Source organism: Momordica charantia (genome assembly GCF_013281855.1).
Source record: "Momordica charantia cultivar OHB3-1 chromosome 9 unlocalized genomic scaffold, Mcharantia_2.0 BLBB01000009.1, whole genome shotgun sequence".
Taxonomy (NCBI): domain Eukaryota; kingdom Viridiplantae; phylum Streptophyta; class Magnoliopsida; order Cucurbitales; family Cucurbitaceae; genus Momordica; species Momordica charantia.
The window spans coordinates 15,912,007-15,984,095 of NW_028275167.1; the positions used below are offsets into that span (position 1 = coordinate 15,912,007).

Genomic DNA, 72,089 nt, shown 5'->3' on the forward strand with positions numbered 1-72,089 from the left:
ATGTTTAATATTGATTTTGATACGCTATTGTGCTAGGTAACTTTTGTTTGTGTTAATCTGTATACTTGGTGTAGTGTTGAATATTCGTTCGTGATAACGGTGGAATTTTGCCTTGCTAAACTGCTGAAAATTGTTGTCGGATGATGTATGTTTACAAAGGATGCACGTTAAAATAGAATTATTGTGATTATGCTTTCTTAAGATGTGGGCGTGCTTGTATAGTTTATATAAATGTTCATTTATGATGTGAGCGTGCTGGTTGAGCATATATAAACGTTTCTTTATGATGCGAGCGTGCTGGTCTGAGTCATATTATTTTCTTATGAGACGTGGGTGTAATAGAAGCATATTTTCGAACCCTGTTCGCAGGCTAGGGGTTGATGTGGAGTTGGTTATGATAAGGAACGTTGGATTCTTGGGGAATGTGAATGGGTGAGTGTCAGGGCCTCGGGTAGAAATGGTCGAGGGTCGATGCGAGGAGTCTTTTGAAAGGAAAACTATTGAGGCCTTGGGTAAAAATGGTCAAGGGCCGATAGATGGTGAAGTCATCGGGGCCTTGGGTAAAAATGGTCGAGGGCCGATGCAGTAGTGTCGGGGTTCTGGGTAAAAATGGCCGACTCTACTTGAAGGAGTTAGTTGTGAAAGGCTAGGATAGCTGTGATAAGCGTAGAGGTGCTTGAGATGTTAGGGAGACTCGAGGTTGGTAACTAATTTGTTCATGGTTGTGGTTGTCGCCGAATCTTATAGAGTGTGTCTGTGTTTGATTGCATAATGTGATGGAAGAGCATGACTATGAATGTTTCATGAATTTGTTGAGCATGATGTGTATGTGTGTTGTTGGTGAGGGCTACTTACGGAGTATATTTTATATACTCACCCCCCCTCTACAATTATTGTTTCAGGTGAAGGATTCGTTGGCGACCAGCGTGATGAGACGGAGAAGACATGACGAGCGAGGACCATAAGCTGCGTAGTTACTTTTGCTTAGCTTAAGTTTAGATGGTTAAGACCTTATGTTTTGGTCAATAAACTATTTGTTCTTATTTGAATAATTGGGAGGCTTCCACTCGTTGTTTACTTTATTGCTGGATAGGTGTTTATTTTAGTTTTCTTCCATTCATTGAGTTTGCCTAGTTGGAATAATAAAGTTGCCTAATGAGGTTGTCCACGGATGATGTTTGATTGATATTCTATAGGGTTGATTCATTGTTAAATTGATGAGAGGTGAAGCTTTATTTTATATAATTATTTCACAGGGAGTTGTCATCTCGTGATTGGGGTTAAGTTTAGACAGGTGGGTAGTTAACGTGACTTAGAAGTGTGTGGGAAGTCCTGGGGCGTTACAATTGGTATCAGAGCGGAGTTGTTCCTGTTGACTGTCCTAGAATCTAGGTCGATAGTGTATGGTCCTTGTCAGTCTCCTCGTCATCACCGGGTACGTTTCCTAGTTCAGTTTGTTCGATCATGAATGTCTTACATTGCTTATGGTTGAGATATCATTGTTGTATGATATTAGATAAGCTAGCGTGTTTCCTTGGTTCATTATATAGACTTGATTGAACTTTGCACTTGTGTTGTGCCCCGGTTAGTGCGATAATGACCTTGGTGCTCTATTCTTTTAGATAATGGCTTTCAGGCGGAACACAAGAGCTCACAACTATGAGGATCCGAATCCTAGGGGTGAGGGAGCAGCGGACCCAAATGTTCTCCCGGTTGTTCCTGGAGGGGTAGCACCCCCGGTTCCTCAGGCAGCTCCTCAGGGAGTTCCCCAGGTGAATCCCCAGGTGGCGTTGCTAGCTGAGGCATTGCAAGTGCTACTGGATAATGCGAATGGAGCCGGTGGAGCTCAAGTACAGCAGCCTCGCCGGGCACAAATTTCGTAAGATGAGGTTCAGTTTATCAGGGATTTCAAACGCTTTGGGCCACCCGTTTTCAACGGGGTGAGTGAGAGGCCTACTGCCGCCGAGGAATAGGTCAGGGAGCTGGAAGCTCTTTATGTGTATTTGGGATGCTCCTACGATTTCAAGGTCCGGGGAGCAGTTTTTATGCTTCTGGGAGAAGCAGTAAATTGGTGGGAGTTAGTGGCGGCAGCGGAGGATCACGCCAACGTACCAATCACGTGGGCAAGATTTAAGGACCTACTGATAAGGGCCAAGGTTGCTCGTGTTTACAAAGCTAGAGGTCCTTCTAGGATCCTTGCAAACATTCACAAAAACGACTAACTTACCGAATGATTCCAACCAAGAGTACGGTTAGAAGATGAATCACTCTTAGATCGGACTTAGAATCTACGATGGTCACTCCTAGATCCTAAGACGACTCACTCCAGAATTAGCTTGATCGAGACTAATCCAATGAATCGGTTTAACATCAAACCTAAAGCAAGATTTGAAAGAAGCAACACCAAAAGTGTTAAGGAACAAAAGTTCTTGAATTTCAATATGTTTTTAATCTTAAGTTCTCCATAACGAGAGCATTACAAGCCTTTAAATAGGCCAAATGGTCGTTCAACATAAGAACACCAAAAGTTTTTCAAAATACTACTTAATGCAAATTGTAGAAAGTAAGACATGCAAATTAAAACTTGATTGCACATCATTCTAGACACTTAAATGCGGATCAGAAAACGTAGTCATGCTTCAAATGGTCTTATCTATGTGCTGTAGGAGGCGCTTCACATTTGGATATGGTTTGACAACTTTTGACTTCACAAACTCCAAAGAGGTGCAATCTGCAAAGGCACCTGTTCACGAATCTGCACACTTTTTTTGTCCTCCGTGCCATCTCTCAAAATAGACAACTTTTCCTGTGCCATCTTTGCTCCATTCTCTTCTTGACTCATTGAAGTAACATTATGAATAAATTCGGGCTCAAAACTCTTTGTTGGTTCTTGTGCATTAACAAGCTTTTGAAGGTGCAGTGTGAAAGCCTCTTGAATCTTCCTGCCTTTCTTGTAATAATTGCTCCTTTGATATATGTAATTGGTCACAAATAGATTAGTATCACCTACTTTATGAGTACTATTTCCCCGTGACTGTCAGGAATGAAAAACGGGCAGAGTTTCTCCGTCTCACTCAAGGGAGCCTGACTGTGGCCCAATACGAAAGGAAGTTCACTGAGCTGTCCCGTTTTGGAATGAAATACATTCCCACCGAGCAATTAAAGATTGACAAGTTCATTGACGGTTTGCGTAGGGAGATCAAGGGGCTACTTGTTCTCAAGGAACCAACTACACACGCAGCGGCAATCAGGTGTGCGTTGGTTATGGACAAATGTCTCGAGGAGCCTCAGTCTCAGCAGGTAATGGGCTCCAGCTCAGGGGTCAAGAGGAAATTTGCATCGTTCTCCTCCAGTCAACCCTCAAGAGGACACCAGCACCATGTGCAAAGACAGACTGCTCCTCCGGTGTGCCCCTCTTGTAAGAAGAACCATGCTGGGCCATGTTGGTTGGGAAAAAGAATATGTTTCAGGTGCCAGAAGGAAGGACATTTCGCAAGGGAGTGTCCGATGACCGGCTCGAATACCCAAGCGTTAGGCCAGAAGACCCCTGCGGCAGCTGCAGCTTAAGGTGGAACCGAGAGGGCGCGCGTCTTCGCTCTCACCAAGGGGGATGTTGAGCATGCCGAGGCGGTGGTCACAGGTACCTTTTCTTTGTGAGTTTTGAGTTGTGTGTATATGCTTGTGCCTTATTGCATGCGTGTTACTTGCAGGGACTATTTTAGTGCTTAGTATGCCTGCTTACGCATTATTTGACTCTGGATCTAGTCATTCTTTCATTGCTTCTACCTTTGTTCGACATGCGGACCTAGAGCTAGAATCGTTAGGCTTTTTGTTGTCGGTATCCACACCGTCAGGATCTGTGTTGGTTACTAGCCAAGTGGTGAAAGGAGGCCAGCTCTCCTTTGATGGTCAGACCTTGGAGGTAAAGTTAATTCAACTGGATATGCAGGATTTCGATGTGATACTAGGCATAGATTGGTTAGCTGCTAGCCGCGTTAATATTAATTGCTCGAAGAAGGAAGTTAGTTTTCGCTTGCCCTCCGGACAAAACTTTACCTTTAAAGGAGTTAAGGCCGAGATCCCAAAGGTCGTGTCGACATTGAAGGCCAGCTATCTTCTCCAGCGTGGTGCTTGGGCCTATTTGGCTAGCGTTGTGGATGCAAGGAAGGTTGTGCCAAGCATTGAGGCGGTTCGTGTGGTTAATGAGTTCACTGATGATTACGCTTGTTTACATGCGTAAAAAGAAGGTTTTAGATGCTGTTTTTACTATGTTTCAACTTTGTTTCGGACTTTTTCTCGGTCGTTTGAGTTCCAATTCATGCAAAATTCATATATGATGGTTTGTGGTTGGCTTATATTGTATTTATGACATTTTAGGACCATTTGGGAGTGCAAATTAATCAAAATAAGCAAAAAGACGGAAAAACCACATGGGAGGCTCCAGGCGCCTGGGAGGCTACAGAATTCCTAATTTTCTTCCAACTTTGCCCTTAATGAAACGCGTCTTCCAATGCGTTTTGGTGGTTCCAACCGATGCATACGTGTAGAAGAAGTGTTCCACTATCAGTTTGAGCACGATTTAGTCAGTCAAAGGAGTTGGAAATGGGTGATCCACCAGCGTTTTAGGACCTACCTAACCAATTCTGCACAGCTATAAATTCCAGCAGCTTCTCCACCAAATTCATGAAGCCTTGCTTCCTTCTCTTGATCATTCTTAGTGTTTCTTTGTTGCTTTCTAAGTACTTTTTAGTTGCTTTCATTAGTTGCTTTTAGTTTTTAAATCCCGAGCACTTTACATTTCTTTATTGAGCTTTGTTTTGTTTCCGTTGTTACTTAGTTATTTTCTACCTATTCAAATTTATAAAAATTCAGCACTTAGCTTATCTTTACTTTGCCTTCACTTTATTTTAGTTTAAGAGAATTGTGTTTTTGGAGGAAAGAGCACGTGACACTCCCCCTTGCTTGAAAGAGAAGGGCGAAGCTCTCAATCCCGAGCAAAACTCTCCGTTAGTTAACTGTTGTTTTTCACACATGCATTTCAATTTCAACCATTTTACTTGCTGTATTTTCTTCAATATGTCTTTCTAAATTCCCGTCTCTAGCCCGGTTATGGATAGTTAGCCTTTTATTTCTAAAAAGAGTTGCTAAGAAGTAGTGTTTTTGCTTTCCACTCATTGCTCAACATGTTTTCCCAAAAAGTTAGGATTTAGAGAAGGCCACTGTAAGTCTTAACAAGTCAATACTGAAAATGTTGCTTATTTGCATTGTTAAGTGGTTAAACCGAGGAGAGGAGCGCCTTAGACATAAGGGTTCCGGTTAAGTAGCCTAGACATAGGACCTTAACCCGAAGTTGCGACTATTTCCATCTTAAAACTAAGATATCTCTCATAATAGACATATTAGGGAATGTCTTAAGACTTTGAACTTGCTTAGACATAAGTCAAGTGAAAAGTGTAGTCGTTGGTTCCTAAAGTAAAATGCATGTCGTCCTTAGCGTATCCTTGATTCTTTGTTGGCTAACTTGAAGTAATTCGGGCTAGGTTTTACCATTATAAGACCAAATCCCAAATCCAAAACCATTATTTTTTACCACTTCCCATTTTACAAGAATCACTCATTTCAACGTTCACTATTCATTAAAACTTTAGAGTTTGGAAATTATTTAGAAGTCCTTGAGGATCGATGCTTGATTACGCTTGTTTACATGCGTAAAAAGAAGGTTTTAGATGCTGTTTTTACAATGTTTCAGCTTTGTTTCGGATTTTTCTCGATCGTTTGAGTTCCAATTCATGCAAAATTCATATATTATGGTTTGTGGTTGGCTTATATTGTATTTATGACATTTTAGGACCATTTGGGAGTGCAAATTAATCAAAAGAAGCAAAAAGACGGAAAAACTTAAATGGGAGGCGCCAGGCGCCTGGGAAGCCTGCAGAAAAACTGGTTTTCTTCCAACTTTGCCCTTAATGAAACGCGTCTTCCAATGCGTTTTGGTGGTTCCAACCGATGCATACGTGTAGAAGAAGTGTTCCACTATCAGTTTGAGCACGATTTGGTCAGTCAAAAGAGTTGGAAATGGGTGATTCACCATCGTTTTAGGACCTACCTAACCAATTCTGCACAGCTATAAATTCCAGCAACTTCTCCACCAAAATCATCAAGCCTTGCTTCCTTCTCTTGATCATTTTTAGTGTTTCTTTGTTGCTTTCTAAGTAATTTTGAGTTGCTTTCATTAGTTGCTTTTGGTTTTTAAATCCCGAGTACTTTACATTCTTTTATTGAGCTTTGTTTTGTTTCCATTTGTACTTAGTTATTTTCTACTTATTCAAATATATAAAAATCTAGCACTTTGCTTATTCTCTCTTTGCCTTTACTTTATTTTTAGTTAAGAGAGTTGTGTTTTTGGAGGAAAGAGCACGTGACACTCCCCCTTGCTTGAAAGAGAAGGGCGAAGCTCTCAATCCCGATAAAAACTCTCCGTTAGTTAACTTTTGTTTTTCACACATGCATTCCACATTCAACCATTTTACTTGCTGTATTTTCTTCAATATGTCTTTCTAAATTCCCGTCTCTAGCCTGGTTATGGATAGTTAGCCTTTTATGTCTAAAAAGAGTTGCTAAGAAGTAGTGTTTTTTGCTTTCCATTCATTGCTCAACATGTTTACCCAAAAAGTTAGGATTTAGAGAAGGCCACTGTAAGTCTTAACAAGTCAATACTGAAAAGGTTGCTTATTTGCATTGTTGAGTGGTTAAACCGAGGAGAGGAGCGCCTTAGACATAAGGGTTCCGCTTAAGTAGCCTAGACATAGGACCTTAACCCGAGGTTGCGACTATTTCCATCCTAAAACTAAGATATCTCTCATAATAGACATATTAGGGAATGTCTTAGGACTTTGAACTTGCTTAGACATAAGTCAAGTGAGAAGCGTAGTCGTTGGTTTCTAAAGTAAAATGCATATTGTCCTTAGCATGTCCTTGATTCTTTGATGGCTAACTTGAAGTAATTCGGGCTAGGTTTTATTATTATAAGTCCAAATCCCAAATCCAAACCATTATTTGTGACCACTTCCCATTTTACCAGAATCACTCATTCCAACATTCACTATTCTTTAAAACTTTAGAGTTTGGAAATTGTTTAGAAGTCCTTGAGGATCGATACTTCGATACTCCGTCCATTTTATATTACTCCGACAGGTGTGCGCTTGCATCTATATAATTGTTACCATGCTTAGCGCGTGCGTTCAGCATAAACGCCCAGTCAAGTTTTTGGCGCCGCTGCCGGGGACTTTAGTTTTAAATTTATTTTCAAATTCTTTTAGTTTTTATTTTTGTGAATTGTTGTTGGGTGTAAGTTCCATCCACCGTTTTTGTTCTATATTTTTTCGTTTATCTCACAAGGGTAAGTTAAAGTGCATGAGCACAAGATCTTTTCTTCTACCCCTTGACCCTGAGATTGAGCGGACCCTTCGAAAAACTCGAAAGGAGCAAAGACTTCGAAAACAACTAGAAAAGCAAAAAGAGAGAGAAGGTGAAATCAGTCCTGAAAGTGAGGTAGAGAGTACGAGCACATCAATGGCAGATATTCCACCTCGTGATCCGGTTGATCCACCTGCTGTTAACGGTAATATGAGGGATCATGCGAGAAATGATGAATTCAACCATATCCAGATGGCGGACAACAGAGACGTGGCAATGCGAGAATATGCTGCCACGGCTTTTCAGAACTTTGATTCAGGGATAGTCAACCCTATTCCAGCCCACGCAAACTTTGAGCTTAAACCAATGATGTTCCAAATGTTGCAGACAATTGGACATTTTGGAGGGCAGGAACATGAGGATCCACATGATCATCTGAAATCATTCATTCAAATTGCAAATGCATTTCGATTACCTGGTATAACAGACGATGCTCTGAGACTAACACTTTTTCCATTTTCTTTGAAGGACCAAGCTAGAGCATGGCTCAATGCATTTCCACCGGGATCCATCACCACATGGGGGTCGTTAGTGGAGAAGTTCTTAACAAAATTCTTTCCACCTACTCGCCACGCTGATATCAGAGAGGAGATCATCTCCTTTAGACAGTATGATCGTGAACCTGTTCACGAGGCGTGGGAGAGATTTAAAGAACTAATCAGGAAATGTCCGAACCATGGCTTGCCGGCATGCATCCAGATATAACATTTCTTTAGAGGTTTAGATCATCCTACTAAGATGATGCTAAACAATGCTGCCAACGGAGCCTTTACAGAGAAGACATTCAACGAGATAGTTGACATCCTAAATGACTTAGCTTCACACAACGAACTATGGTGTTCACAAAGATCTAGGGCAGCACCAAAGAAGCAAGATCCAGCTGGAGTTTTGGCTCTGGACATTGCGACCTCGATGCAAAAAGAGATGGTTACAATGAACCAGAGGCTGAAAGAGATGGCATTGGGAATAAAAAATCCATTAGCCACGCCGATACAACCTGTGCAGTCGGATTATTGCACCCCTGCCCCTGTTTGCCAAGTCAACGATCTCATTTGTTCATTTTGCAGTGAAAACCATATCTATGATAATTGTCCACATAACCCTGCTTCCGTTTTTTATGTAGGACATGGGAATAATAGGAACTTTAACCCATATTCGAACACCTACAACCCAGGTTGGAGGCACCACCCTAATTTCTCATGGGGAGGTCAAGGAGGTTCGAGCGGTTTTAATCAAGGGCAGAGCCAACAGAACAAGCAGCCCTATGTTCCACCTACACAACAATACATCCCACCACCGCAACAGCAGTACAATCAGAGAACACAGACTCCACCAGTTCACATAACAACTCAAATCTTGAGAATATGATGAAGGAGTACATGGCCCGAACCGACGCAATGATACAATCCCAAGCGGCATCAATGAGGAATTTTGAGACCCAATTGGGACAACTTGCCAATGAATTGAAGAATAGACCACAAGGTTCTTTCCCAGGCCATACTGAATTACCAAAACGAGAAGGGAAAGAATAGTGCAAAGCTGTCACCCTCAGGAGTTGACTGGCATATGATGGACCAACAATGCCAACAACTGATGTACAGATTCCGTCCACTGAACCAATTGTAAAGATACCAGAAAATTCAACAACACCAGAAAAAGAGAATATTAGAAAAGGTAATGAGGACACCCCGAGTGTTCCTCCACAGGTACAGCCTTCTTTTACCCCTACTCCCCCGTTTCCACAAAGATTAGTTAAGAAAAATAATGATTCCCAGTTTAGAAAATTTTTAGATATTTTAAAACAACTGCATATAAATATACCATTAGTAGATGCTCTAGAACAGATGCCAAATTATGCTAAGTTTTTGAAAGATATAGTTTCTAGGAAGAAAAAAATAGGAGAGCATGAACTGGTAGCCATGACAAAATGAAGTAGTGAAGCTGTAGGCAGCCCGCTACCCATGAAATGTAATGATCCTGGCAGTTTTACCATTCCATGTTCCATAGGAGGAAAAAACTTAGGTAGGGCATTATGTGATCTAGGCGCTAGCATTAATCTTATGCCATTATCAGTTTTCAAATCTTTAGGCATAGGAGAAGCTAGACCTACTACGGTTACCCTCCAACTAGCAGATAGATCTATCATAAGACCTGAGGGAAAGATAGAAGATGTTTTAGTCCAGGTGGACAAATACATTTTCCCTGCGGACTTTATCATTCTAGATTGCGAGGCAGACTTAGACGTTCCCATTATTTTGGGAAGACCATTTCTAGCCACTGGGGATACAGTTTTTAATGTGAGGAAGGGAGAAATTACAATGAGGGTAAATAATGAAGAAGTTAAATTTAACGTTCTAGACGCCATGAAATTACCAGGAGACTTTGAAGAGTGCTCTGCTATAAATAGCTTGAATCCTGTCATGTTTGATGAGTTTTATGACTTATTAGTTACAGAGATTGAAGAAGAGCTTGATAAGATAGTAGAAGGACCAGAATATGTGGCTAATCCTATTGAAAAAATACAAAAAGAAGAATGCAAGTCGTTACTTCCGTCCATAGTGGAACCACCCACGTAGGAGTAGAAGCCATTGCCGTCGCATTTGAAATATGCGTATCTAGGGGATAACGACACTTTACCAGTTATTATAGCTTCCAATTTATCACCTACTAATGAATATTCGTTATTGCAGATTTTGGAGAAGCACAAAAAGGCCATTGGATGGACGATAGCAGATATCCGAGGGATAAGCCCCGCCTTTTGCATGCACAAAATTCTATTGGAAGAAGATGCTAAGAACTCTATTGAGAGTCAAAGTCGGTTGAACCCGAAGATGAAAGAGGTTGTAAAGAAAGAAATTCTCAAATGGCTTGACGCCGGTGTTATATACCCAATATCCGACAGCAGCTGGGTAAGCCCAGTACAGTGTGTACCAAAGAAAGGGGGTATTACCGTGGTGGCCAACGAGGAGAATGAGCTCATCTCAACCCGAACTGTGAGCGGGTGGAGAGTTTGCATTGATTATCGCAAACTCAACAAGGTAACAAAGAAAGACCATTTTCCTCTCCCGTTTATTGACCAGATGCTCGACCGTCTGGCAGGTAAGGATTTCTATTGTTTTTTAGATGGATATTCGGGTTATAATCAAATTACTATTGCTCCAGAAGACCAGGAGAAGACAACATTTACGTGTCCGTATGGTACGTTCGCTTTTAGGCGAATGCCCTTTGGACTATGCAATGCACTCGCGACTTTTCAGAGGTGTATGATGGCCATCTTCTCTGACATGGTAGAAAATATTCTAGAAGTTTTTATGGATGACTTTTCTGTTTTTGGAAATTCTTTTGACGCATGTTTAGTTAATTTGGAGAGAGTACTGGAGAGATGTGAACAAACCAACCTAGTCCTAAATTGGGAGAAGTGTCATTTCATGGTACAAGAGGGTATTGTTTTGGGTCACAAAATTTCCAAGCAAGGAATAGAGGTAGACCACGCTAAGATAGACATCATTTCAAAGCTACCTCCTCCTACAAATGTCAAAGGGATTAGAAGTTTTTTAGGGCATGGGGGATTTTACCGCCGCTTTATAAAAGACTTTGCTAAAATTTCTAAACCCTTGTGTCAATTGTTAGAACATGATAGACCATTTGTTTTTGATGATGACTGTTTAAAATCATTTGAAATGTTGAAAGTTGCTCTAAGTTCAGCTCCTATATTATCGAACCTAATTGGGATTTACCTTTTGAGCTCATGTGTGATGCTAGTGATTATGCAATAGGAGCTATGTTAGGACAACGTAAAAACAAGATCTTGCATCCTGTGTATTATGCTAGTAAGACTCTGACCGGTGCACAACTCAATTACACTACTACTGAAAAGGAACTGTTAGCAGTTGTGTTCGCCTTTGATAAGTTTAGGTCTTACTTGATAGGCACAAAAGTCATTGTTTTTACTGACCACTCTGCTTTAAAATATTTATTTGCTAAAAAAGATGCTAAACCACGTTTGATACGGTGGATTTTGTTACTTCAAGAGTTTGATATTGAAGTTAGGGACAGGAAGGGTACTGAAAACCAAGTTGCTGATCACCTGTCTAGATTGGAATCCCCGCTCTGTGATGATGGAACTGTTATACGTGAACAGTTTATTGACGAGCAACTCTTGCGAGTTGATTCAGTTCCGTGGTATGCCGATATAGCAAATTATTTGGTATGTCGAATAGTTCCTTATCAGTTCAACAAGCAACAGGTAAAGAAATTTCTAAATGAAGTTCGATGTTATCGTTGGGATGAGCCTTTTTTATATAAGCTAGGACCTGACAATATCTTACGCAGGTGTGTCGCAGAAGAAGAGCACGAGGCGATATTAGACGCTTGTCATATGTCTCCATATGGAGGACATTTTGCAGGACACAAAACCGCAGCCAAAGTTTTGCAAAGTGGGTTCTTTTGGCCCACTCTGTTCAAAGATGCACATAAGTTTGCCCAGGTTTGTGACAAATGCCAACGGACAGGTAATATATCTAAACGCCACGAAATGCCTCAAACCCCGATCCTGGAGATTGAAATATTTGATGTATGGGGTATAGATTTTATGGGTCCATTTCCATCTTCTAATGGTAAGCTTTATATATTGTTAGCAGTAGATTATGTTTCGAAATGGATAGAAGCCATTGCAACTGCTACCAATGATTCCAAAGTTGTTATTCGTTTTCTGCAAAAGCACATTTTTACGCGTTATGGAACCCCGCGTTGTCTGATAAGCGATGGGGGGGCTCATTTTGTGAATAGGTCTATGCAAAAGTTGCTGACTAAATACAATGTGCGTCATAGGGTTGCAACAGCATATCATCCTCAGTCGAATGGGTTAGCCGAAATATCTAATAGGGAGATAAAAAACATTTTAGAAAAAACTGTAAATCTTAACCGTAGGGATTGGTCTTTTAAGCTTGATGATTCACTTTGGGGATATAGGACAGCATTTAAGACTCCCCTCGGCATGTCCCCCTATAGGCTAGTTTTTGGAAAAGCATGTCATTTGCCTCTTGAGCTAGAATATAAAGCATTTTGGGCTATTAAGAAATTAAATTTTGATTTGTTGGCTGCAGGTGAAGCGAGGAAGTTACAATTGTTGGAATTAGAAGAACACAGGCACTTTTCTTATGAGAATGCTAAGTTGTTTAAGGAAAAAACTAAACAGTGGCATGATAGGCGTCTTCGGCCGAACAATCTTCAAGAAGGTGATCTGGTTCTGTTATTCAACTCTAGGTTGAAACTTTTCCCTGGAAAACTTAAGTCTAGATGGTCTGGTCCCTTTCAAATTTTTAAAGTCAACCCATATGGGGCAGTGGATCTAGTTGACTCTAAGGGAAATGTTTTTAAAGTAAATGGGCAGAGACTTAAGCCGTATTTTGGAGAACCAGTGGATAGAGGAAAAACCTCTATTCAACTTTCAGGTCAATAAATTTTTGCGAAAAATGTTTTTTCCTTCTTATCCGTTTTTGAAAAAACAAAAGTAAAGGAAGGAAGTCTTTGTATCTTGTATTTTCTCTTTGTTTCATTATAAAGTTTTTCTTATTAAGAGAATGTTTTTGAAAACGTTGAAAAAAAAAAGAAAGAAAAAGAAAGAAAAAAAAATGTTGAAAAAAAAAAAAGAATTACGCAGGCGCCTGGCGCCTGCCCTTTGCGAAAATAAATCACGCAGGCGCCTGGCGCCTGCCCTGTTTTCCAGCAGTTCGAATTTCGTTTTCCTTCACGGTTTGGGTTTTAATTTTCGATAGCATGGGCTTTATTTTGGGTCAAACATTAATCCTCTATGATTTAGCTTTAAGAACTTCTCTTCAAACTCAAATTTTGTTTCCCTAATCCTATTTTGTATTCAAATTTGTTTTCTTTTCCTTTTAGGTTTAGGAAACTTAGCTGAACTTAAATGTCAATCCCTTTCCATTTAGGATTTAGTTTGGGGAAAGCTTTAAATAGACTCATTGCCTAAGCTTACAACTCCACCAAAACCCACACAACTCTCTTCTTCCCCTTGTTTTTTCGGCAAAACCCACTCCCTTCATCACCCTTGTTTTCGATTTTCAGCTACCAAAAAGAAGAAGGAATTTCCAGCATTTGCTTACATCTATGGCTTCTTATTCTCAACATACTTCACTCCCTACCTCTTCTACTCAAGCTCCAAATGCCACAAGCATTCCTTTTCCACCATTGGAGAACTTCCAACACCACATGGGTTCAGATTCTAGGCTAGCTGCTGTTAGGGGAGGAAACCCGCTTCAAACATTTGAATGTCCTCCATCCCAAGCTCCTACACAACATCCTATAATAAGCCCACATGGTTATGTTAATTTTCAGCAACTACCCACCTTTAATATACCTCAAAACAGTGAGTTTAGGGCTGAAAATCCTCAACAACTTCCTCCAATGATCAATCCGGGTATGTACCAACCGTTTATGTTTTACCCGGTTCCTTCCTATCATTTTCTCTTGTCTCAAATGCAAATTCCAGCTAGTGTTCATCCTTATGGAATGCCAAACCCATCTACTCTATTTCCTAGCCTTCCACCTTATTATGGAATGGGTCATTGGGTACCTCCACATAATTATGGGATGATTTCACCTAGAGTTTCCCCACCACCTCAACTTCCATTCCTAGAAAGAGGACCTCAAGCACCCCAATTGAACCCTAACATATTGAGTACCTTCAACATGGGACAACTAAAACCCTTAGAGCCTCCTAGGATGCCAACCCCAACCAATATGCCAATGGATGCAGGAGATGAGCATGGAGGAGAGCAAGAGAAGAGCCATAGCCATAGGCTAAAGCCCGGGGTTTCGATAGGGCAAAAGAGGAAGGGCAAGGAGGTGATGATAGACCCAGAAATTGAGGAAGATGGGAGTAGTAGGCGTCTGACGCCTAAGGATTCATCTATGGAGAACAGGGACGAGGAGCAGTTTTATTCATCTCCATTGATTATTACACCGGAAGATGGTAATGATGATTTTCTACTGGTTTCACGAGGACATTGTTCAAATATGCCGGAAACAGAGGATACCGAGAACGAAGTGGTGAGAACAGATACTCAGGAACCTTCCCCATTGGATACACCTACAGAAGGAGCGTTTTGTAGTCACCAAGAGTTGCCTACTGGGGCAACTGGATCTACTCCGTTGGCAACAGATGAGTATGTCACACCGATGGCCACTCTACCAGGGGTAAGGGATGCTCACACTATTCCTTCTAATACAGTTAACCCGCTTGGGTGTGATACAGGTAGATCCAAGGTTGGGGAGAATAGTACTCAAGAACCTACCAGCGAAGAAGATCCTGAGGACACGCAGACGATAAGGGAAATGTTTCAATACAAGAGGCGGGAGAAAAAGAGTTCAAAACGACGTGCAGTTCAGGCTAAGAAGCCAACAGTGCCCGTGAATGAACCTAAAACGAGAGCTGCGAAAGCTAAAGCAGCTGAAGCTAAGAAGAAGGTAGTGGCACCTGGGCCAGTTGATACAATTGAACTGGACTTGTCTGAGGGAGAGGAGGTCGAGACGAAATGGAACGCAGCAAATTTAGCCACTCGAACTTCATTAATGAAATCCCGTAAGATTATGACAGAATTGGGATTTGATCTCACCCTAGGAGATGTGCCTGATGATTGGAGGGAGACCGCCAGAGACAAAGAATGGAGACCACTCATTCAGCCCATACAATGTGAGGCTTTGGAGTTAGTCAGAGAATTCTATGCTGCAGCCATCCCCAGTCACATATAGCCATAGTGCGCGGGAAGGAAATACGGTTTGATGCCACTCAGATCAACTACACCTTCAACATTGAGAATATTAGAGATGCTGTGGGCAATAAGATGTTAGTGACTCCGACTCTGGAACAGCTTGATGAGGCTCTAGAATGTGTTGGGAAGCCCTCTGCCACTTGGGATTTGACTACTCATGGCAAGGTACGACTAAAACCCGAGGATGTTTCCCTAGCTGCTGCAGGATGGTTATACATAGTCAAAAACAGAATTCTGCCAACGGAGCATGATGAGCATGTCACTCAGGATAGGGCATTGCTGGTTTATGCCATGCTAAAGGGCATAGATGTGAATTATGGAGAATTGATCAATACCAGTATCCATGAGTGTGCCCACCGAACACGTGGTAAGCTTTATCACCCACGTTTGGTCACTTCTTTATGCTTGCGACAAGGTGTACAGCTCCCTGAGGATCAAATTAAGAGAGATGCCCCAATTGTGGAAGAGAAGAATATTCGGCGTATTATCGCCCATGCGTTACAAAGAAGGGAAGGTACTGGGATGTCTCCTACATCGGAGATCCGTCGTCTTCGAGAGGAGAACCACCAGCTGCGAGATCAGGTTCGAGAAGTCGTGCAACATATCTACAACTTAAGGGCTTCATTGGATTTTGCGGTTTTACCTTCATGGCCTCCAGCGCTAGCTGCTATCCTTGGTCATCCATCTCCCAGTACTGACACTGATCCTAGTCCACAACCTCCGACTTCATGAAGGGGAGGTTCCTTCTTTGCTATTTTTTGTGTTTTCTTCTTTTGGTTAATGACGTAGTTTGCATATTCTAGCATTACTACGCATGTTTTTTTTTGTATTGATTATGTTTCGAGCTCAGTTGAAGCATGAATAAATTAGTATCGTTTATCTTCTGATCACTTAAAGTATGCCTTCACTTAACATTAGTTTAGCTTTTCACATGCCTATTTTGAAGCATCTGTGCTGTGCATGTGATTTCATGTCGATGATGATTATAAGAGATTGTTGAGTTTTCTGTTTTATGCCTGACTAAGCTTTGAGCTATTTCCTTTGTTTATGTGATAAACTCATTTTCTTTTATGTCTATTTGATCTTTACAGACTTTAAGCTTTTTCTTTGCCCCTATATAGGAAGTCCTTGTCCTTTTTACTGTTAAGCCTTTTTCATCCGATGCAAAAGTCTTTTCCCAGTGAGGACACTGTCTCTCTTAAGTTTGGGGGGGACAGTCGTTGTATCAGTCGTTGTTTCAGAAAGATAAAGTGTTATTTATATTTGAAAAATCATGCTATTTTCTTTTAAAAAAGAGTCAGTTGGAAAGAAAGAAAGTGTTGAAAAGCACTTAGCTTAAAAACCGAGAAAGAAAAAGACAAAAAAAAAAAAAATAAAAAATAAGAGAAGACAAAAGTTGCAAAAGAGTAAAAAGAGTCTTGTTGAGAGAAAATAAGAGTGGGGAAAAGACTTGGGTTAGAAAGAAAAGAGTGGTAAAAACAATGAGAGTTAAAGAAAATGTATTTATGATTCCCGAGTTCTACTGTAGACACCCATTTAGTTTTAGGTTGGGTGTTGACTTTGAAAATAGCAGTAAAGATGGTGATAAGTGACTTCGTGTTTCTCATTGTCGTCGTTTTATGACCTAGCTGTTAGTTCAGAGTCTTTCTACGAGTAGCTGTGGTTGAAACCGATGTTAGTGTGTGAAAACCTCAGGGGCTAGTAGCCGGTCTTTCAGATGTAAAAGTCTTAGTGTAAGGAGGGAGTGTCCAGATTCCTTAGGGGTATTTGAAAACGTTTTCTGTTTTTGAAAGAGAAAAGATTTTGAAAGAAAAAGTTTTTATCATTTCGAACTTGGTTTATAGTGACTAAGTTTACAAAGGCAATAGAATGGTAGGCTTTGACATCTTTTCCGTGAGACAATTTATGATTGAACATCTCGGTTGCTTTTGCTTTTCCTTGTCCATGTGTTAGAAAGCTGATTAAAGTTGCTAAGTTTTGCTTGAGGACAAGCAAAAAGTTAAGTTTGGGGGTGTGATTACGCTTGTTTACATGCGTAAAAAGAAGGTTTTAGATGCTGTTTTTACAATGTTTCAGCTTTGTTTCGGATTTTTCTCGATCGTTTGAGTTCCAATTCATGCAAAATTCATATATTATGGTTTGTGGTTGACTTATATTGTATTTATGACATTTTAGGACCATTTGGGAGTGCAAATTAATCAAAAGAAGCAAAAAGACGGAAAAACTTACATGGGAGGCGCCAGGCGCCTGGGAAGCCTGCAGAAAAACTGGTTTTCTTCCAACTTTGCCCTTAATAAAACGCGTCTTCCAATGCGTTTTGGTGGTTCCAACCGATGCATACGTGTAGAAGAAGTGTTCCACTATCAGTTTGAGCACGATTTTGTCAGTCAAAAGAGTTGGAAATGGGTGATTCACCATCGTTTTAGGACCTACCTAACCAATTCTGCACAGCTATAAATTCCAACAACTTCTCCACCAAAATCATCAAGCCTTGCTTCCTTCTCTTGATCATTTTTAGTGTTTCTTTGTTGCTTTCTAAGTACTTTTGAGTTGCTTTCATTAGTTGCTTTTGGTTTTTAAATCCCGAGTACTTTACATTCTTTTATTGAGCTTTGTTTTGTTTCCATTTGTACTTAGTTATTTTCTACTTATTCAAATATATAAAAATCTAGCACTTTTCTTATTCTCTCTTTGCCTTTACTTTATTTTTAGTTAAGAGAGTTGTGTTTTTGGAGGAAAGAGCACGTGGCACTCCCCCTTGCTTGAAAGAGAAGGGCGAAGCTCTCAATCCCGATAAAAACTCTTCGTTAGTTAACTTTTGTTTTTCACACATGCATTCCACATTCAACCATTTTACTTGCTGTATTTTCTTCAATATGTCTTTCTAAATTCCCGTCTCTAGCCTGGTTATGGATAGTTAGCCTTTTATGTCTAAAAAGGGTTGCTAAGAAGTAGTGTTTTTTGCTTTCCATTCATTGCTCAACATGTTTTCCCAAAAAGTTAGGATTTAGAGAAGGCCACTGTAAGTCTTAACAAGTCAATACTGAAAAGGTTGCTTATTTGCATTGTTGAGTGGTTAAACCGAGGAGAGGAGCGCCTTAGACATAAGGGTTCCGCTTAAGTAGCCTAGACATAGGACCTTAACCCGAGGTTGCGACTATTTCCATCCTAAAACTAAGATATCTCTCATAATAGACATATTAGGGAATGTCTTAGGACTTTGAACTTGCTTAGACATAAGTCAAGTGAGAAGCGTAGTCGTTGGTTTCTAAAGTAAAATGCATATTGTCCTTAGCATGTCCTTGATTCTTTGATGGCTAACTTGAAGTAATTCGGGCTAGGTTTTATTATTATAAGTCAAAATCCCAAATTCAAACCATTATTTGTGACCACTTCCCATTTTACAAGAATCACTCATTCCAACATTCACTATTCTTTAAAACTTTAGAGTTTGGAAATTGTTTAGAAGTCCTTGAGGATCGATACTTGGATACTCCGTCCATTTTATATTACTCTGACAGGTGTGCGCTTGCATCTATATAATTGTTACCACGCTTAGCGCGTGCGTTCAGCATAAACGCCCAGTCAATGCTTGGATACTCCATCCATTTTATATTACTCTGACAGGTGTGCGCTTGCATCTATAGAATTGTTACCACGCTTAGTGCGTGAGTTCATCATAATCTCAGTCAAGTTTTTAGCGCCGTTGCCGGGGACTTTAGTTTTAAAATTATTTTAAAATTCTTTTAGTTTTTATTTTTGTGAATTGTTGTTGGGTGTAATTTCCATCCACCGTTTTTGTTCTATATTTTTGGTCGTTTATCTCACAAGGGTAAGTTAAAGTGCATGAGCACAAGATCTTTTCTTCTACCCCTTGACCTTGAGATTGAGCGGACCCTTCGAAAAACTCGAAAGGAGCAAAGACTTCGTAAACAACTAGAAAAGCAAAAAGAGAGAAAAGGTGAAATCAGTCCTGAAAGTGAGGTAGAGAGTACGAGCACATCAATGGCAGATATTCCACCTCGTGATCCGGTTGATCCACCTGCTGTTAACGCTAATATGAGGGATCACGCAAGAAATAATGAATTCAACCATATCCAGATGGCGGACAACAGAGACATGGCAATGCGAGAATATGCTGCCACGGCTTTTCAGAACTTTGATTCAGGGATAGTCAACCCTATTCCAGCCCACGCAAACTTTGAGCTTAGACCAATGATGTTCCAAATGTTGCAGACAATTGGACATTTTGGAGGGCAGGAACATGAGGATTCTCATGATCATCTGAAATCATTCATTCAAATTGCAAATGCATTTCGATTACCTGGTATAACAGACGATGCTCTTAGACTAACACTTTTTCCATTTTCTTTGAAGGACCAAGATAGAGCATGGCTCAATGCATTTCCACCGGGATCCATCACCACATGGGGGTCATTAGTGGAGAAGTTCTTAACAAAATTCTTCCCACCTACTCGCCACGCTGACATCAGAGAGGAGATCATCTCTTTTAGACAGTATGATCGTGAACTTGTTCACGAGGCGTGGGAAAGATTTAAAGAACTAATCAGTAAATGTCCGAACCATGGCTTGCCGGCATGCATCCAGATAGAACATTTCTTTAGAGGTTTAGATCATCCTACTAAGATGATGCTAAACAATGCTCCCAACGGAGCCTTTACAAAGAAGACATTCAACGAGATAATCGACATCCTAAATGACTTAGCTTCACACAAAGAACTATGGTGTTCGCAAAGATCTAGGGCAGCACCAAAGAAGCAAGATCCAGCTGGAGTTTTGGCTCTGGACATTGCGACCTCGATGCAAAAAGAGATGGTTACAATGAACCAGAGGTTGAAAGAGATGGGGTTGGGAATAAAAAATCCATTAGCCACGCCGATACAACCTTTGCAGTCGGATTATTGCACTTCTACCCCTGTTTGCCAAGTCAACGATCTCATTTGTTCATTTTGCAGTGAAAACCATATTTATGATAATTGTCCACATAACCCTGCGTCCGTTTTCTTTGTAGGACATGGTAACAATAGGAACTTTAACCCATATTCGAACACCTACAACCTAGGTTGGAGGCACCACCCTAATTTCTCATGGGGAGGTCAAGGAGGTTCGAGCGGTTTTAATCAAGGGCAGAGCCAGCAGAACAAGCAACCCTATGTTCCACCTACACAGCAATACATCCCGCCACCGCAACAGCAGTACAATCAGAGAACATAGACTCCACCAGTTCAAAATAACAACTCAAATCTTGAGAATATGATGAAGGAGTACATGGCCCGAACCGACGCAGTGATATAATCCCAAGCGACATCAATGAGGAATTTCGAGACCCAATTGGGACAGCTCGCCAATGAATTGAAGAATAGACCACAAGGTTCTTTTCCAGGCCATACTGAATTACCAAAACGAGAAGGGAAAGAACAGTGCAAAGCTGTCAACCTTAGGAGTGGGCTGGCATATGATGGACCAACAATGCCAACAACATATGTACAGATTACGTCCACTGAACCAACTGTAAAGATACGAGAGAATCCAACAACACCAGAAAAAGAAAATATTAGAAAAGGTAATGAGGACACCCCGAGTGTTCCTCCACAGGTACAACCTTCTTTTACCCCTACTCCCCCGTTTCCACAAAGATTAGTTAAGAAAAATAATGATTCCCAGTTTAGAAAATTTTTAGATATTTTAAAACAATTGCATATAAATATACCATTAGTAGATGCTCTAGAACAGATGCCAAATTATGCTAAGTTTTTTAAAGATATAGTTTCTATGAAGAAAAAGATAGGAGAGCATGAACTGGTAGCCATGACAAAATGTAGTAGTGAAGCTGTAGGCAGCCCGCTACCCATGAAATGTAACGATCCTGGCAGTTTTACCATTCCATGTTCCATAGGAGGGAAAAACTTAGGTAGGGCATTATGTGATCTAGGCACTAGCATTAATCTTATGCCATTATCAGTTTTCAAATCTTTAGGCATAGGAGAAGCTAGACCTACTACGGTTACCCTCCAACTAGCAGATAGATCTATCATAAAACCTGAGGGAAAGATAAAAGATGTTTTAGTCCAGGTGGACAAATTCATTTTCCCTGCGGACTTTATCATTCTAGATTGTGAGGCAGACTTAGAGGTTCGCATTATTTTAGGAAGACCATTTCTAGCCAATGGGGATACAGTTTTTAATGTGAGGAAGGGAGAAATTACAATGAGGGTAAATAATGAAGAAGTTAAATTTAACGTTCTAGACGCCATGAAATTACCAGGAGACTTTGAAGAGTGTTCTGCTATAACTAACTTGAATCCTGTTATGTTTGATGAGTTTTATGACTTGTTAGTTAGAGAGATTGAAAAAGAGCATGATAAGATAGCAGAAGGACCGAAAGAGGTGACTAATCCTGTTGAAAAAATACAAAAAAAAGAATGCAAGTCGTTACTTCCGTCCATAGTGGAACCCCCACTTTGGAGCAAAAGCCATTGCCGTCGCATTTGAAATATGCGTATCTAGGGGATAACGACACTTTGCCAGTTATTATAGCTTCCAATTTATCACCTACTAATGAATATTCTTTATTGCAGATTTTGGAGAAGCACAAAAAGGCCATTGGATGGACGATAGCAGAAATCCGAGGGATAAGCCCGGCCTTTTGCATGCACAAAATCTTATTGGAAGAAGATGCTAAGAACTCCATTGAGAGTCAAAGGTGGTTGAACCCGAAGATGAAAGAGGTTGTAAGGAAATAAATTTTTAAATGGCTTGACGCCGGTGTTATATACCCAATATCCGACAGCAACTGGGTAAGCCCAGTACAGTGTGTACCAAAGAAAGGGGGTATAACCGTGGTGGCCAACGAGGAGAATGAGCTCATCTCAACCCGAACTGTGAGTGGGTGGAGAGTTTGCATTGACTATCGCAAACTTAACAAGGTAACGAAGAAAGACCATTTTCCTCTACCGTTTATTGACTAGATGCTCGACCGTCTGACAGGTAAGGATTTCTATTGTTTCTTAGATGGATATTCAGGTTATAATCAAATTACTATTGCTCCAGAAGACCAGGAGAAGACAACATTTACGTGTCCGTATGGTACATTCGCTTTCAGGCGAATGCCCTTTGGATTATGCAATGCACCCGCGACTTTTCAGAGGTGTATGATGGTCATCTTCTCTGACATGGTAGAAAATATTCTAGAAGTTTTTATGGATGACTTTTCTGTTTTTGGAAATTCTTTTGACGCATGATTAGTTAATTTGGAGAGAGTATTGGAGAGATGTGAACAAACAAACCTAGTCCTAAATTGGGAGAAGTGTCATTTCATGGTACAAGAGGGTATTGTTTTGGGTCACAAAATTTCAAAGCAAGGAATAGAGGTAGACCACGCTAAGATAGACATCATTTCAAAGCTACCTCCTCCCACGAATGTTAAAGGGATTAGAAGTTTTTTAGGGCATGGGGGATTTTACCGCCGCTTTATAAAAGACTTTGCTAAAATTTCTAAACCCTTGTGTCAATTGTTAGAACATGATAGACCATTTGTTTTTTATAATGACTGTTTAAAATCATTTGAAATGTTGAAAGTTGCTATAAGTTCAGCCCCTATAATTATCGAACCTAATTAGGATTTACCTTTCGAGCTCATGTGTGATGCTAGTGATTATGCAATAGGAGCTATGTTAGGACAACGTAAAAACAAGATCTTGCATCCTGTATATTATGCTAGTAAGACTCTGACCAGTGCACAACTCAATTACACTACTACTGAAAAGGAGCTGTTAGCAGTTGTGTTCGCCTTTGATAAGTCTAGGTCTTACTTGATAGGCACAAAAGTCATTGTTTTTACTGACCGTTCTGCTTTAAAATATTTATTTGCTAAAAAAGATGCGAAACCATGTTTGATACGGTGGATTTTGTTACTTCAAGAGTTTGATATTGAAGTTAGGGACAGGAAGGGTACTGAAAACCAAGTTGTTGATCACCTGTCTAGATTGGAATCCCCGCTCTGTGATGGAACTGTTACACGTGAACAGTTTATTGACGAGCAACTCTTGCGAGTTGATTCAGTTCTGTGGTATGCCGATATAGCAAATTATTTAGTAAGTCGAATAGTTCCTTATGAGTTTAACAAGCAACAGGTAAAGAAATTTCTAAATGAAGTTCGATTTTATCGTTGGGATGAACCTTTTTTATATAAGCTAGGACCTAACAATATCTTACGCAGGTGTGTAGCAGAAGAAGAGCACAAGGCGATATTAGACGCTTGTCATATGTCTCCATATGGAGGACATTTTGCAGGACACAAAACCGCAGCCAAAGTTTTGCAAAGTGGGTTCTTTTGGCCCACTCTGTTCAAAGATGCATATAAGTTTGCCCAGGTTTGTGACAAATGCCAACGGACAGGTAATATATCTAAACGCCACGAAATGCCTCAAACTCCGATCCTTGAGATTGAAATATTTGATGTGTGGGGTATAGATTTTATGGGTTCTTTTACATCTTCTAACGGTAAGCTTTATATATTGTTAGCAGTAGATTATGTTTCGAAATGGATAGAAGCCATTGCAACTGCTACCAATGATTCTAAAGTTGTCATTCGTTTTCTGCAAAAGCACATTTTTACGCGTTATGGAACCCCGCGTTGTCTGATAAGCGATGGGGGGGCTCATTTTGTGAATAGGTCTATGCAAAAGTTGCTGGCTAAATACAATGTGCGTCATAGGGTTGCAATAGCATATCATCCTCAGTCGAATGGGTTAGCCGAAATATCTAATAGGGAGATGAAAAAATATTTTAGAAAAAACTGTAAATCTTAACCGTAGGGATTGGTCTTTAAAGCTTGATGATTCACTTTGGGCATATAGGACAGCATTTAAGACTCCCCTCGGCATGTCCCCCTATAGGCTAGTCTTTGGAAAAGCATGTCATTTGCCTCTTGAGCTAGAATATAAAGCAGTTTGGGCTACTAAGAAATTAAATTTTGATTTGTCGGCTGCAGGTGAAGCGAGGACGTTACAATTGTTGGAATTAGAAGAACACAGGAAATTTTCTTATGAGAATGCTAAGCTATTTAAGGAAAAAACTAAACAGTGGCATGATAGTCGTCTTCGGCCGAACAATCTTCAAGAAGGTGATCTGGTTTTGTTATTCAATTCTAGGTTGAAACTTTTTCCTGGGAAACTTAAGTCTAGATGGTCTGGTCTCTTTAAAATTTTTCAAGTCTACCCATATGGGGCAGTGGATCTAGTTGACTCTAAGGGGAGTATTTTTAAAGTAAATGGGCAGAGACTTAAGCCATATTTTGGGGAACCAGTGGATAGAGGAAAAACCTCTATTCAACTGTTAGGACAATAAATTTTTGCGAAAAATGTTTTTTCCTTCTTATCCGTTTTGAAAGAACAAAAGTAAAGGAAGGAAGTTTTTGTATCTTACATTCTTTTTGGTTTAATCATAAAAAATTTTGCTTATTAAGAGAATGATCTTTAAAAAAAATAAAAAAAACAAATAAAAAAATAAAAAATAAAAAATAAAAAGAGAAAATTACGCAGGCGCCTGGCGCCTGCCCTTTGCGAACAAATAAATGACACAGGCGCCTGGCGCCTGCCCTATTTTCCAGCATTTCGAATTTTTTTCTTCTTTTTCCTTCGTGGTTTGGGTTTCAATTTCGAAATTTGTGGGTTTTATTTTGGGTCACACATTACTCCTTTGTGATTTAAGTTTCACATCTCTCCTTAAAACTCAAAAATACTTCAAATTTTGTTTCCCTAATCCTATTTGGAATTGAAACTTTCTTTTTTCCTTTTAGGTTTAGGAAACCTAGTTTGAACTTAAAACTCAATCCCTTTCCATTTAGGATTTAGTTTGGGGAAAGCTTTAAATAGACCCATTGCCTAAGCTTTACAACTCAACACAAACCCACACAACTCTCTTCCTCCGCTTTGTTTTTTCGAAAAAAAATACTCCCTCAACCCTTGTTTTCGATTTTCAGCCACCACCAAGAAGAAGCATAAATTTCCAGCCTTTGTTTATTTCTATGGCTTCTTCTTCTCAACACACTTCACTCCCTACTTCTCCTTTCCAAGCTCCTACACAACCTCCTATGATGGGCCCACATGGTTATGTAAATTTTCAGCCGTTACACACCCTTAATATACCTCAAAACAGTGAGTTTAGGGCTGCAAATCCTCAACAACTTCCTCCAATGATCAATCCGGGTATGTACCAACCGTTTATGTTTAACCCGATTCCATATAGCCACAGTGCGTGGGAAGGAAATAAGCTTGAAGCCACTCAGATCAACTACACCCCCAACATTGAGAATATCAGAGATGCTGTGGGAAATAAAATGTTAGTGAAGCCCTCTGCCACTTGGGATTGAACTACTCATGGCCAGGTACGACTAAAACCCGAAGATGTTTCACTAGCTGCTGCAGGATGGTTATATATAGTCAAAAACAGAATTCTGCCAACGGAGCATGATGAGCATGTCACTCAGGATAGGGCACTACTGGTTTATGCCATGCTAAAGGGCATAGATGTGAATTATGGGGAATTGATCAATACCAGTATCCATGAGTGTGCCCACCGGACACGTGGTAAGCTTTATCACCCACGCTTGGTCACTTCTTTGTGCTTGCGACAAGGTGTGCAACTCCCTGCGGATCAAATTAAGAGAGATGCCCAAGTTGTGGAAGAGAAGAATATTCGGAGAATTATCGCCCATGCGCTACAAAGAAGGGAAGGTACTGGGACGTCTCCTACATCGGAGATCCGTCGTCTCCGAGAGGAGAACTAACAGCTGCGAGATCAGGTTCGAGAAGTCGTGCAAATATCTACAACTTGAGGGCTTCATTGGATTTTGCGGTTTTTGTTGGGTGTGTTGCCCTAAACTCGTAGTTTAATTTTGTAAAAACAAAAGTCTATTTAATAAAGTTTTATTCAATAAATTTGTTGTTGAATCATAGCTTTGCATTGTCCAAAAACCAATAAGATAAACATCCAAGGTTATTTGTGATGTAATCGGGACAGTATATATAATGAGTATATAGTTGATATACGGGGTATATATTTGATATACCCCTCATATATGAATGGATAATGTCCCGTGAATAACCTAAAGGGTCTATAGTATATGGATAAGGCTGGGTACCTTATCCTGGCAACACTATGGATACGGCCCACTCTATAAAGGTTACAGACGACTTGATCCAGGTCGTTCGTGTGGAGACATGCGAGTGGGGGTATCCTATACAATGAGTTTGTATAAGACCGGACCACGAAATAGGCAATCTTTAGATGTAACACCGTTAACTAATAGGTTGCTATTTCTTAGGATGACCAGACAACTCATTCTCAATCTTGAGTGAGTTATGGACTCCTGCCCATGAGGGCTCGTCCTTTGATCTGTATGGGTTGGAGTGGCCTGAGTCGCCGACTCAAAATTCCTACCATTTTGGGGACGAGACCAAGTGGGGAGCTGGGAACATAACTTCACAAGATGGAATTCACTCCTCCCCGACTTTAGGGGAGTAGATGAGTGTTCCCTTAAATGCTGACTCCGGGACTTGAACAAGGGGCCCCACCCTCTCATTGGCCGAGAGGGACTTCCAGTTAATTGTTGGACCATAACCGGGTTGTTCATTAGAGGAGCAATGGTGTTTCAGGAGTACGATGTAACTCAGGGGTAAAACGGTAATTTGACCCAACTTGAGTTACGAACACTCGTGAAGGATTGACTCGTCATTAATGGTCGTATATCCATGGACACGAACACATTATGTAGTGAGAAGAGTGCAACTGCGGGTCTTTAGTGGAATGAACCGTAGTTAACGAATCTAGATTAACTCGGTCAATGAGTTTGACTGATTAATCTTGCATCGTTGAAGCTTCGGATCTGTAGGTCCTAAGGTCCCCTTGCTAGTTCATAACGGGTAAAACGAGGATCAAGTTTTTGAAAGAATTTGAATTGTTCAAATTACTTAAGGGATTATATGTATATTGATACATTATAATATATAGTTAATTATAAATTAAAAACTATATATTATGAGAGAAATTATTTGAATAAGATTCAAATAAAATTAATATGAATATGATTCATATTAAAACTATAGGTTAAAAATAATGTGCATAAGATGTACATTACAACTATAGGTTATGCGAGAGAAATGTTTTTGAATATGATTCTAATTTTATAATAAATAATTAAGTATTAATTATTTATTTGATTTATATATATATTTATTAATTAATTATTAATTGGATTAATAATTAATCATATCTATTAATTAATATGATTAATTAATAAATTAATATATATAATATTAATTATTATATATATATTAATTATTATTATTAATTAATATATAAATTAATAATTAACTCCCCTGCAAAATTGCAGAGGAGTGGGCAGTTAAGTGGCGTGGGGTAACTCCCCACGCCACTGCTTTTTGTTCTTCTTCCTTTTCAGTTCTGGAAAAAAAAAAGAAGAACTGAACAGAAAAAAGGGACTGCCAATTTCTCTCTCAAGCTCACTCTCTCAAACTCTCCCTCTCATTCCAAACAAGATGCTCCCACAAGCACGGTTCTCGAAACCCAAGCGGATAACAGGGAAGATATTTTGGTGGTGTTCGTTGGGAAAAAGTTGAAGAAACGTTCTTCAAAGGTAATGGTTTTCCCTGTATCTTCCCTCTGTAAATTTCGATTTTGTATCCCGAAAATCAGCAACGAAAGTCCGCTTCCGCTCCGTGATTCACATCCCTTCAATTGGTATCAGAGCCAGGTTGTAGTTCTGATGATTTTTTGGGATCAAAATCGTTGAGTTTGGTGGGTGATTTCATATTTTCGAAATATGGGTTTGCTGGTTGGAAAATTTCCGGTTTTTGGCACCTAGATAGTGTTTTACTTCGTGATTTGATCATGTAAGGGCCCGGTGTTTTGGGTATTTAGTTTCTGTATTGTTTTTGTAAGTCCGGGTCTCTCGAAAATCGTTCGTGGCGTCGGATTGGGCGAAAATTGCAGAAAACAGCGAAGAAGACGAAGCAGACTGCGCAGACAACGTCATGGCGCTATGCAGCAGCGCCATGGCGTTGCGGGACAACATAGAACCCCACGGCGCTGCACCGTAGTGTCGCGGCGCTGTGCAGTGACTGGGTGTTTATGCTGAACGCACGCACTAAGCGTGGTAACAATTATATAGATGCAAGCGCACACCTGTCAGAGTAATATAAAATGGATGGAGTATCCAAGTATCGATCCTCAAGGACTTCTAAACAATTTCCAAACTCTGAAGTTTTAAAGAATAGTGAATGTTGAAATGAGTGATTCTTGTAAATGGGAAGTGGTCACAAATAATGGTTTTGGATTTGGGATTTGGACTTATAATAATAAAACCTAGCCCGATTTACTTCAAGTTAGCCAACAAAGAATCAAGGACACGCTAAGGATAATATGCATTTTACTTTAGAAACTAACGACTACGCTTTTCACTTTACTTATGTCTAAGCAAGTTCAAAGTCCTAAGACATTCCCTAATATGTCTATTATGAGATATATCTTAGTTTTAGGATGGAAATAGTCGCAACCTCGGGTTAAGGTCCTATGTCTAGGCTACTTAAGCGGAACCCTTATGTCTAAGGCGCTCCTCTCCTCGGTTTAACCACTCAACAATGCAAATAAGCAACCTTTTCAGTATTGACTTGTTAAGACTTACAGTGGCCTTCTCTAAATCCTAACTTTTTGGGTAAACATGTTGAGCAATGAATGGAAAGCAAAAAACACTACTTCTTAGCAACTCTTTTTAGACATAAAAGGCTAACTATCCATAACCAGGCTAGAGACGGGAATTTAGAAAGACATATTGAAGAAAATACAGCAAGTAAAATGGTTGAATGTGGAATGCATGTGTGAAAAACAAAAGTTAACTAACGGAGAGTTTTTATCGGGATTGAGAGCTTCGCCCTTCTCTTTCAAGCAAGGGGGAGTGTCACGTGCTCTTTCCTCCAAAAACACAACTCTCTTAACTAAAAATAAAGTAAAGGCAAAGAGAGAATAAGCAAAGTGCTAGATTTTTATATATTTGAATAAGTAGAAAATAACTAAGTACAAATGGAAACAAAACAAAGCTCAATAAAAGAATGTAAAGTACTCGGGATTTAAAAACCAAAAGCAACTAATGAAAGCAACTCAAAAGTACTTAGAAAGCAACAAAGAAACACTAAAAATGATCAAGAGAAGGAAGCAAGGCTTGATGAATTTGGTGGAGAAGTTGCTGGAATTTATAGCTGTGCAGAATTGGTTAGGTAGGTCCTAAAACGATGGTGAATCACCCATTTCCAACTCTTTTGACTGACCAAATCGTGCTCAAACTGATAGTGGAACACTTCTTCTACACGTATGCATCGGTTGGAACCACCAAAACGCATTGGAAGACGCGTTTCATTAAGGGCAAAGTTGGAAGAAAAACTGTTTTCTGCAGGCTTCCCAGGCGCCTGGCGCCTCCCATGTAACTTTTTCGTCTTTTTGCTTCTTTTGATTAATTTGCACTCCCAAATGGTCCTAAAATGTCATAAATACAATATAAGCCATCCACAAACCATAGTATATGAATTTTGCATGAATTGGAACTCAAACGATCGAGAAAAATCCGAAACAAAGCTGAAACATAGTAAAAACAGCATCTAAAACCTTCTTTTTACGCATGTAAACAAGCGTAATCACACCCCCAAACTTAACTTTTTGCTTGTCCTCAAGCAAAACTTAGCAACTTTAATCAGCTTTCTAACACATGGACAAGGAAAAGCAAAAGCAACCGAGATGTTCAATCATAAATTGTCTCAGGGAAAAGATGTCAAAGCCTACCATTCTATTGCCTTTGTAAACTTAGTCACTATAAACCAAGTTTGAAATGATAAAAACTTTTTCTTTCAAAATCTTTTTTCTCTTTCAAAAACAGAAAACGTTTTCAAATACCCCTAAGGAATCTGCACACTCCCTTCTTACACTAAGACTTTTACATCTGAAAGACCGGCTACTAGCCCCTGAGGTTTCCACACACTAACATCGGTTTCAACCACAGCTACTCGTAGAAAGACTTTGAAACTAACAGCTAGGTCATAAAACGACGACAATGAGAAACACGAAGTCACTTATCACCATCCTTACTGCTATTTTCAAAGTCAACACCCAACCTAAAACTAAATGGGTGTCTACAGTAGGACTCGGAAATCATAACTACATTTTCTTTAACTCTCATTGTTTTTACCACTCTTTTCTTTCTAACACAAGTCTTTTCCCCACTCTTATTTTCTCTCAACAAGACTCTTTTTACTCTTTTGCAAAATTTTTTTTTTTTTTTTGTTTTGTGTTTTTTTTTTCCTTTTCAACACTTTCTTTTTTAATAGCATTTGTTTTTCCAACTGACTCTTTTTCAAAAGAAAATAACATGATTTTTCAAATATAAATAACACTTTATCTTTCTGAAACAACGACTCACACAACGACTGTCCCCCCCAAACTTAAGAGAGACAGTGTCCTCACTGGGAAAAGACTTTTGCATCGGACGAAAAAGGCTTAACAATAAAAAGGACAAGGACTTCCTATATAGGGGCAAAGAAAAAGCTTAAAGTTTGTAAAGATCAAAAAGACATAAAAGAAAATGAGTTTATCACCTAAACAAAGGAAATAGCTCCAAGCTTAGTCAGGCATAGAACAGAAAACTCAACAATCTCTTATAATCATCATCGACATGAAATCACATGCACAGCACAGATGCTTCAAAATAGGCATGTGAAAAGCTAAACTAAGGTTAAGTGAAGGCATACTTTAAGTGATCAGAAGATAAACGATACTAATTTATTCATGCTTCAACTAAGCTCAAAACATAATCAATACAAAAAAAAAAAAAAAAACATGCGTAGTAATGCTAGAATATGCAAACTACGTCATTAACCAAGAGAAGAAAACACAAAAGATAGCAAAGAAGGAACCTCCCCTTCATGAAGTCGGAGGTTGTGGTCTAGGATCAGTGTCAGTACTGGGAGATGGATGACCAAGGATAGCAGCTAGCGCTGGAGGCCATGAAGGTAAAACCGCAAAATCCAATGAAGCCTTTAAGTTGTAGATATGTTGCACGACTTCTTGAACCTGAGAGTTTTCGAAATGCTGGAAAAACAGGGCAGGCGCCAGGCGCCTGCGTGATTTATTTTTTTTTTTTCAACGTTTTCTTTTTTTCTTTTTTTTTTCAACGTTTTCACAAACATTCTCTTAATAAGAAAAACTTTATAATGAAACAAAGAGAAAATACAAGATACAAAGCCTTCCTTCCTTTACTTTTGTTCTTTCAAAAACGGATAAGAAGGAAAAAACATTTTTCGCAAAAATTTATTGACCTGAAAGTTGAATAGAGGTTTTTCCTCTATCCTCTGGTTCTCCAAAATACGGCTTAAGTCTCTGCCCATTTACTTTAAAAACATTTCCCTTAGAGTCAACTACATCCACTGCCCCATATGGGTAGACTTTAAAAATTTGAAAGGGACCAGACCATCTAGACTTAAGTTTTCCAGGGAAAAGTTTCAACCTAGAGTTGAATAACAGAACCAGATCACCTTCTTGAAGATTGTTCGGCCGAAAACGCCTATCATGCCACTGTTTAGTTTTTTCCTTAAACAACTTAGCATTCTCATAAGAAAAGTGCCTGTGTTCTTCTAATTCCAACAATTGTAACTTCCTCGCTTCACCTGCAGCCAACAAATCAAAATTTAATTTCTTAGTAGCCCAAAATGCTTTATATTCTAGCTCAAGAGGCAAATGACATGCTTTTCCAAAGATTAGCCTATAGGGGGACATGCCGAGGGGAGTCTTAAATGCTGTCCTATATGCCCAAAGTGAATCATCAAGCTTAAAAGACCAATCCCTACGGTTAAGATTTACAGTTTTTTCTAAAATGTTTTTTATCTCCCTATTAGATATTTCGGCTAACCCATTCGACTGAGGATGATATGCTGTTGCAACCCTATGACGCACATTGTATTTAGTCAGCAACTTTTGCATAGACCTATTCACAAAATGAGCCCCCCCATCGCTTATCAGACAACGCGGGGTTCCATAACGCGTAAAAATGTGCTTTTGCAGAAAACGAATGACAACTTTGGAATCATTGGTAGCAGTTGCAATGGCTTCTATCCATTTCGAAACATAATCTACTGCTAACAATATATAAAGCTTACCATTAGAAGATGGAAATGGACCCATAAAATCTATACCCCACACATCAAATATTTCAATCTCCAGGATCGGGGTTTGAGGCATTTCGTGGCGTTTAGATATATTACCTGTCCGTTGGCATTTGTCACAAACCTGGGCAAACTTATGTGCATCTTTGAACAGAGTGGGCCAAAAGAACCCACTTTGCAAAACTTTGGCTGCGGTTTTGTGTCCTGCAAAATGTCCTCCATATGGAGACATATGACAAGCGTCTAATATCGCCTCGTGCTCTTCTTCTGCGACACACCTGCGTAAGATATTGTCAGGTCCTAGCTTATATAAAAAAGGCTCATCCCAACGATAACATCGAACTTCATTTAAAAATTTCTTTACCTGTTGCTTGTTGAACTCATAAGGAACTATTCGACTTACCAAATAATTTGCTATATCGGCATACCACGGAACTGAATCAACTCGCAAGAGTTGCTCGTCAATAAACTGTTCACGTATAACAGTTCCATCATCACAGAGCGGGGATTCCAATCTAGACAGGTGATCAGCAACTTGGTTTTCAGTACCCTTCCTGTCCCTAACTTCAATATCAAACTCTTGAAGTAACAAAATCCACCGTATCAAACGTGGTTTAGCATCTTTTTTAGCAAATAAATATTTTAAAGCAGAATGGTCAGTAAAAACAATGACTTTTGTGCCTATCAAGTAAGACCTAAACTTATCAAAGGCGAACACAACTGCTAACAGTTCCTTTTCAGTAGTAGTGTAATTGAGTTGTGCACCGGTCAGAGTCATACTAGCATAATACACAGGATGCAAGATCTTGTTTTTACGTTGTCCTAACATAGCTCCTATTGCATAATCACTAGCATCACACATGAGCTCAAAAGGTAAATCCCAATTAGGTTCGATAATTATAGGGGCTGAACTTAGAGCAACTTTCAACATTTCAAATGATTTTAAACAGTCATCATCAAAAACAAATGGTCTATCATGTTCTAACAATTGACACAAGGGTTTAGAAATTTTAGCAAAGTCTTTTATAAAGCGGCGGTAAAATCCCCCATGCCCTAAAAAACTTCTAATCCCTTTGACATTTGTAGGAGGAGGTAGCTTTGAAATGATGTCTATCTTAGCGTGGTCTACCTCTATTCCTTGCTTGGAAATTTTGTGACCCAAAACAATACCCTCTTGTACCATGAAATGACACTTCTCCCAATTTAGGACTAGGTTTGTTTGTTCACATCTCTCCAATACTCTCTCCAAATTAACTAAACAAGCGTCGAAAGAATTTCCAAAAACAGAAAAGTCATCCATAAAAACTTCTAGAATATTTTCTACCATGTCAGAGAAGATGGCCATCATACACCTCTGAAAAGTCGCGGGTGCATTGCATAGTCCAAAGGGCATTCGCCTAAAAGCGAACGTACCATACGGACACGTAAATGTTGTCTTCTCTTGGTCTTCTGGAGCAATAGTAATTTGATTATAACCCGAATATCCATCTAAAAAATAATAGAAATCCTTACCTGCCAGACGGTCGAGCATCTGGTCAATAAACGGGAGAGGAAAATGGTCTTTCTTTGTTACCTTGTTGAGTTTGCGATAATCAATGCAAACTCTCCACCCGCTCACAGTTCGGGTTGAGATGAGCTCATTCTCCTCGTTGGCCACCACGGTTATACCCCCTTTCTTTGGTACACACTGTACTGGGCTTACCCAGCTGCTGTCGGATATTGGGTATATAACACCGGCGTCAAGCCATTTAAGAATTTCTTTCCTTACAACCTCTTTCATCTTCGGGTTCAACCGCTTTTGACTCTCAATAGAGTTCTTAGCATCTTCTTCCAATAGAATTTTGTGCATGCAAAAGGCCGGGCTTATCCCTCGGATATCTGCTATCGTCCATCCAATGGCCTTTTTGTGCTTCTCCAAAATCTGCAATAAAGAATATTCATTAGTAGGTGATAAATTGGAAGCTATAATAACTGGTAAAGTGTCGTTATCCCCTAGATACGCATATTTCAAATGCGACGGCAATGGCTTCTGCTCCAACGTGGGTGGTTCCACTATGGACGGAAGTAACGACTTGCATTCTTCTTTTTGTATTTTTTCAATAGGATTAGCCACATCTTCTGGTCCTTCTGCTATCTTATCAAGCTCTTCTTCAATCTCTGTAACTAATAAGTCATAAAACTCATCAAACATAACAGGATTCAAGCTATTTATAGCAGAGCACTCTTCAAAGTCTCCTGGTAATTTCATGGCATCTAGAGCGTTAAATTTAACTTCTTCATTATTTACCCTCATTGTAATTTCTCCCTTCCTCACATTAAAAACTGTATCCCCAGTGGCTAGAAATGGTCTTCCCAAAATAATGGGAACGTCTAAGTCCGCCTCGCAATCTAGAATGATAAAGTCCGCAGGGAAAATGGATTTGTCCACCTGGACTAAAATATCTTCTATCTTTCCCTCAAGTCTTATGATAGATCTATCTGCTAGTTGGAGGGTAACCGTAGTAGGTCAAGCTTCTCCTATGCCTAAAGATTTGAAAACTGATAATGGCATAAGACTAATGCTAGCGCCTAGATCACATAATGCCCTACCTAAGTTTTTTCCTCCTATGGAACATGGAATGGTAAAACTGCCAGGATCATTACATTTCATGGGTAGCGGGCTGCCTACAGCTTCACTACTACATTTTGTCATAGCTACCAGTTCATGCTCTCCTATTTTTTTCTTCCTAGAAACTATATCTTTCAAAAACTTAGCATAATTTGGCATCTGTTCTAGAGCATCTACTAATGGTATATTTATATGCAGTTGTTTTAAAATATCTAAAAATTTTCTAAACTGGGAATCATTATTTTTCTTAACTAATCTTTGTGGAAACGGGGGAATAGGAGTAAAAGAAGGCTGTACCTGTGGAGGAACACTCGGGGTGTCCTCATTACCTTTTCTAATATTTTCTTTTTCTGGTGTTGTTGGATTTTCTGGTATCTTTACAATTGGTTCAGTGGACGGAATCTGTACATCTGTTGTTGGCATTGTTGGTCCATCATATGCCAGTCCACTCCTGAGGGTGACAGCTTTGCACTGTTCTTTCCCTTCTCGTTTTGGTAATTCAGTATGGCCTGGAAAAGAACCTTGTGGTCTATTCTTCAATTCATTGGCGAGCTGTCACAATTGGGTCTCGAAATTCCTCATTGATGCCGCTTGGGATTGTATCACTGCGTCGGTTCGAGCCATGTACTCCTTCATCATATTCTCAAGATTTGAGTTGTTATTGTGAACTGGTGGAGTCTGTGTTCTCTGATTGTACTGCTGTTGCGGTGGTGGGATGTATTGCTGTGTAGGTGGAACATAGGGCTGCTTGTTCTGCTGGCTCTGCCCTTGATTAAAACCGCTCGAACCTCCTTGTCCTCCCCATGAGAAATTAGGGTGGTACCTCCAACCTGGGTTGTAGGTGTTCGAATATGGGTTAAAGTTCCTATTGTTCCCATGTCCTACATAAAAAACAGAAGCAGGGTTATGTGGACAATTATCATAAATATGGTTTTCACTGCAAAATGAACAAATGAGATCGTTGACTTGGCAAACAGGGGCAGGAGTGCAATAATCCGACTGCACAGGTTGTATCGGCGTGGCTAATGGATTTTTTATTCCCAACGCCATCTCTTTCAGCCTCTGGTTCATTGTAACCATCTCTTTTTGCATCGAAGTCGCAATGTCCAGAGCCAAAACTCCAGCTGGATCTTGCTTCTTTGGTGCTGCCCTAGATCTTTGCGAACACCATAGTTCGTTGTGTGAAGCTAAGTCATTTAGGATGTCAACTATCTCGTTGAATGTCTTCTTTGTAAAGGCTCCGTTGGCAGCATTGTTTAGCATCATCTTAGTAGGATGATCTAATCCTCTAAAGAAATGTTCTATCTGGATGCATGCCGGCAAGCCATGGTTCGGACATTTCCTGATTAGTTCTTTAAATCTCTCCCACGCCTCGTGAACAGGTTCACGATCATATTGTCTAAAGGAGATGATCTCCTCTCTGATATCAGCGTGGCGAGTAGGTGGAAAGAATTTTGTTAAGAACTTCTCCACTAACGACCCCCATGTGGTGATGGATCCCGGTGGAAATGCATTGAGCCATGCTCTAGCTTGGTCCTTCAAAGAAAATGGAAAAAGTGTTAGTCTCAGAGCATCGTCTGTTATACCAGGTAATCGAAATGCATTTGCAATTTGAATGAATGATTTCAGATGATCATGTGGATCCTCATGTTCCTGCCCACCAAAATGTCCAATTGTCTGCAACATTTGGAACATCATTGGTCTAAGCTCAAAGTTTGCGTGGGCTGGAATAGGGTTGACTATCCCTGAATCAAAGTTCTGAAAAGCCGTGGCAGCATATTCTCGCATTGCCATGTCTCTGTTGTCCGCCATCTGGATATGGTTGAATTCATTATTTCTTGCGTGATCCCTCATATTAGCGTTAACAGCAGGTGGATCAACCGGATCACGAGGTGGAATATCTGCCATTGATGTGCTCGTACTCTCTACCTCACTTTCAGGACTGATTTCACCTTCTCTCTCTTTTTGCTTTTCTAGTTGTTTTCGAAGTCTTTGCTCCTTTCTAGTCTTTCGAAGGGTCCGCTCAATCTCAGGGTCAAGGGGTAGAAGAAAAGATCTTGTGCTCATGCACTTTAACTTACCCTTGTGAGATAAACGACCAAAAATATAGAACAAAAACGGTGGATGGAAATTACACCCAACAACAATTCACAAAAATAAAAACTAAAAGAATTTGAAAATAATTTTAAAACTAAAGTCCCCGGCAACGGCGCCAAAAACTTGACTGGGTGTTTATGCTAAACGCACGCACTAAGCGTGGTAACAATTATATAGATGCAAGCGCACACCTGTCAGAGTAATATAAAATGGATGAAGTATCCAAGTATCGATCCTCAAGGACTTCTAAACAATTTCCAAACTCTAAAGTTTTAAAGAATAGTGAATGTTGAAATGAGTGATTCTTGTAAATGGGAAGTGGTCACAAATAATGGTTTTGGATTTGGGATTTGGACTTATAATAATAAAACCTAGCCCGATTTACTTCAAGTTAGCCAACAAAGAATCAAGGACACGCTAAGGATAATATGCATTTTACTTTAGAAACGAACGACTACGCTTTTCACTTTACTTATGTCTAAGCAAGTTCAAAGTCCTAAGACATTCCCTAATATGTCTATTATGAGATATATCTTAGTTTTAGGATGGAAATAGTCGCAACCTCGGGTTAAGGTCTTATGTCTAGGCTACTTAAGCGGAACCCTTATGTCTAAGGCGCTCCTCTCCTCGGTTTAATCACTCAACAATGCAAATAAGCAACCTTTTCAGTATTGACTTGTTAAGACTTACAGTGGCCTTCTCTAAATCCTAACTTTTTGGGAAAACATGTTGAGCAATGAATGGAAAGTAAAAACACTACTTCTTAGCAACCCTTTTTAGACATAAAAGGCTAACTATCCATAACCGGGCTAGAGACGGGAATTTAGAAAGACATATTGAAGAAAATACAGCAAGTAAAATGGTTGAATGTGGAATGCATGTGTGAAAAACAAAAGTTAACTAACGGAGAGTTTTTATCGGGATTGAGAGCTTCGCCCTTCTCTTTCAAGCAAGGGAGAGTGTCACGTGCTCTTTCCTCCAAAAACACAACTCTCTTAACTAAAAATAAAGTAAAGGCAAAGAGAGAATAAGCAAAGTGCTAGATTTTTATATATTTGAATAAGTAGAAAATAACGAAGTACAAATGGAAACAAAACAAAGCTCAATAAAAGAATGTAAAGTACTCGGGATTTAAAAACCAAAAGCAACTAATGAAAGCAACTCAAAAGTACTTAGAAAGCAACAAAGAAACACTAAAAATGATCAAGAGAAGGAAGCAAGGCTTGATGAATTTGGTGGAGAAGTTGCTGGAATTTATAGCTGTGCAGAATTGGTTAGGTAGGTCCTAAAACGATGGTGAATCACCCATTTCCAACTCTTTTGACTGACCAAATCGTGCTCAAACTGATAGTGGAACACTTCTTCTACACGTATGCATCGGTTGGAACCACCAAAACGCATTGGAAGACGCGTTTCATTAAGGGCAAAGTTGGAAGAAAAACTGTTTTCTGCAGGCTTCCCAGGCGCCTGGTGCCTCCCATGTAACTTTTTCGTCTTTTTGCTTCTTTTGATTAATTTGCACTCCCAAATGGTCCTAAAATGTCATAAATACAATATAAGCCATCCACAAACCATAGTATATGAATTTTGCATGAATTGGAACTCAAACGATCGAGAAAAATCCGAAACAAAGCTGAAACATAGTAAAAACAGCATCTAAAACCTTCTTTTTACGCATGTAAACAAGCGTAATCATGCAGCGCCATGGCGCCATGCCAGGGCGCCGCGGCACTGCTGCTGCAGCAGCGCTGTGGCGCTGCCCTTAGGCGCCAAGGCACTGTCCCAGGTGTTTTTCGACGCGGTTCCGAGGCTCCGGTTCGCGGTTCGAGGGCGGATGCAGTCAGTTTTCTTATTTTGTATTATTTCGTTTTCTTAGGGTGCCAAAAACCGTTCCAACTTTGCTATTTAATTAAAATCATATTGCATATTGTATGCCATATAGTTTTGAAATCCCACCATAGGTTACATGCATAATATGTATGTTTGATATATAGTATGTATGTATGGTCATGCATTGGATAGTTATAAATGTTATAATGTATGAATGCATGTTTTATTTTCATAATTAATATAAGTGTTGTATTAATTAGATGAAAATAAAGTTGCATTGAGCATGACATTATTTTGGATAATATAATTGTTATATTAATGTATGCTTTCAATGCATGTTTATAGTTTTAATTTCTTAAAATTTTATAAGAGTTATAAAATGTGGTAGATAGAAATTAAAATCTATAATAAAGAGTTGCATGCAAATATAAGGTCTAAGTTAATTAATTTTAAAGGGGTTTAAAATTAATTAGATCTTAGGTTATATCTTCTAATGTGATTAGGGGTAGTCTTTTATTTTGTTTTAACTATGTTTAAAATGAAATAACAAAAGACTAAATATAAAATGTTGTCTATAAGACCCTGTCTGAGGAAGGTTCTGTCTAGGCTGAGGTATTTAAGCTGACCGTAAGGGAACACCTCTACCTGGGAACCGACCTGGGGGTTGAATTAGTCAATATTTTATATACAAGCAATAATGTCGTTGGTTCATTAAAGTGTTTAACGAACTAAAACATTATTGTACAACTTCTGATATAATAGTTATATTGGGCCGACTAAAAATACACTTAGTTAATTTCACTTAGCCGGGATTTATCTAAGTAATATACCCTAGTCTTAGAATACTAAGTGGGAGCAAAAGAGAATATGTAATATACAACGTATATATTTGATATACAAAGTATATATAACATACTTTACTCTCTCTCTCACGTTCTCCTTTAAATTCACGCTGTGAGTTCCATGCTCGGCCTTGTGTCGCCCTGGGCGCGGCCTCCCTACGGAAGGTGTTTGCATGGTTCAATATCGAGGTGAATGGAGATAGTGTTCATAGGAAGTGGGAGAAGGATGTGTGACAACACATCCTGCGGTCTCCGCCATTGGTTTGCACCGTGAGGTTTCGTACATGACCTGCGTGTCGTCCTGGAGAGACCATCCCTACGGAGGGTTCATCGTGTTGAAATCAAAATCAAGGCAAACTCCAGAAATGGATAGGAGTCTCTTAGGTTTTGCTCCAATATTTTCCTTCCCTACGGCAGGATTATTGGGGTGGACCTCTGAGGTTCGAAAATATTGGGTCACACTTACGAGGAGTTGTTAAGTTAGTTAGCAATTTCCTGACCAAATAAACGATGACTAAAATTTATAGGAATAAGAGTTATTCTGGAATAAAATTTAGTTGAGAAGGTCTCAATTCAGTGAAGGAGTACCTGTCTGCCCTACGGTGGCTGTTGCTCTAAATCACTGAAGCGTCGTTGCAAAACAATTTTGTTAGGGTGCTTAATTACTTTTGCTAAAATTTTGATTGGGTTTAAAAGGCTAATGCATGAAACTAATATAGATTTGTTTTTAATTTCAGCATGTCTACTTCTATTATTGCACTCTTAGCCGCACAAAGACTTAATGGCGAAAATTACAAACAATGGAAGTCAAACCTAAACACTATTCTCGTGATAGATGATCTTAGGTTCGTCTTACAAGAGGATTGTCCTCAAGCTCCTGCGCCTAACGCCACTGTGGTGGTGCGCAACGCCTATGACAGGTGGGTCAAGGCCAATGACAAGGCCAAGGTCTACATCTTGGCGAGCATATCTGATGTGCTTGCCAAGAAGCACGAGGACACAGTCACCGCTAAGGAGATCATGGACTCGCTGCAGAGCATGTTTGAACAACCATCCTCACAGGCTCGACATGAAGCCCTTAAGTTCGTTACAACTCCCGCATGAAGGAGGGTTCATCAGTGCGAGAACACGTTCTCAACCTGATGGTCCCCTTCAACGTGGCTGAGTCGAACGGGGCCGTCATAGACGAGCAGAGTCAGGTCAGCTTCATTCTGGAATCTCTTCCGAAGAGTTTCCTACCATTCCGCAGCAATACGATTATGAATAAGCTGGAGTACACTCTTACCACGCTCCTTAACGAGCTGCAGACCTACCAGTCTTTTATGAAATGTAAGGGACAAGAAGGGGAGGCAAATGTTGCCACCTCAAAGAGGTTCAACAGAGGATCGTCCTCTAGAACCAGGTCTGCGCCCTCTTCTTCTGGAAGTAAGACATTTAAGAAGAAGAAGGCTGCTGGTAAGGGGTCTAAACCTGACTCAGCTGCTGCTGCCCAGAAAGGCAAGGTCAAGGTTGCAGAGAAAGGAAAGTGTTTCCACTGCAACATGGACGGGCATTGGAAGCGCAACTGCCCAAAATACTTGGCCGAGAAGAAGAAAGCCAACGAAGGTAAATATGATTTACTTGTATTGGAAACATGTTTAATGGAGAATGATGACTCTGCCTGGATACTGGATTCAGGAGCCACTAATCACGTTTGTTCTTCATTTCAGGGAATTAGTTCCTGGAGGCAGCTTGACGCATCTCTCTCAAGGTCGGAACGGGAGAGCTCGTCTCAGCTGTGGCGGTAGGGGAGCTCAAGTTGTTTACAAACAAGAATATGTATATATTATTAGATAATGTGTACGTTGTTCCTAAAATTAAAAGGAACTTAATTTCAATTTCTTGTTTGTTGGAACAGATGTATTCAATTTCATTTCATTTAAATGAAGCGTTCATTTCTAGAAATGGTGTTAATATTTGTTCAGTTTTACTTGAAAACAACTTGTATGTGCTAAGACCAACCATAACGAAAGCAGTTTTAAATACCGAGTTGTTTAAAAATGCTAGAACTCAAAATAAAAGGCAAAAAGTTTCTCAAAAGGAAGATACCTATCTTTGGCACTTAAGATTAGGTCACATTAATCTCAATAGGATTGGGAGGTTGGTTAAGAACGGCATTCTAAGTGAGTTAGAAGACGATTCTTTACCTCCATGTGAGTCTTGTCTTGAAGGCAAGATGACTAAAAGACCTTTTACTGGAAAAGGTTATAGAGCCAAAGAGCCGTTAGAACTTATACATTCAGACCTTTGTGGTCCGATGAATGTTAGAGCTCGATGAAGGTATGGATACTTCATCTCTTTTATCGATGATTATTCATGGTATGGTTATTTATACCTAATGCAACATAAGTCTGAAGCCCTTGAAAAGTTAAAGGAGTACAAGACTAAAGTTGAAAATCAATTAGGTAAAACAATTAAAACACTTCGATCAGATCGGGGTGGAGAGTATATGGACCTGAGATTCCAGGACTATATGATAGAACATGGATTCTCGTCCCAACTCTCAGCCCCTGGTACACCTCAACAAAACGGTGTATCAGAAAGGAGAAACAGAACCCTGTTGGACATGGTTCGATCAATGATGAGCTATGCTCAGTTGCCTAACTTGTTTTGGGGTTATACAGTGGAGACTGCAGTTTATATTTTGAACGTAGTTCCATCAAAGAGTGTTTCTGGAACACCCTTTGACCTATGGAAGGGTCGTAAACCTAGTTTACGTCACTTTCGCATTTAGGGATCCTCGGCACACGTGCTCATGACTAACCCGAAGAAACTGGAACCTCGTTCAAAAGTATGCCTATTCGTAGGTTACCCTAAAGAGACGATAGGTGGTCTCTTCTTCGATCATAAAGAAAACAGAGTGTTTGTATCGACAAATGCTACTTTCTTAGAAGAAAGCCATGTTCGAGATCATAAACCACGGAGTAAGGTAGTAATTAACGAGATTTCTGAAGAGGCTACAAACACGTCAACGAGAGTTGTTGATCAAATTGGCACTACAACAAGAGTTGTTGATGAAGCCAGCACATCGCGTCAGTTGAATCCACCTCAAGTGTTGAGGGTGCCTCGACGTAGTGGGAGGATTGTGTTACAACCTGACCGCTACGTGGGTTTAACTGAAACTCAAGTTGTCATACCTGATGACGGCGTCGAGGATCCATTGACCTATATGAAAGCAATGGAAGATACTGACAAGGACAAATGGGTCAAAGCAATGGACTTGGAAATGAAGTCGATGTACTTCAATTCCGTTTGGGAACTTGTAGATCAACCTGACGGGGTAAAACCAATTAGGTGCAAATGGATCTACAAGCGAAAACGAGACGCCGAAGGAAAGGTACAGACCTATAAGGCGAGACTTGTGGCAAAAGGCTACACACAAAGGGAAGGGGTGGACTATGAAGAAACCTTCTCCCCTGTAGCTATGCTTAAGTCTATTAGAATACTTTTGTCCATTGCCACATATTATGACTATGAGATATGGCAAATGGACGTCAAGACTGCTTTTCTGAATGGCAATCTTGAAGAAAGTATTTATATGTCTCAACCCGAAGGGTTCATAGAACAAGGTCAAGAGCAAAAGGTTTGCAAGCTTAAACGGTCCATATAAGGACTCAAACAAGCATCTCGATCTTGGAACATAAGGTTCGATACTGCGATCAAATCTTATAGTTTTGACCAAAACGTTGATGAGCCTTGTGTATACAAGAAGATCGTCAACAACACCGTAGCCTTCTTAGTGTTGTACGTGGATGATATCCTACTCATTGGGAATGATGTAGGATACCTCACTGACATAAAGAAGTGGCTAGCGACTGAGTTCCAAATGAAAGATTTGGGAGAAGCTGAGTATGTTCTTGGCATCCAAATCCTAAGGGATCGTAAGAACAGAACGTTAGCCCTGTCTCAAGCAACTTATATCGACAAGATGCTTGCTCGATATTCGATGCATAATTCCAAGAAAGGTTTATTACCCTTCAGGCATGGAATTCATCTGTCTAAAGAGCAGTGTCCTAAGACACCTCAAGAAGTTGAGGATATGAGACGTATACCCTATGCTTCAGCAGTGGGCAGCCTGATGTACGCTATGCTGTGCATGAGGCCTGACATTTGCTTTGCGGTAGGGATGGTAAGTAGGTACCAATCCAACCCAGGATATGATCACTGGACTGTTGTTAAGGGAATCCTCAAGTATCTTAGGAGAACGAGGGACTGCAAGCTCGTGTATGGCGCTAAGGATTTGATCCTTACAGGATACACTGACTCTAACTTCCAAACAGACAAGGATTCAAGGAAATCCACGTCGGGGTCAGTATTCACTCTTAACGGAGGAACGGTAGTTTGGCGGAGGATCAAACAAGGATGCATCGCAGACTCCACGATGGAGGCTGAGTATGTTGCAGCTTGTGAAGCAGCAAAAGAGGCGGTTTGGCTTAGAAAGTTCTTGAGAGATTTGGAAGTCGTTCCAAACATGAACTTGCCCATCACACTTTATTGTGATAACAGTGGTGCTGTGGCAAATTCTAAAGAACCTCGAAGCCATAAGAGAGGCAAACACATCGAAAGAAAGTACCACCTTATACGGGAGATAGTGCAGCGAGGAGATGTGATTGTCACGAAGATCGCTACAGAGCACAATATTGCCGATCCTTTTACAAAGGCACTCACGGCTAAAGTGTTTGAGGGCCATCTAGAAAGTCTAGGTTTACGAGCTTTGTACAGTTAGTCTAGGGCAAGTGGGAGAAATGTAATTGGGTATAGTGTATGCCCTAATTTATTGTATTTTCCCTTTGCTTTATGATAATGTACACCCCACTCGAGTTTAGTTCAAGTGGGAGTTTGTTGGGTGTGTTACCCTAAACTCATAGTTTAATTTTGTAAAAACAAAAGTCTATTTCATAAAGTTTTATTCAATAAATTTGTTGTTGAATCATAGCTTTGCATTGTCCAAAATCCAATAAACTAAACATCCAACGTTATTTGTGATGTAATCGGGACAGTATATATCCTGACTATATAGTTTATATACGGGGTATATATTTGATATACCCCTCATATATGAATGGATAATGTCTCGTGAATAACCTAAAGGGTTTATAGTATATGGATAAGGCTGGGTACCTTATCCTGGCAACACTATGGATACGACCCACTCTGTAAAGGTTACAGACGACTTGATCCAGGTCGTTCGTGTGGAGACATGCGAGTGGGGTATCCTATACAATGAGTTTGTATAAGACCGGACCACGAAATAGGCAATCTTTAGATGTAACACCGTTAACTAATAGGTTGCTATTTCTTAGGATGACCAGGCAACTCATTCTCAATCCTGAGTGAGTTATGGACTCCTGCCCGTGAGGGCTCGTCCTTTGATCTGTATGGGTGAGAGTGGCTCGAGTCGCCGACTCAACATTCCTACCATTTTGGGGACGAGACCAAGTGGGGAGCTGGGAACATAACTTCACAAGATGGAATTCACTCCTCCCCGACTTTAGGGGAGTAGATGAGTGTTCCCTTAAATGCTGACTCCGGGACTTGAACAAGGGGCCCCACCCTCTCATTGGCCGAGAGGGACTTCCGGTTATTGGTTGGACCATAACCGGGTTGTTCAGTAGAGGAGCAGTGGTGTTTAAGGAGTATGATGTAACTCAGGGGTAAAATGGTAATTTGACCCAACTTGAGTTACGAACACTCGTGAAGGATTGACTCGTCATTAATGGTCGTATATCCATGGACACGAAAACATTATGCAGTGAGAAGGGTGCAACTGCGGGTCTTTAGTGGAATGACCCGTAGTTAACGAATCTAGATTAACTCGGTCAATGAGTTTGACTGATTAATCTTGCATCGTTGAAGCTTCGGATCCGTAGGTCCATTAGGTCCCCTTGCTAGCTCATAACGGGTAAAATGAGGATCAAGTTTTTGGAAGAATTTGAATTGTTCAAATTACTCAAGGGATTATATGTATATTGATACATTATAATAGATAGTTAATTATAAATTAAAAACTATATATTATGAGAAAATTATTTGAATAAGATTCAAATAAAATTAATATGAATATGATTCATATTAAAACTATAGGTTAAAAATAATGTGCATAAGATGTACATTACAACTATAGGTTATGCGAGAGAAATATTTTAGAATATGATTCTAATTTTATAATAAATAATTAAAATTAATTATTTATTTGATTTATATATATGTTTATCAATTAATTATTAATTGGATTAATAATTAATTATATTTATTAATTAATATGATTAATTAATAAATTAATATATATAATATTAATTATTATATATATATTAATTATTATTATTAATTAATATATAAATTCATAATTAACTCCCCTGCAAAATTGCAGGGGAGTGGGCAGTTAAGTGACGTGGGGTAACTCCTCACGTCACTGCTTTTTGTTCTTCTTCCTTTACAGTTCTGCAAAAAAAAAAAGAACTGAACAGAAAAAAGGGACTGCCAATTTCTCTCTCAAGCTCACTCTCTCAAACTCTCCCTCTCATTCCAAACAAGGTGCTCCCACAAGCACGGTTCTCGAAACCCAAGAGGATAGCAAGGAAGATATTTTGGTGGTGTTCGTTGGGAAAAAGTTGAAGAAACGTTCTTCAAAGGTAATGGTTTCCCCTGTATTTTCCCTCTGTAAAATTCGATTTTGTATCCCGAAAATCAGCAACGAAAGTCCGCTTTCGCTTCGGGATTCACATCCCTTCAGTTTTACCTCCATGGCCTCCAGCGCTAGCTGCTATCCTTGGTCATCCATCTTCTAGTACCGACACTGATCCTAGTCCACAACCTCCAACTTCATGAAGGGGAGGTTCCTTCTTTGCTATTTTTTGTGTATTATTCTTTTGGTTATTGACGTCGTTGACATATTCTAGCCTTACTACGCATGTTTTTTGTATTGATTATGTTTCGAGCTCAGTTGAAGCATGTATAAATTAGTATCGTTTATCTTCTGATCACTTAAAGTATGCCTTCACTTAACCTTAGTTTAGCTTTTCACATGTCTACTTTGAAGCATCTGTGCTGTGCATGTGATTTCATGTCAATGATGATTCTAAGAGATTGTTGAGTTTTCTGTTCTATGCCTGACTAAGCTTTGAGCTATTTCCTTCGTTTATGTGATAAACTCATTTTCTTTTATGTCTTTTTGATCTTTACAGACTTTAAGCTTTTTCTTTGCCCCTATATAGCAAGTCCTTGTCCTTTTTACTGTTAAGACTTTTTCATCAGATGCAAAAGTCTTTTCCCAGTGAGGACACTGTCTCTCTTAAGTTTAGGGGGGACAGTCGTTGTGTCAGTCATTGTTTCAGAATGATAAAGTGTTCTTTATATTTGAAAAATCATGCTATTTTATTTTTAAAGAGAGTGAGTTGGAAACAAAGAAAGTGTTGAAAAGCACTTAGTTAAAAAAAAAAAAACAAAAGTTGCAAAAGAGTAAAAAGCGTCTCGTTGAGAGAAAATAAGAGTGAGGAAAATACTTGTGTTAGAAAGAAAAGAGTGGTAAAAACAATGAGAGTTAAAGAAAATGTATTTATGATTTTCGAGTCCTACTGTAGACACCCATTTAGTTTTAGGTTGGGTGTTGATTTTGAAAATAGCAGTAAGGATGGTGATAAGTGACTTCGTGTTTCTCATTGTTGTCGTCTTATGACCTAGCTGTTAGTTTCAAAGTCTTTCTACGAGTAGTTGTGGTTGAAACCGATGTTAGTGTGTGGAAACCTCAGGGGCTAGTAGCCGGTCTTTCAGATGTAAAAGTCTCGATGTAAAAAGGGAGTGTGCAGATTTCTTAGGGGTATTTGAAAACGTTTTCTGTTTTTGAAAAGAAAAAGGATTTTGAAAGAGAAAGTTTTTATCATTTGAAACTTGGTTTATAGTGACTAAGCTTACAAAGGCAATAGAATGGTAGGCTTTGACATCTTTTCCCTGAGAAAATTTATGGTTGAACATCTCGGTTGCTTTTGCTTTACCTTGTCCATGTGTTAGAAAGCTGATTAAAGTTGCTAAGTTTTGCTTGAGGACAAGCAAAAAGTTAAGTTTGGGGGTGTGATTACGCTTGTTTACATGCGTAAAAAGAAGGTTTTAGATGCTGTTTTTACTATGTTTTAACTTTGTTTCGGACTTCTTCTCGGTCGTTTGAGTTCCAATTCATGCAAAATTCATATATGATGGTTTGTGGTTGGCTTATATTGTATTTATGACATTTTAAGACCATTTGGGAGTGCAAATTAATCAAAAGAAGCAAAAGGACGGAAAAACCACATGGGAGGCGCCAGGCGCCTGGGAGGCTGCAGAATTCCTAATTTTCTTCCAAATTTACGCTTAATGAAACGCGTCTTCCAATGCGTTTTGGTGGTTCCAACCGATGCATACGTGTAGAAGAAGTGTTCCACTATCAGTTTGAGCACGATTTAGTCAGTCAAAGGAGTTGGAAATGGGTGATCCACCAGCGTTTTAGGACCTACCTAACCAATTCTGCACAGCTATAAATTCCAGCAGCTTCTCCACCAAATTCATGAAGCCTTGCTTCCTTCTCTTGATCATTCTTAGTGTTTCTTTGTTGCTTTCTAAGTACTTTTTAGTTGCTTTCATTAGTTGCTTTTAGTTTTTAAATCCCGAGCACTTTACATTCCTTTATTGAGCTTTGTTTTGTTTCCGTTGTTACTTAGTTATTTTCTACCTATTCAAATTTATAAAAATCCAGCACTTAGCTTATCTTTACTTTGCCTTCACTTTATTTTAGTTAAGAGAATTGTGTTTTTGGAGGAAAGAGCATGTGACACTCCCCCTTGCTTGAAAGAGAAGGGCGAAGCTCTCAATCCCGAGCAAAACTCTCCGTTAGTTAACTGTTGTTTTTCACACATGCATTTCAATTTCAACCATTTTACTTGCTGTATTTTCTTCAATATGTCTTTCTAAATTCCCGTCTCTAGCCCGGTTATGGATAGTTAGCCTTTTATTTCTAAAAAAGGGTTGCTAAGAAGTAGTGTTTTTGCTTTCCACTCATTGCTTAACATGTTTTCCAAAAAAGTTAGGATTTAGAGAAGGCCACTGTAAGTCTTAACAAGTCAATACTGAAAAGGTTGCTTATTTGCATTGTTGAGTGGTTAAACCGAGGAGAGGAGCGCCTTAGACATAAGGGTTCCGCTTAAGTAGCCTAGACATAGGACCTTAACCCGAGGTTGCGACTATTTCCATCCTAAAACTAAGATATATCTCATAATAGACATATTAGGGAATGTCTTAGGACTTTGGACTTGCTTAGACATAAGTCAAGTGAAAAGCGTAGTCGTTGGTTCCTAAAGTAAAATGCATGTCGTCCTTAGCATATCCTTGATTCTTTGTTGGCTAACTTGAAGTAATTTGGGCTAGGTTTTACCATTATAAGACCAAATCCCAAATCCAAAACCATTATTTGTGACCACTTCCCATTTTACAAGAATCACTCATTTCAACGTTCACTATTCATTAAAACTTTTAGAGTTTTGAAATTATTTAGAAGTCCTTGCGGATCGATACTTGGATACTCCATCCATTTTATATTACTCTGACAGGTGTGCGCTTGCATCTATAGAATTGTTACCACGCTTAGTGCGTGCGTTCAGCATAACCTCAGTCAACCGACGTGTTCTCTGAGGACCTTCCCGGCTTGCCTCCGTTTCGCGAAGTGGACTTTTGTATAAAATTGCTGCCAGGGACGGCCCCCATCTCGAAAGCACCATATCGAATGGCTCCGGCAGAGTTGAAAGAGCTAAAGTTACAGTTAGAAGAATTACTCGACAAGGGTTTCATCCGCCCAAGCGTGTCTCCTTGGGGTGTGCCCATGCTATTTGTTAGGAAGAAAGACGGTTCTATGTGACTTTGTATAGACTACAGGGAACTAAACAAAGTTACGGTTAAGAATAAGTATCCCCTACCACGCATTGATGACCTTTTTTATCAGCTTCAGGGAGTGAAAGTGTTCTCGAAGATAGACTTGCGTTCGGGGTACCACCAATTAAGGTTAAAGGAGGCCGACATTCCAAAGACAACGTTAAGAACGAGGTATGGGCACTATGAGTTTATCGTGATGTCTTTTGGACTCAGAAATGCTCCGGCAGCCTTTATGGATCTAATGAATCAGGTTTTTAGGGATTTTTTAGATTCATTTGTTATTGTGTTTATCCATGACATCCTGATTTACTCCAAGACTGAGGAGTGTCACGAGGAGCATCTTTGGCAGGTTTTGACTACACTACGAGAAAATAAGTTGTATGAAAAGTTTTCAAAGTGTGAGTTTTGGCTGGACAAAGTGGCTTTCTTAGGTCACATAGTCACCAGGAATGGTATTGTAGTAGACCCCACCAAGGTAGAGGCTGTTAGCAATTGGCCAAGACCTAGTTCAGTTACAGAGATCCGTAGTTTCCTCAGCTTGGCTGGTTACTACAGGAAGTTCATCCAGAATTTCTCTCGTTTAGCGGCACCGTTGACGCAGTTGTCTCGTAAGAATGCTACCTTCACTTGGAGCAGCGAGTGTGAGGAGACTTTTCAAGAACTAAAGAAGCGTTTAGTGTCTGCACCAGTGTTAATTGTCCCCGATGGAACGGGAGGTTTGGTGGTTTACAGTGACGCCTCGCGAAAGGGCTTGGGATGTGTTCTGATGCAACATGGGAAGGTTATAGCTTATGCTTCTCGACAGCTGAAGGTGCATGAGCTTAACTACCCCACTCATGACTTAGAGCTAGCAACAGTGGTTTTCGCCTTAAAGTTATGGAGGCATTACCTTTACGGAGAGAGAATTCAGGTCTTCACTGATCATCAAAGTTGGAAGTATATTTTCACTCAGAAAGAGCTTAACTTAAGACAGAGACAGTGGCTAGAGTTGGTGAAGGACTATGATTGTGAGATTAGTTACCATCCGGGTAAAGCGAACGTTGTGGCCGATGCTCTTAGTATAAAGGCGGCAAGTGTGGCATCTTTAGTAGCGGCCTGCAGTCCAATGCACAGGGAGTTGGAACGCTCGGAGGTGGAGCTGACAGCAGATGATGTCTCAGCGTTGTTGGCCCGACTCTCAGTGGAACCCAGCCTGAGACAGAGGATCATTGTTGCCCAAAAGAAAGATCTCAGCTTGGCCAAAGGCTTTAGTATTGTGGGCCATGGAGATTTCACTCTTTCGGGTGAGGCAGCCTTGCTTTTTCGCAGAAGGTTGTGTGTGCCAAAAGATTATTCTTTGAGGAAGGACTTACTGGGAGAGGCACACAATGCTCCATTGTCGGTTCATCCAGGAAGCACCAAAATGTATCAAGACCTCAAGAAACATTATTGGTGGCATAACATGAAGAGAAAAATAGCTCAGTTTGTTAGCAAGTGTTTGACATGCCAGCAGGTAAAGGCTTCAAGACAGAGACCTGCTGGATTGCTGCAACCTTTGAGCATACCAGTTTGGAAGTGGGACGATGTGGCGATGAATTTCATTACAGGGCTACCAAGGACGGTTAAGGGATTTACTGTGATTTGGGTAGTTGTAGATTGTTTGACCAAGTCTGCTCACTTTATTCCCGGTAAGGCCACATATACAGTAGAAAAATGGGCGGAACTGTATTTGCAGGAAATTGTCAGGCTACATGGTATACCTGTATCCATAGTGTCCGATCGCGACCCGAGTTTCACCTCGACGTTTTGGTGGAGTTTACACAAGTCCCTTGGTACTAAGTTGGACTTTAGCACAGCGTTTCATCCCCAAATTGATGGTCAAACGAAGTGGGTGAACCAGGTTTTAGAGGACATGCTCAGAGCTTGCATGTTAGACTGTGGTGGTAGTTGGGACAAGTATCTCTACCTAATAGAGTTCGCTTATAATAACAGTTTTCAGGCCACGATTGGGATGGCTCCATACGAGGCACTTTATGGGAAGAAGTGTCAGTCTCCGGTTAATTGGGACGAAGTCGGAGAAAGAGTCCTCTTGGGACCGGATTTGGTGCAGGTGTCTAACAGTGCCATTCAAAAGATCAGGGGAAGGATGCAAATTGCTCAGAGCCGTCAAAAGACTTATGCAGACATCAGGCGTAAGGAACTCGAGTTCGTGGTAGGTGAGCGGGTGTTTCTTCGTGTGGCACCCGTGAAGGGAATTTTACGCTTTGGGAAGAAGGGGAAGCTCAGTGCAAGGTTCATTGGGCCTTTTGAGATTTTGGAACGTATCGGCCCAGTCGCGTATAGGTTGGCTTTGCCACCATCGTTGGCTGCGGTTCACAATGTGTTTCATGTGTCCATGCTAAGGAGCTACATTCATGACCCTTCGCACGTTTTGGATCCTGAACCATTACAACTAGATGAGTCTTCTGTGCTACGAAGAGGTACCTGTCAAAATTTTGGCAAAAGAAACTAAGTTGTTAAGGAACCGGACGATTCGCTTGGTTAAGGTTTTGTGGAGAAACCACCAAGTGGAAGAAGCTACTTGGGAACGGGAGGACGATATCAAGGCGAGATACCCTGAACTGTTGGAACAGTCAACTTTCGGGGACGAAAGTTTTTGAAGGAGGGAAGTCTGTAACGTCCCGAGTCCCTCAGGTTAGTTAGTCTCGAATCAGGAGATTTTCATTTAATTTTAAATTAAACTTTAATTAAATTTATATATATCGGGCTCCATGTGGTTGGTTTTATCTTAAGTTAGGATGTGTTTCTTTTCTCTTGGGCTTGGTTATGTTGGGCTTTTTGGGTTGGTTTGGTTTTAAAACAAAGGAAAAGAAAATTAATAAAAAGAAAACACATAGGGCTTCCATCTTCTTCTTCCTTTCTTGCCCTAGCCGCCGTCACCCCCCCCCCTCGCGAGTTTCTTCTCCAGCGACCACACCTCATGCCGGCAACTGTAGCGGCGGCGTCTCCTCGAACCAGCAGCAGCGCGACCCCTCGGCGATCTCCATCGGCGGCGGTTCGCGAGCAACGACAGCATTTTTCTTGAACTTCAGCGGCGGCGCGACTTCGAAACTCCCTTCGGCAGTTGTCGACGGTAGCAGCGGCGTGTTTCCAGCCAATTCCGGCGTCTCACACGGTGTCTTGAATCCAAACCCAGGGCGGTTTTGGCATTTTTGCAGTGGCAGTGGCCCTTCTGCGGCATCCCGATGGCGACCCTTGGCTGTGTGTACTCCGACGACCACAAACAACTCCGATTTGTGGTCTCTGTTCCCCTCCGACGACTTTAGACACTTACCCACACCTATCCAGAGTTCGATTCGCGGTACCCACCCTTATTTGGACTCAAACCAGCATTACCCATCACTTTTTGACATCGGAACAGCAATCCTAAGGACATTCGAACTCAGTTTTGGAAGCCCGAACCTCTTTGGCGTTGACCCACTCTTAACTCAAGAGGTTTTGGTATGAGTTAGTAGGTAACGACTCGCCTAAATTAGTGTTGGTGCAAACTAAGTGTTTTTAGTTAGTCTCTAATTCAAGCTTGGTTGCCTTTGATTTAGGGAATCTTTCGGCGAGCTTAGTAGCGTTAGGGCCATTGTGTAAGTAGACAAGGGGCGTGTGCGTGCGTTAAGGTGTGCCAATTGGTTTCTAATGTGCTGTTTTGTGATGTTTAATATTGATTTTGATACGCTATTGTGCTAGGTAACTCTTGTTTGTGTTAATTTGTATACTTGGTGTAGTGTTGAATATTCGTCGGTGATAACGGTGGAATTTTGCCTTGCTAAACTGTTGAAAATTGTTGTGGGATGATGTATGTTTACAAAGGATGCACGTTAAAATAGAATTATTGTGATTATGCTTTCTTATGATGTGGGCATGCTTGTATAGTTTATATAAATGTTCATTTATGATGTGAGCGTGCTGGTTGAGCATATATAAACGTTTCTTTATGATGCGAGCGTGCTGGTCTGAGTCATATTATTTTCTTATGAGATGTGGGTGTAATAGAAGCATATTTTCGAACCCTGTTCGCAGGCTAGGGGTTGATGTGGAGTTGGTTATGATAAGGAACGTTGGATTCTTGGGGAAAGTGAATGGGTGAGTGTTAGGGCCTCAGGTATAAATGGTCGGGGGCTGATACATCACTAATTGAGTATCGAGGCCTCGGGTAGAAATGGTCGAGGGTCGATGCGAGGAGTCTTTTGAAAGGAAAACTATTGGGGCCTTGGGTAAAAATGGTCAAGGGCCGATAAATGGTGAAGTCATCGGGGCCTTGGGTAAAAATTGTCGAGGGCCGATGCAGTAGTGTCGGGGCTCTGGATAAAAATGGTTAGGGGCCAACTCTACTCGAAGGAGTTAGCTGTGAAAGGCTAGGATAGCTGTGATAAGCGTAGAGGTGCTTGAGATGTTAGGGAGACTCGAGGTTGGTAACTAATTTGTTCATGGTTGTGGTTGTCGCTGAATCTTATAGAGTGTGTCTATGTTTGATTGCATAATGTGATGAAGAGCATGACTATGAATGTTTCATGAATTTGTTGAGCATGATGTGTGTGTGTGTGTTTTTGGTGAGGGCTACTTACGGAGTATATTTTATATACTCACCCCCCCCCCTACAATTATTGTTTCAGGTGAAGGATTCGTTGCCGACCAGGGTGATGAGATGGAGGAGACATGACGAGCGAGGACTATAGGCTGCGTAGTTACTTTTGCTTAGCTTAAGTTTAGATGGTTAAGACCTTATGTTTTGGTCAATAAACTATTTGTTCTTATTTGAATAATTGGGAGGCTTCCACTTGTTGTTTACTTTATTGCTGGATATGTGTTTATTTTAGTTTTCTTCCACTCATTGAGTTTGCCTAGTTGGAATAATAAAGTTGCCTAATGAGGTTGTCCACGGATGATGTTTGATTGATATTCTATAGGGTTGATTCATTGTTAAATTGATGAGTGGTGAAGCTTTATTTTATATAATTATTTCACAGGGAGTTGTCATCTCGTGATTGGGGTTAATTTTAGACAGGTGGGTAGTTAACGTGACTTAGAAGTGTGTGGGAAGTCCTGGGGCGTTACATTCACATTAGTGCCAAATATAAGAATATCATCAACATACAAACAAAGGATAACACAAGTATCTTCTAACCTTTTAATGTAAAGTCATTTATCTATCAAATTTCTCATGTCATTATTTAGGGGCCTGTTTTAATCCATAAAGAGATTTAACCAGCTTACAAACTTTATGTTCTTGACCTGGTTTTAGAAACCCCTCAGGTTGTTCCATATAAATTTCTTCTTCTAATTCACCATTTAAAAAGGCAGTTTTAACATCCATTTGATGAATTTCTAACTTCAAAATAGAGTCAATGGCTATCAAGACTCTAATGGTAGTCATTCTAGCTACAGAAGAGTAAGTGTCAAAAAAGTCTACACCTTCCTTTTGACTATATTCTTTTGCAATTAATCTAACTCTAAATTTATCTATGAAACCGTCAGTTCTGAGCTTGTTCTTAAAAATCCACATACAACCAATTGTTTTACAACCATATGGAAGTTTGGTTAAGACCCAAGTATTATTAGACTTTCACCATTAATAGCTTCTTTCCAAAAATGTGCATCTATAACTTTATTGCTTCTAAATATATGTTAGGGTCACTTTCAACTCAATAAGTATAGAAATCATCACAAAAATTCTTACTAACTCTATTCCTTTACTCTGTTCTACTGGTTCCAAATTAGGAGCCACCTCTTTAGACCCTAAACTTTCATTAAGTTGCTTGTTTAAATTAATCTTCCTATACTGGCATCACGAAATTCTATAATTGTATTTTTTGTAAATTCAGAAATATCTGAATTTAGAACAAGTAATTTATAGGTAGTGCTATTTAAATGATACCCAACAAAAGCACACTCAATGATTTTAGGGCCTAGTTTTTTTTTTAATTAATAGGGATATTAACTTTAGCCAAGCACCCTCACACTTTAAGAAAACTTAAGTTAGGGACTTTATTTTTCCAAATCTCGTATGGAGTTTTATCATAATTTTTATAAAGAATTCAAGCAAAATATAAAGCTTTACCCCCACAAATTAGTTCGTAAACCAGAATTCAATAACATAACATTAACCATATTTAATAAGGTTATATTCTTCCTCTCTACCACACCATTAGATTGGGCTTCATAAGGAGGGGTAACCTAATGAATTAAGTCATGCAATCTACAAAATTCATTCATTTCTTCTTAACAGTACTCACTTCCCCTATGGGATCTTAAAACTTTTATTTTCTTTTATAACTGATTTTCTACCTCAACTTTATAAATTTTAAATTTGCTAAACACTTTATCTTTAGTGCCAAGTAAATAGACATGACAATATTTAGAGTAATTATCCACAAAAGTTACAAAATACTTTTTTCCTCCACATGTCAAAGAATTATTGCAGTCACAAACATCACTATGAATTAATTCTAGCAATAAAGAATTTCTTTCTATTGAATTAAACAATTTTTTATGTTGCTTTGCTTGTACACAAATTTCACATTTATCTTTATTATTTAAAGCTGATTTTAGGTATTAATTCCTTATTCATCATTCTACTTATTGAGCTAAAATTCACGTGTCTAAGTCGACCATGACAAATATCAGAAAATTCAAGATTTGCAACATAAGAATAACATGGAGATTTATAACTGTCAAAAGATACTACATTGTGTTTAAACAAACCATCTACCAAATAACCTTTACAAATAAAAGTATCATGTTTGCTAAGTACTACTCTATTGGATTAAAAAACAACTTTAATGCCTTGTTCTACTAATAAGAAAACACTGACTAAATTTTTTTAAATTGAAGGAACATGTAAAACATTATCTAATAAGAGGTCTTTGCCCGAAGATAATTTTAATAAAACTTCTCATTCTTTTATTGTGAAGGCCTCATTCCCATTTCCGATCTTTACAGGTCTGGTACTCTAATCCTGGTGCGAATATAATAGTTTCTTATGAGCACACACATGTACATTCGCACTAGAGTCAAGCCACCAATCATTTTAGTTGAGAACTAAATTTAACTCGAGATTACTGATATAATACCCGCTCAATGGGAGAATGGAGTCAGCTTGGTTTGTAGTGACCACATTGGCTTGTAGTTGTGAATGCGAACGAGGTGTTCCACCTTTATGAAGAAAGAATTCTTTTGCAAAGTGGTTGGTCTTGCCACAAACATAACTGGGGAACCTGGTCTTTTCTTACTAATATTCATATCCCTTGGTTTATTGTTCTGGTGATATTTTTTACGGCTATCTCCCTTGAAGCTCTTGGGTTTTGGTTTATAGGATCTATCAATCATTAGGGTTTTTGCTTGACTACCAAAATTGGATATTTCTTTTAGAATTTCACGATGTTTATCCTCAATTCTTAACAACACAATCAGTTCATCGTAAGAAAGGCTTTCAGGATTTTGTTTTAAAATTCTTTGAAAATCTATTCAATAATGGGGCAAAACTTTAATAAGAAAAGGAACCAGTACAACATTGTCAAACTCAATCCCCTTCATTTTGAAATAAAAAAATCATATTTTCAAATTCTTGAATTTGGTTGCATACAGATTTTCCTTCAACCATTTTGAAATCAAGCCATTTTTAAACTGCATACCTTTTAAAGCTTAATTCTTCTGACCCATATTTCTTTTCCAAAGCTTCCCATAATTCTATGGAATTTTTAGTTGAACAAAAGATTTTATAAACACTATCAGACACAACACTCAAAATATTACCATGACATAAGATATCTTTTTCTTCAAGACTTTTGTGAACAATAATTTTACTAGAGTCTGAGTCACTAGTTTTGGAGGTTTCACATAATTTTTTTCCCTCTGTCACAAGCAGAGATGACAGAAAAAAGACCTAAAGTTGTAAGCTAAAATTTCATTTGTTGTTGCCAACATTTGAAATTTTGTCGGTTAAATTTTTAGGTTTGCAGGAACATTTAGACTAATGAGATGAAGCTATGGTGATGAATACAGTAAACAAAATTTCTAACATCTTCTCTAAGATTGTTAGAAAAAAATAAACAGAATCAAACTCAATGAAACAAGAATTCTATTTTAACACACAACCACAACAACAAACGAATGATAAATAATATTAATTAGAAAACAAAAGAGTTTTAGAAAGCCTGTGTATGGGTTGAGGCACGTTGATGAATGCTGTCCTTAGAGAAGACGTGACCTCACTTGCACTGAATTGTTCGGCACTCCACTTCCAAGATACAACACCCTCCAAGAGACCTTGGTGTAGTTGAGCTCTCTCACGAATCTCACTTAACTTGTATGCTCATAAAAGACAAAAGAAAGGTTTTGGAGAAGAAGATATGAAGCTTGTGTTTATTGTTGGCTTTTTTGCCCTTAATCTCGATTAATTAATGTAATTAATTAATGTCTTGATGATAACAAACACACTTAGTATTAATTATTTTTGGTGTGTAAGAATTATTGTTATAAAGCATAAATTTATTATGAGATTCAATCTTATTATATGATTTATTGATAATATATATTTTGTTTATTGATAATTTTATTATTTGAAACTGTCCACAGTGTGAAGCTAAATGCAACATTTCTAACGCCTCTTGGATCCTTTAAATCGGAGAGCTCAAACGGAGAAGTTACAATCGAAACAAGAAAGGGAAAATACCCGATAAGATGACATAGACAGTTCGTTGAGTGACAAGTGGCAAGCTTTTAAAAAAAATAAGAAAACAAAATACATATATATATATATATATATAGATATATATACACACACTTAAAATTAAAAAAAAAAAAGAAATTGGTCAAATCACTTTAATGCTGATATGATTAAAAAGAAAAAAAAAGGAGTTAGTCATTGGAGTTTTGTTTATATATATATTATTTTATAATTATTTCTTTTTCAATTAAATCTCTACAATTGATTCAAATTACTCATCAATACAATGACCCAAATTAAATTGGATTTCAAACCAATTTCAAATATTTTTCTTTCTCTATTTAAACAATCATCTTCTTAAAAAAATTTTACAATAATTTCCTCTCCAATTTTCTCTCCAATCTCTCAATGTGTTTTCTCTCCAAAACTTCAATTTTTATCTAATTTCTTGTGAGATAAATTTTAATTTGAGAGATGTTGAGCCTTGTAATTTTTATTTCTCTAAGTTATTTGTAGGCTTTATTTTGTAAGAATTTTTCTTAAAAAATTGTGAGCAAAATTTTGTATATCCACTCCTTGAGAGAGTTGATGAGATTGTATTGAAATTTTCAAATCTTGTAAGAATTGCACTTGACCTCGAAAAAGAGCATTGTAACGGTTTGATCATGAACTGTAGAAAGGATCAGATTTGTTCTTGCTCCCCAAAAAAGGAACATTGTACCGGTTTGACTCTAAGCTGTGCAAAAAGTCATGTTCTTCAATTGAATGTCCAAGAGGAGCTTTGGGAAGTAGAGTAGACCGGTGTTGCCGAACCACTATAAATTTCCGGTGTCATTTTTTTTTCTCTAACCATTCTCTACTTAATTTTTGCAATTAATTTTTATCATCATACATTGCATGAAATTAATTGCTACAATTTGTTATTCGTGCTTTATGTGGAATATTTACATTGAAATTAATTTAGGTGGTTGAAATGTTATTTCTAATTTATTGATTAATTTTGTGTTAAAATTATGTGTTCGTAAAAAGTTTACTTATTTGTTTAAATTGGGTCGACCTATTAAAAAATTTATAAAATTTCATTAAACCCTATTCACTCCCCTCTAGGGTTGTCATACCGATCCAACAATTGGTGATATCAGAGCGAGATTACGCTCTTCTACAAAAATTATTTTTCAAAATTTATCTCAATTAAAGTATCAAGTTAATTTTTGAAAAATTATTTGAAAAACTTAATTTGTTAGAGTTATGGATGACTTTAGATTTTCTTTACAGCTATTGTATTGTAGATCTCCATTATTTGATGGTAAAAAGTATGATATTTGGAGACATAAAATAAAAGGTTTTTTGCTTGCTATTGATTTTGATATTTTGTATGTTTGTGAAAATGATTTATCAAAATCAAAATTGAGTGATGAAATGCTTTCTTTTAACTCTCAAGCTATAAATATCATATGTTGTGCTTTAGATAGAAAAATATGTAATAAAATTTCACATTTTACATATGCATATGATATTTGGAATTTTTCTTCCGAATATGTAGTGTTGAAAATTCTTCTTGCACTACTAATGATTTATTTGACGTGAAGAAGAATTATAATTCTCAAAATCAAGAAAAATTTCATGAAATGGAAAAAAGAAAAATGTTATGGATCGTCCATGTGTTTGATGGCTCATTCGAATGATGAATCCAATCTCAAAAGTGATGAGGACGAGGTAAACCATAAACCCCCTTTATATGATGAATTGTTTGATACTTTTGAAAATATGCAACATGATTTAGAAAAAGTTAAGTTCTAAATATGTTAAACTATCAATGAAATATGAGACATTATTCATAGAGAATAAATCTTTGATAAATGAAAATACTTGTTTGAAAAGTAGAGCTAATGATATGTTGTTGCATGAAAATGTTGATAATTTTTGTGATGAGAAAGTTGGATTGAACGATAGGATTAAATTTATAGAAAAAGAGAATGAGGAACTCAAATATATATCATGTGAATTAAAAATTGAATTGAATGATTTGAGAAATAAAAATGAGAAAGTTGAATCTTTTTCTTTGGAATTAAAAAATGAAATTGATATTTTTAAATCTAGCAATATATCTTTAGAAAAGGAGAAATTTTATTTTATTGATAAAATTAAATCTTTTGAGCTTGATGTTTGTGAGAAAAATGATCTTTTGGATGTCCTTAAAAAAAATGTTTGCTAGTAAGGAGCTTGAACTTGCAAAAGATTCTATTAAGAAGTTGACAATAGGTGCTCAAAGATTAGACAAAATAATTGAAGTAGGCAAATCTTATGGTGATAAGAGAGGTTTAGGCTATATTGATAAATGTTCTACTCCTTCATATTCTAAAACTATCTTTGTTAAAGCATCTCCTATTGTGCCTGAGCTTAGTATTCCTAGCTAAAGTTGTGTTTAAGAATGTTAAAACTAGCTTTGTGTCTATATGTCATCGTTGTAGTGTTGAAGGTCATATTCGACCTAAGTGTTTTAAATTGAAATATGCTCATACTACTTATTCTAGAAGAATTTTTTTCTCAAAGGGCAAAGTTGAAAAATGCTACAAATGAAAATTTCCCAAAGAAAAGTAGGATATGCATAAGTAAAAGATAATTATTTGCATAATGTTGTTTGTTCCTCATGTGGCAAGTATCAACATAATGCTTATTCTTGTTACTTTTTCCAACATGGAAATGATAGAAATATGCATGCAAAATTTAACTTTGTGCCTAAACATGCTCATGCTATAACTAATTATTTGCATAGTGCTAAATTTGTACCTAAGCACATGTTCATGGAAAATCAAATTGTATGCATAATGTCAATTTTGTGGAGTTAGAGGTCATATTAAATCTAATTGTTTTAAATTGACAAATTCTCCAAGGAAGAATTTCTTTAAGAAAAATAGTGTGCAAAATAATTTTGTTAAAAATAAATTATTGTCTAATGTTGTGTCATATGACAAAATTGGTCATAAATTCGATATTTGTTATTGGCAAAAAATCAACACTAAAGATGTTGGAACAAATTTGAAATGGGTTCCAAAATCCTTGTTCACTAACAATGAAGGACCCAAGAAATGGGTACCAAAATCTTTTGGTTGAGCTTTGTTTTTGTAGGCATGATTTCAAGAAATTAATGATTCCTTTGGACTTAAAATTTGGAAATAAATTTCATTGAAGCAACATAATGGCTTGCTTGAACACATCAAGAAAAATGACATATTCGGTATTTTTTTTTTTTGTTATTGAGATTATTGTGCTATGATTTATTTTTTTTATAGAATTTTTCTCTCTTTTATAGGTTAGAAAAATTAAAATGATTTCTTATATTTTATTGTTCATTAGATTAAATGTCTTTGAGTATATCGAGAATATTTTTGGCATTAATCTTTATTGCTTGATTATTTATGGATTAGTGGGTTAATTCTATTAAAAACATTGTGGTAAATTATTTTGAGACTTATCCATAATCTTTATTGTTTATTGTTTGAAATATAATAATTGAATATCTATTTTGGTATATTTCACACGATGTTGAGGATATTGAGTTTTGAGAACTATTGTTCTTAATAGTTGAAACATATCGTTCAATTATCTTGAAAAATAAATGTGCATTATTTTGCTATGTTTCCAATGTTTATGTTATTTTTGGTTTTGATATAAGTTGATAAAATTCCTCAGAGATTAATTTTCTTAAGTTATCATTTAGGTGTAAATTTGTTTTTGTGCTAACCATGAGATTTGGATTACTATTTGAAATATCACTTGTCTTGCCATATTTTCTTAAATAAAATTTAATGTTATTATTTTTTTTCCTAATAATTTCTTTGAAAAATATTGAACTACAATGATTTTTTAATATATCTGTACAAATTTTTGGAATGATTTTGCTTTATGTTAGTTTATCACCTTGGTATCTAATGATTTTTATTTTCTAAAAAGAGATTGCATATTTTTAGGGGGAGTTATATCATTTAGAAGTGATTTTTTTGTGAATGATATTTATTTTTCATATTGATATTTATTGTTTACTCACTTTATGTTAATTTTTCTAAGTATATGCTTAGTAAATTTGAAATGACGAGAGTAGTTGATCAAAAGTTTCAAGTGTATCGAAGGTAATTTTGCAAAAACTCTCATGAGCACCTCCACTAAGCTTGAAAAGGGTGAAAAAGGTAAATGTGAGGATATTAAAGTTTATTGAGATACGTTGGAACTTTACCTCTCTTATGCATATTGTGTATCTATTTAGCGAAGTAAGTATATTGAACTAAAATTTATTTTATAATTCCTTATAAATGATGCCTTTTGATTTTCTTGATAATTATTTTTAGAAGGCATCTTGATAGGGGGAGTTTACATAAAAACTTATGCTAAATATCTTTCTGTCCTTTATTGAGGGGAGTGTTAAATTACTTAAAAAAACAGGGAGTGTTTTATGTTTCTTGTTTATTATTTTTCTTACTTATCCTTTTTGATTGATTCCAATTGGAGGAGAGATATTAAGAAAACTGAATAATCTTGTGAGAAATTATGTTACAATTAAATTTATGATTGCCTTGATTGTGCTTCATGTTATCTCACACACAACTTTCATTACATTTTTTTAGTGGTTCGTCATTATCAAAAAGGGGGAGATTGTTCGCTTTTTGGCCCTTAATCTCGGTTAATTAATGTAATTAATTAACGTTTTGATGATAACAAATACAGTTAGTATTAATTGTTTTTTTGTGTAAGAATTATTGTTATAAAGTAAAATTTATTATGAGCTTCAATCATATTATATGATTTATTTATAATATGTATTTTATTTATTAATAATTTTAGTGTTTTAAAGTATCCACAACGTAGAGCTCTAACGCATCTTGATCATTTAAATCGGACCTCAAACGGAGAAGTAACGATCAAAACAAACCAATTTCAAATATTTTTCTTTTTCTATTTAAACAATGGTCTCCTTCAAAAATGTTTACAAAATTTCCTCCCTAATTTTCTCTCCAATCCCTCAATGTTTTTCCTCTCCAAAACTTCAATGTTGTTCTAATTTATGGTGAGAGAAATTTTAATTTGAGAGATCTTGAGCTTTTAATTTTTATTTCTATACGCCATTTTTGGGCTTTATTTTGTAGAAATTTTTCTTACAAAATTGTGAGCGAAAATTTGAATATTCATTCTTTGTGAGAGTTTATGAGATTGTATTCAAATTTTCAAATCTTGTAAGGGTTGCTCTTGAGTCCGAAAAAGAGCATTATAACAGCTTGATCCTGAACCGTGGAAAGGATTGATTTAGTCTTGCTCTAAAAAATAGAACGTTGTACTGGTTGGACTCTAAGTCGTGGAAAGAGTCAAGTTCTTCGATTGAACATCCAAGTGGAGTAGGCCGGTGTTGTCAAACCACTATAAATTTATGGTGTCATTTTCTCTAACCCTTCTCTATTTATTATTTTGCATTACAATTTCCTTTTGTTCTTTAAATACATTTGTGATTAGTTGATAGGACAAATGAGATTCACTATTGGTGTTATATTTGTTAGTGATATAGTTTACCTAATTTTGGTACATTGATCATATATTATATATCTCTCCCTAATGATAAAATTTACCCTATTTTCATTTTGATTTCTGTTTTCTTTTTTAACAAAAATATATAGATAGATGATACTGTAGATATATAAATTTTGGGCCAATCATAAACGGTCACGTCATTATCTATTTTATTTAGAGATTAATTCTATGTTAACCCTAAATTAAAATTAAAGATAAATTGACAATTAAAAATATGTAATTGGGTCATATCAGAATGAACTTCAAATCAATTTGGTTCACAAACTTGGTCCGAAACCCAATTTACCATGAGACCATGTGGATAAATATTTAAATTTAAATCCATTTAAAGAATTGGGCTTGGCCCAAAATTATCCAAGCCCAATGGCCCACCAAAGCCTATGAAAACCTCTATAAATAGAGGGAACCTCATTCATTTGCAAGTTCAGAATTTCATAATTGAGAAAATTCACACAAAATTGAAGACTCTCTGAAGACTTGAAGACTTTTGAAGAACATAGAACTTCAATCTGAATTCAAGAACAAGCACGTCAACTTCACATCAAGTTCGAGAGAAGGAATCAGAGGATAAAGTTTAGAGATTGAATCCACTATACAACACATACAAACAATATAAAAGTTCAACTCCATGAAATATAATTTCTCCGAAAATTTCGTGCGAACAAATTGACACGCCCAATAGGACAATCTCTAACTCTCATCTCTTTCTCAAGACTTAAAGTTTTCCAAGAAAATCAATGGAATTCAAAATGGCTTCTACAACAGTTGTTATCATAAGTAACCTTCATACGGGTCATATCACCCATAGTTACTCTGATGAACTCTAGCTACATGAGAATCAAACTCTTCCTATTGCTACGAACAAAGTAACGATGCTGTAAGAAACATTTATTGAAAATGAGTTTCTTGTTAATCATAACCCTTTATTTGATCCTGATCCTAACACAGTCTCTATTATGATGACTGATGCAAGCACTATGGATGAAAAAATGGCAGAAATCGAGAGGAAAATCATATATTTGATGGAGACTATCGAAGAAAAAGATTCTCAAATTGCCTCTCTAAATAATCAGATTGAAATTTGGGATGCTGAGTCGAGTCAAATCCCTACTTTCAAGATAAATGATAAGGGAAAGACTATCGCTCATGAAAATCAATCACAACATTCTACTTCGATTGCTTCACTTTCTGTTCAACAACTCCAAGACATGATAACAAATTCCATTAGAGCTCAATACGGCGGATCCTCTCGAAGTACTCTCTTGTATTCAAAACCATATTCCAAGAGAATTGACAACTTGAGAATGCCTGTTGGGTACCAATCACCAAAGTTTCAGCATTTCGATGGAAAAGGTAATCTCAAACAACATATTGCTCACTTCGTCGAAACTTGTGAGAATGCTGGTACGAGAGGAGATCAACTGGTCAAGTAGTTCGTCCGAACGTTGAAGGGAAACGCCTTTGAATAGTATACAGATCTAGAGCCTGAAACGATCGAGAGCTGGGAACAGCTTGAAAGAGAATTCCTTAATCACTTCTACAATACGAGGCGAATTGTCAGCATGATGGAGCTCACTAATACTAGACAACGAAAAGGTGAACTCGTTATTGACTCTATAAACCGATGGAGAGCTTTAAGTCTTGATTGCAAAGATAGACTTACTGAACTATCTGCTGTCGAATTTGGTGTGTGTGTTGCCCTAAACTCGTAATTTGTATTTTGTAAAAAGAAATGTCTATTTAATAAAGTCTTATTCAATAAATTTGTTGTTAAATCATAGCTTTGCATTATCAAAAATCCAATAAACTAAACATCTAAGGTTATTTGTGATGTAATCGGGACAGTATATATACTGGGTATATAGTTGTTATACGGGGTATATATTTGATATACCCCTGATATATGAATGGATAATGTCCCGTGAATAACCTAAAGGGTCTATAGTATATGGATAAGGCTGGGTACCTTATCCTGGTAACACTATGGATACGGCCCACTCTGTAAAGGTTACAGACGACTCGATCTAGGTCGTTCGTGTGGAGACATGCGAGTGAGGGTATCCTATACAATGAGTTTGTATAAGACCGGACCGCGAAAGAGGCAATCTTTAGATGTAACATCATTAACTAATAGATTGCCATTTCTTAGGATGACCAGGCAACTCATTCTCAATCCTGAGTGAGTTATGGACTCCTGCCCGTGAAGGCTCGTCCTTTGATTTGTATGGGTGAGAGTGGCCCGAGTAGCCGACTCAACATTCCTACCATTTTGGGGATGAGACCGAGTGGGGAGCTGAGAATATAACTTCACAAGATGGAATTCACTCCTCCCCGACTTTAGGGGAGTAGATGAGTGTTCCCTTAAATGCTGACTCCGGGACTTGAACAAGGGGCCCCACCCTCTCATTGGCCGAGAGGGACTTCCGGTTATTGGTTGGACCATAACCGGGTTGTTCATTAGAGGAGCAGTGGTGTTTAAGGAGTAAAATGTAACTCAGGGGTAAAACGGTAATTTGACCCAACTTGAGTTATGAACACTCGTGAAGGATTGACTCGTCATTAATGGTCGTATATCCATGGACACGAAAACATTCTGCAGTGAGAAGAGTGCAACTGCGGGTCTTTAGTGGAATGACCCGTAGTTAATGAATCTAGGTTTACTCGGTCAATGAGTTTGACCGATTAATCTTGCATCGTTGGAGCTTCGGATCTGTAGGTCCATTAGGTCCCCTTGCTAGCTCATAACGAGTAAAACGAGGATCAAATTTTTGGAAGAATTTGAATTGTTCAAATTACTTAAGGGATTATATGTATATTGATACATTATAATATATATAGTTAATTGTAAATTAAAACTATATATTATGAGAGATATTATTTGAATGAGATTCAAATATAATTAATATGAATAAGATTCATATTAAAACTATAGGTTAAAAAATAATGTGCATAAGATGTACATTAAAACTATAGGTTATACGAGAGAAATGTTTTAGAATATGATTCTAATTTTATAATAAATAATTAAGTGTTAATTATTTATGTATATATATATTTATTAATTATTAATTGGATTAATAATTAATTATATTAATTAATTTGATTAATTAATTATATATATATATATATTTTTTAATTATTATTACATATTATATATATATTAATATTATTATTATTATTAATATTAACTCCCCTGCAAAATTGCAGGGGAGTGGGAGGTTTTGTGACCCTTCTTCTTCTCCTGCAAGTGTTGGAGAATGAAAAAGAAGGTGTTACAGAATAGAACAAGAAAAAGGAAAAAGGAAAACTCCCAGGATTTCTCTCAAGTTCTCTCAATCTCTCCCTCTCTTCAATCAAGGTTCTACCACAAGCACGATCCGGAGACCCAATAGGATAGCGAGGAAGATCCAGTGGTGGTTTTCGAGGGGAATTCACTGAAGAAACGTTCTTCAAAGGTTTGTTTTTCCCCTGTATTTTCCTTCTTTAAAACTCAATTTTGTATCCCGAAAATCAGTAAAGAAAATCCGTTTCCGCTCCGGGATTTACATCCCTTCAAAATTATGCACTCAAGTATGCATTGGGAACTGCTTTATATCCTTCAAGGTATAAAACCTCGCATCTTTGAAGAGCTAGCAACTCGTGCTCACGATATGGAACTAAACATTGCTAGTCGAGGAAGAAATGATTATTTAGTACTGGACTTAGAAAAAGAAAGCAAAAGTGTCGAGAAAACTTCAAATGAATCTTTTGGTGTAAACACAATTTCTCCCGAATTGTCTTCAAGAATAAAAGGTAAGAGAATTGGGAAGCAACAAGGAAATGAGAAAAGACGGTTGAGCATGAAAGAAAGGCAAGAAAAAGTCTATCATTTTCCTGATTCCGACATCCCTTATATGTTGGAACAATTACTAGAAACACAATTGATTGTACTTCTTGAGTGTATACGACCAGAAGAAATGGGTAAATTTGATGATCCCAAATATTGCAAGTACCACCGAGTTATCAGTCATCAAGTGGAAAAGTGTTTTGTCCTAAACGAGCGTATCCTAAATTTAGCTCGAGAAGGAAAGATTGAGCTGGATTTCAATGGAATAGCTCAATCAAATCACGCTGCAGTAACAACAAATATAAGCAGCCAAACATCTCAAAGTCTATTCTACAATAAGGGGATAGACTTGATCCAATTTGGAACGTTGAAGCCTATACTATTCGCTCTCAACGGAAAACTTCAAGAAATACCATTAAAAATGTTGTCAAATCCGTCAATCATGGAGAGGAAGACTTGGCTATTATGACTCATCGGAAGAAACAAAAACAAAGTTTTGCAAAGAAGAAGTCACCTATACTTAGCAAAAGCATGAACATCAAGGGAAGAAGAATTCAAGGAAGCCTAAATTAGAGGGGAAAGAAAATAAAGACTCCTCTCGACCTTATATATCGGCGACCTTAAAAGAGTTTTTGCCGATAAATTTTTTCCATATCAAAAAGGAAAAAGAAAATCTTGCAAGTTCGTATTACATAAATGTGGAAGAAGTTGACGACTCCAAAGTAACTGAGCAAAGGACTTTTGTCTTCGATCGCATCAAGCCTTCAGCTACTCGACCTTCAGTATTTCAGAGGATGAGTATGGCCACTGCAAAAAAAGAAAGTCAATGTGTTACATCTATCCCCACTCGATCTTCAGCCTTTCAAAGGCTAAGCATCTTCACGTCAAAGAAAAATCAATCTTCGAAATCTGTTTTTGATCGTCTCGAAGTGTCAAGTGATCAATACGAAACAATGATGAAGATCGTGGATGCAAAATCATCTGATCAAGTGAATGATGACAAGAAAATTCACAGCATTGTTCCTTCTCGTATGAAGAGAAAATTCTCCCTTCTCATAAATATAGAAGGTTCCTTAAAAGTAAAACAAAAGCTCTTCATCTCAACCAATCCTAAAAATGGAGGATATGGAAGTTGTTATGAAAATGAGAGCATTTGAAATATAGCACTCTCATCGTAAGAGTCTAAGCTGCATGATACTCCTGGCACTCATAAGTTTAAAAGGTGAACGACCCAAAAAAAAATCTTGTATCTGAACTACGTTATGACTTGATCCCTTTTTTTAAAAGGGTACGTAGGCAACTTAAAGAAACTTTAAGTTCAGTCCAAGTTTTAAAAAAAAAAGGCGATGCTAAAGTGACGCTGCAAAACGCATATTTACTACCTTACCAAGGGTGACGATACAATGATTAACCCTTTTTAAAGCTAACTGTACAGAAAAATAGAGGATGATCACTGGGGGCATAAACAATCAAATTAGGTTTTGTTCCCCATGATAGGTGTCATCCTCCAAACTGGATCTTCACATGATCGTCGATGAAGAAGTTACAGCCGTTTGATCATTGGCAACAAAGATTTGATCGTTGTGGAAGAAGCTGTAGTTGCATGATCGTTAGCAAAAAAGTTGCAGTTAGACAGAAAAAAAATTGCAGCTGTTTAATCGTTGGTGAAGAAATTGTAGTCGCTTGGATGATATCCTTATATAGGTGTCATCCTCGAAAGGATGGTAACCGTGAGAGATACTTCACCAAATTAGATGGCCTTGTCTCGCGATGATGCGTAAGCCGAATGATATCCCTATATAGGCGTCATCCTCGAAAGGATGGTAACCGTGAGGAATACTTCACCAAATTAGGTAGTCTTGTCCCGTGAGGTTGCGTAAGCCGGATGATATCCCTATATAGGTGTCATCCTCGAAAGGATGGTAACCGTGACGGATACTTCACCAAATTAGGTGGTCTTGTCAATCATTGGAGTATCTTTGCTGCAAGACAGAGAAACAAGCAAACAAAAAGGAGAAAATAAAAATCAGGATGAAGACAAACCTTGATAGTTAGGTTAAGAGTGAAAGTTTGATATCCCAATTCCAATAGAAGAAGCGGCAAGATAAAGTTAGCTCCTAAAAAAAAAGAACGCACTGTTAAAAAAAATGTTGGGAGAAGGACTTTAAGTTGAAAAGAAAGGAAAGAAAACTATATTTTCTAAAAATTGATTAAAAGAGAAGTGTAAATTAAAAAAAAAAAAGATTGAAATCCTCCCTGCCAGTGGAGGGAGGTGTTAAATTTTTTTTTTTTTTTTAAAAAAAGAAATCCTCCCCACCATGTGGCAGACAGTGTAAAAGAAAAATAAAATAAATAAATAAAACTACACCATGTGGCAGACAGTGTAAAAGAAAAATAAAATAAATAAATAAAACTACACCATGTGGCAGTGTGTTTTAAATAAAAAAAAATTAGGAATGTTGAAAAAATTTTATTTTCAACTACAAATAGAAAGAAAGAAAAATGTTGAACAATCTCTCCTTTTCACCCACGAGCATGGAAGCCTATTTTTGCTGGAGGAAGTAAATGACCAGATCTCAGTGCAAGACAAATGATAGTCATAAATGACTAGAGAAAAAAAAAAGAAAAGAAGAAAAGATAAAAAAGAAAAGAAGAAGCTTTGAAACCAACCTTTTCCTGTGCTCTTACAAATACACTTGAAGGCTCAATTTATAGGCAAAAAGTTTAGGTTTAAACCAGAATAATAATCCAAATCCCAATTCAAATAGGATTTCTTTTTCAAATAAGGGTTAGAAATTTGATTCGCTTCTTAATTTAAATTTGATCCAATTCAAATCCCAACTTGCATAGGATTCCTTTTTCAAATTGTAGTTGGAAATTTGATTGGGTTCTTAATTTAAATTTGACTCAAATCAAACCCTTTTCAAATTATGGTTGGAAATTTGATTGGATTCTTAATTTAAATTTGACCCAAATCAAATCCCAACTTAAATATCATTCATTTTCAAATGATGGTTGGAAATTTGATTGGATTCTTAAGTTGACGCAAATTAAATTCCAACTCATATAGGATTCCTATTCAAATTGGAAATTCAAATCTGGTGGGATTTTAACTCAAATGAGCTCACAAGTGGGACTCTTCATTCAAATTCAAATTCTAAATTTGATTGCATACCAAATTTAAAACCTTTTCAAATTCATCCAAAATTTGAATTATATTCCAACTTTTAAATTAAGTTTGATAAGTTTCATATTTTCCATAAATTCAACGTTTAAATTAAAGTTGGATAAATTCAAAAAGAAAAAAAAAATTGAATTCATCCCAAATTTGAATTCGAATTATATTCCGACTTTTAAATTGGGTTGGATAAATTCCATATTTCCAAATTTGATCCAAAATTCAAATTTGAACCATAAATCCAATGTTTAATTTAAAGTTGGATAATTTCGAAAAAATTTGAATTCAGCCTAAATTTGAATTCGAATTAAATTCTGACTTTTAAATTGGGTTGGATAAATTCCATATTTTTAAATTTGATCCAAAATTCAAATTTGAACCATAAATCCAGCATTTAATTTAAAGTTGGATAATTTCAAAAAAATTTGAATTCATCCCAAATTTGAATTCGAATTATATTCTAACTTTTAAATTGGGTTGGATAAGTTCCATACATTCAAATTTGATTCAAAATTCAAATTTGAACCATAAATTCAGCGTTTAATTTTAAGTTGGATAATTTCAAAAAAATTTGAATTCATCCCAAATTTGAATTCGAATTATATTCTAACTTTTAAATGGGGTTACATAAGTTCCATATTTTCAAATTTGATCCAAAATTCAAATTTTAACCATAATCCAGCTTAATTTTTGGGTAAATTAAAAAAAAATTATTGAATTCATCCCAAATTTGAATTTGAATTATATTCCAATTTTTTGAATTAAGTTGAAAAAATTTCATGTTTTCAAATTTGAGCCAAAATTCAAATTTGAAATCAAATCAAAAGTTTGATTTAAAGTTGAATAAATTCCAAATTTTCAAATTCATACCAAAATTGAATTTAAATTATATTTTGACTTTTAAATTAAATTCAAAGTTAAAACTTCTAAAGATAATTTAAATTTCAATGGATAAATTTCAGATGTCTCATTTTAAATTGTGCAAATT

The 72,089-nt window shown here is 37.9% G+C and overlaps 3 non-coding genes across 3 annotated transcripts; 1 reads left to right on the forward strand and 2 right to left on the reverse strand.

The window, feature by feature from the left end:
- Nucleotides 1-8,052: 8,052 nt before the first annotated feature.
- On the reverse strand, nucleotides 8,053-8,159 carry LOC148209074 (small nucleolar RNA R71). The gene has a single exon (XR_015787540.1). It is a non-coding gene; the product is annotated as a small nucleolar RNA R71 (small nucleolar RNA).
- An 11,592-nt stretch (nucleotides 8,160-19,751) lies between these two features.
- LOC148209075 (small nucleolar RNA R71) lies at nucleotides 19,752-19,858 on the reverse strand. The gene has a single exon (XR_015787529.1). It is a non-coding gene; the product is annotated as a small nucleolar RNA R71 (small nucleolar RNA).
- A 16,583-nt stretch (nucleotides 19,859-36,441) lies between these two features.
- Nucleotides 36,442-36,548, forward strand: LOC148209076 (small nucleolar RNA R71). Its single transcript, XR_015787461.1, has one exon. It is a non-coding gene; the product is annotated as a small nucleolar RNA R71 (small nucleolar RNA).
- Nucleotides 36,549-72,089: the final 35,541 nt, after the last annotated feature.